The following is a 72089-nucleotide window of genomic DNA, read 5'->3' on the forward strand; positions in this document are numbered from 1 at the left end:
ATGGGCTAATCAATTACTGTCAACACATGATAGATTTGATGGCCCACATAATTAGAAACCGTTAGGTTCTCTTGTAATACCTTTGTATAATCTTGGCTAGATGAAATCTTTGTTCTTTTATAAAATGAGAAGTTCTGAACTCATCATGTTATCTAAAAACCTTGGGGTGGATCCAAGTGTTCCGATCATCCATTTGCATACTCATGTTTTGGTGGCATACTCACCGTTGCTTATTTCTTTAGGAATTTCATCATAACTAAGAAAACATCAAGGCACCCCTATAACACTCGATCCAGAAAAATGGATAATGAAGAGGGCGTGCAGGAACAGATGAAGGCCGATCTATCGGCTTTAAAAGATCAAATGGCTTCCATCTCGGAGGTCATGTTAAAACTCTAGAAAACCATAGAGGATAAAGCCACGGCAACCGCCTCCAGTACGGTTAGGGAAGCAGAGCCGGTGCTGCAACCCGCTTTAAATCCGGGCCGAGACAGAAACACAGCTGTGTTTGGTCGAAGGTATAGTCCACAAGCTTATCCTTATGGCTTGCCTCCGGACTTCACTCCCCGTGCCACCCCGGAAGATTTAAGCCAAGCCCCTACTTTTGAGGGGCAACTCCCGCCTTATGACGACTATCCCGGGCAAGACGATGAGGAAGGAGATACCCATCTTGGCCCCCTGCTCCACCTCAAAGATCCGTCCCCACATGAACTACCCCAACCGAACATAGTCCGCCATATCCCGGCCTCACCCACACCCGTAAAAGAATCTATTCCCTTCGCGGAAGATAAGGGAAAGATTGAGGCGCTTGAAGAGAGATTAAGAGCAGTCGAGGGCCTTGGCAATTACCCATTCTCGGATTTAGCGGATTTATGTCTCGTGCCCAATATCGTCATTCCTCCCAAGTTCAAAGTACCGGACTTTGATAAGTACAAAGGGACGACATGTCCGAAGGGGCATCTTTGGATGTATTGCCGAAAGATATGGGCGTATTCTGCGGACGAAAAATTGTTGGTCCATTTCTTTCAAGACAGCTTGACCGGGGCAGCTGTAGCATGGTATACCAATCTGGAAGCTTCCCAGATACGATCATGGAAGGACTTGGCGACTGCCTTCATTAGGCAGTACCAGTACAATACGGACATGGCTCCCGATCGGAACCAGCTTCAGAGTATGACTAAGCGAGAGCATGAGTCCATTAAGGAATATGCCCAAAGATGGAGAGATCTCGCAGCCCAAGTCGTACCGCCCATGACGGAAAGGGAGATGATCACAATTATGGTAGATACGTTACCCACGTTCTACTATGAAAAGCTGATAGGCTACATGCCAGCTAACTTTGCGGATCTCGTCTTCGTCGGAGAAAGGATTGAATCCGGACTACGAAAAGGCAAGTTCGAATATGCTTCCAATGTGGCCCCCAACAACAATAGAAGAGCCCCAGTAGTGGGCGCGAGGAAAAAGGAAGGAGACGCCCACGCAGTCCAATCCCCCAAATTTTTTAATCCGAGCCGGGAATTCTCTCCCGACTCAAGTAAAAGGACAACCCGCAGCAGAAAGAGCGTCGGCCCAACGCACAGCTCCAGCCGCTCCCCGGCCAGTTAATAATACAGCCCCCGGCGCGACCTATAAATATGCACAGCACCCGCCCCCGAAAGATAACTTCTCCCCTATTCCCATGGCATACTCCGAGTTATGGCCTTCATTATTGGAGAATCATTTGGTGGTGGCCATACCCGGGAAGGTCTTCCAGCCACCCTACCCCAAGTGATACGACCCGGGTGCCAAGTGTGTGTACCATAGTGGAGCTCTCGAACACAATATTGACTCCTGCATCCCGTTCAAGTATAAAGTGCAGCACCTGATTAGTGCCGGCTGGCTATCGTTTTAGGAGGAAGGCCCAAATGTTAAAACCAACCCGCTAGCTAGTCATGGAGGGGCTAGCGTGAACGCCGTCGAAAAGGACGGGCCATCGCGGGCAAAGAGGTTAGGAGAGGTGGTTACTTCTAGACGCTTCATCTATCAATCACTGCAAGCGGCGTGCATGGTCTCCCGAGGTGGAGACGAAAGTGATGAATGTTTGTTTCACCTCGGGGAGTCGCATGACACGGAAACCTATCCCGTGGTGGAAGAGTTGCTTCAACGGCTCATGGATTACGGGCAGCTTGAAGTGTCCATAGGAGGGAGGGAAGAACCACAAATTTGCATGCAGTCGGAAGAGAAGAAGGTTCCTCTAACCCCCAAGGCCCTAGTGATATGTTTTACTAGGAAAGGGACCGGCTCCACACCCATATTCCCCCGGGCGGCGCCCAAGCCAACGCCATTTGCATATCAATGTAATAAGGTCGTTCCGTGGAAGTATACCCCTCCCGCGTCCAGCGAAAGAGTTGCAACCGAAGTTGACTCCCTATCAGCTAAGGTAACCAACATCACCGGCCTCAGTGGCATAACCCGCAGTGGTCGGGTGTTCGCTTCCCCTCACCCGACGGAATTGCCCTCCAAAGAGAAAGCGCCCATGATCCAAGAGCCCACAGACATAGCCACCCCCTCGAAAGAAGCAGATCCTCCAGTAGTAAGAGGGGCTGAAAAGAAAGGACTTCAAGGAAAAACAGTGACTTTGGAAGAAGCCCATGAGTTCCTTCGCCTCATCCAACAAAGCGAGTTTAAGGTAGTCGAGCAACTGAATAAAACTCCAGCAAGGATCTCTTTGCTTGAACTACTCATAAACTCCGAGCCTCATCGTGCGTTGTTGATGAAGGTCCTTAACGATGCCCATGTAGCACATGATATCTCAATGGAGGGTTTCGAAGGCATCGTTAATCATATAACCACCAACAATTATATCGCGTTTGCGGAAGAAGAGATTCCCGTTGAGGGGAGAGGACACAACAAGGCTCTACATGTGTCGGTGAGATGTATGGACCACGTTGTCGCAAAGGTACTTATCGACAATGGATCGAGTTTAAATGTGATGACAAAGACAACTTTGGAAAAGCTTCCTTTTAGTGCGTCACGTTTAAAACCGAGCTCGATGGTGGTGCGAGCCTTTGATGGTACTCGGCGGGAAGTGATGGGCCCCCACACTTGCAATGTGGTGTTTCAAGTAATGGATATAAATCCCGCCTATAGCTGCCTCTTGGGAATACCTTGGATTCATGCCCTGGGAGTGGTCCCTTCAACGCTTCACCAGAAATTGAAGTTTGCAGTGGGTGGACTTTTAGTGATAGTGTCGGGTGAAGAGGATATGTTAGTGAGTTGCCCCTCCTCCGCACCGTACATAGAAGCGGCGGAAGAATCATTGGAAATGGCTTTCCAATCCTTTGAGGTGGTGAGCTGTGCCTCGGTGGAACCAAGTCTGTCGCTACCTTCTCTCTCCAACGCGGCCATAATGGTGGTGCGTGTTATGCTCAGAAACGGATTTGAGCCCGGAATGGGTCTAGGCAAGGACTGCCTCGGGAATGCCGACGTGGTCGATATCAAGGGAAATCCATACAAGTATGGATTAGGGTATGAACCCGGGATGCCGGGGGGGAGAAACGTGCCATCAAGATTTCGGGCGGATAGGGTATGGCCCGGCCGTATTAGCCAGTGTTTCACCAGCGCTGGGATGGTGTCCGAGGAGGAGGTGGCCGCAATAGAAGAGGAGTTCCCTCAAGACCCACCAAGTTTTGTGCAACCATGCCACCCCGATTCCCAAGTGGGGAACTGGCGCGTGATAAGCCAGTCAAAAGTCTATACCGCTGATTCAATGTAATTAGAGCCTATAGATTTCCTTTCTCTTTTGTTTTGTGAAACCTACCTTATTGAATAAACAAAGAGATCTTGTTTCATCTGTTCTTGCAGTACCACCTTTTCTCATATCATTTTGCATGTTTTTTGTTTCTTTTGTCTTGTTTGGTATAGATGTGAGGGTCGATTCTTTGAGGATCCTAACAACGAGGGTTTGACAATCGATTTCGATCGAGATATAAGCCAAACGATAAATGAGGAAGAGGAAGAGGACGTCCTGTCACCAGAGTTTGAGAGGTTGGTCGCTCAGGAAGAACGTGAAATGAAGCCTCACCAAGAAGAAACCGAATTGGTAAACTTGGGAACCACGGAGGAAAAGAAAGAAGTAAAGGTAGGAACCGGTATGACCGTGCCTATCCACCAAGGCTTGATAACCCTTCTTAAAGAGTATCAAGATGTCTTTGTGTGGTCATATCAAGACATGCCTGGTCTGGATTCCGACATTGTGCAGCATAAGTTGCCTTTGAATCCTGGGTCTTCCCCGGTTAAGCAAAAGTTACGAAGAATGAAACCCGAGATGTCTTTAAAAATTAAAGAAGAAGTAAGGAAGTAGTTTGATGCAGGTTTCTTAGCTATGGCGCGGTACCCGAAGTGGGTGGCCAACATTGTCCCAGTCCTGAAAAAGGACGGCAAGGTTCGAATGTGTGTAGACTACCGGGACTTGAACCGAGCCAGTCCTAAAGACAATTTTCCCCTGCCACACATTGATATATTGGTAGATAATACAGCCAAATTCGCCCTTTTCTCATTTATGGATGGTTTCTCGGGGTATAATCAAATAAAATGGCACCCGAGGATGTATTTCGTCACCCTATGGGGGACATTCTGCTATAAAGTGATGGCCTTCGGGCTGAAAAATGCTGGGGCAACCTATCAGCGTGCCATGGTGGCGTTGTTCCATGATATGATGCATAAGGAAATAGAGGTCTACGTAGATGACATGATTGCCAAGTCTCGGACTGAGGACGAACACCTTGTCAATCTGTGTAAGCTGTTTGGAAGGTTGCGGAAATACCAATTAAAACTAAACCCAACCAAGTGCACCTTTGGGGTGAAGTCGGGGAAGTTGCTAGGATTTATCGTAAGTCAGAAAGGGATAGAGATAGATCCCGAGAAAGTGAAGGCCATCCTTGAAATGCCGGAACCACGCACGGAGAATCAAGTTCGGGGGTTTTTGGGCAGGTTGAATTATATCGCGAGATTTATCTCGCAACTCACCCCTACCTGTGAGCCCATTTTTAAGCTTTTACGTAAGAACCAGGCGGTCCTGTGGAACAGTGACTGCCAAGAGGCCTTCGAGAAGATCAAACAGAGTCTCGCAAATCCCCCGGTGCTCATGCCACCTGTAACAGGAAGACCTCTTTTCCTGTACATGACCGTGTTGGACGAGTCTATGGGGTGCGTGTTGGGTCAGCATGATGATTCTGGGAAAAAGGAGCAAGCCATCTACTATCTGAGCAAGAAGTTTACCGCATGTGAGATGAATTACTCAATGCTGGAAAGGACGTGTTGTGCTCTGGTATGGGCATCACATTGGCTTAGGCAGTATATGCTCAACCATACCACGTGGCTTATTTCCAAAATGGATCCCGTGAAATACATCTTTGAAAAACCGGCCCTCACGGGACGAATCGCTAGGTGGCAGGTACTATTATCTGAATTCGATATCATTTACGTCACCCAAAAAGCGGTAAAGGGAAGTGCCTTAGCAGATTATTTGGCCCAGCAACCCCTCCAGGATTATCGGCCGATGCACCCCGAGTTCCCAGATGAAGATATCATGGCCCTGTTTGAAGAGAAGCGGACGCACGAGGACATAGACAAATGGATTGTTTGCTTTGATGGGGCATCTAATGCTTTGGGCCACGGAGTAGGGGCAGTCCTTGTATCCCCGGATGATCAGTGTATTCCTTTCACGGCTAGGCTAGGTTTTGATTGTACCAACAATATGGCCGAGTACGAAGCATGCGCCCTCGGGGTTCAGGCGGCCATTGATTTTGATGTAAAACTACTCAAGGTGTATGGAGACTCAGCTTTGGTGATACGCCAGTTAAAAGGAGAATGGGAAACTAGGGATCCGAAGTTGATACCCTATCAAACTCACATCTTGAGGTTAGCCAAGTACTTTGACAACATTTCCTTCCACCACATACCTCGGGAAGAGAATCAAATGGCTGATGCACTAGCCACCCTGGCATCCATGTTTCAACTTGCCCCACACGGGGATCTGCCGTACATCGAATTCAAATCTCACGGCAAGCCGGCATATTGTTATTTAATAGAGGAAGAGCGGGATGGGAAACCGTGGTATTTCGACATCAAGCAGTATGTTGAGAACAAGGAATACCCACCAGGGATTTCTGACAATGACAAAAGGACGTTGAGGAGATTGGCTACTGGTTTCTTTGTAAGTGGTACCATCCTGTACAAACGAAACCACGACATGACCCTCCTACGATGTGTAGATGCCAAAGAGGCGAACTTCATGATTGAGGAGATCCACGAGGGTTCCTTTGGGACACATGCCAATGGGCATGCTATGGCCAGAAAAATCCTTAGGGCCGGTTATTATTGGCTCACCATGGAAAGTGTCGCAACCTACCCTTCGGCGGGAGGGCGACGCGTGACTCGCAGGATGCGTGTTCCACGAAAGGAATACGCGCGGAGTCGCCACCAACGTTTATTCGAGGAAAACGTCGGAAAAACCGGAAAAGACGCGATCTACGAACTTTTAAGTGAAAAGGTTCGGGAGTTGTATTTACGCACGGGGAAGGTATTAGCACCCCACACGTCCGTCCCAAGGGACGGCAGCCTTTAATCGAATGTGCAAACATGACTTTGATTTTTATGTTCCCTTTTATGTTCTTATATCCTTTATACCCTTTTTATATTTTTTCTTTTTTGTGGTCGACAAGGGTGTTTCCCTTTGCTCCTACGTATTCCTCAATTTGGGATGAGAAAATCAGACCTACGTAGTTCTTTTGGAACAAAGTGTTTGGTTTAAGTTTGTTTTTTGTCTTTTTTGCAAAATATGTTTTTTATTTGAACAAAAGGTCATTTAAGGTGTTGAACCATTAAACGGTCTTTTGATTTTGAAAGGGGAGAAACGTTAAGGCGTTGGACCATTAACGATCTCTTGTTTTTGAAAGGAGAGAAACGTTAAGGCATTGGACCATTAACGATCTCTTGGGGTGGTCGACAAAAGCGGGGCTTTTGCTCCTACGTATCCTCAATTGCGATGAGGAAATCAGACCTACGTAGTTCTTGCTTATCAAGTGATTCTTTTTGATTTTAAGAGGTGATCATTTTAAGGCGTTGGACCTTAAAAATGACCCATTTTACTTAGTGAAAAATTGAAATGACAAACTTCAAAAGCTTATTTTTGTGGACGAGCTTGACTAGGCGAGTTGATTTTAGCCTTAGTTTCACTTTAGTTATTAATCAATTCGATTAAGAATGAGAAATCCCAAAGAGAAAACGTCTGATTGATTTTCTGCTTTATTTTACTAAAAGATGTCTTTTTGATTATTATATTATTTTTTACCTCTTTTTGATTTCCAACGTGGTTACGGCACGACCGAACGGTCGGAATTGATTTTGACCAAAGTTAATGGATAATACAATTCAAACGTTCGGTGGAAATTTATTTTATTTTTAAGTTAAGCGAGAAACGACTTAAGTAAAATGGCTTAAGCACGTCAACAGGGGGCATAAAAAGTAAACAAAACGAGAATCAAAATGCACGAAACACAATGTGGACCACTACGGGTACATAGAATGAATCGAAAAGCTTGGTTCGAGGCACTTACCCGTTGAAGATCGAAGAACGATGAAGAACGAATGAAGAACGTCGGAGAACGGTTCAAACCTTTGCGAGATTCCTCACGGAAAACGTTACGGAAACGTTTCGGAAGCGCCTCGGCTTAGATTTTCTTCGCGGAAACAATTTTTCCAAGCAAATTCCAAAGAGAGAGAAGTGCCTAAAGGGCTGGGATCCTTTTCTTCTTCATTTTCTCCCCTATTTATAGCAAAATAGGGGAGATGCTTGCCGCCCAGCTCGCCCAGGCGAGCTCAGCTCGCCCAGGCGAGCAGGGTTGCTTCCTCCAGAAGCAACCGCCTTCTGGAGGAACCTTCTGGAGGGCCCAAATGGGCCTGGGTGCTATTTGCACCCCCATTTTTACTAAGTTCACCCCCTCTGCTGTTTTTTTGGTAATTCTTTTTTCGTAAAGTTACGGAAACTTACGAATTTCGTAACGATACTTGTTTTCTTTCCGTAATTGTTACGGAACCTTGCGGATTACATAATCATCCCCTTTTTGACTTACGGAATGTTACGGAACCTCACTTAATTATGCAACGACGCTTCCTTTTGATTTCCGGTGTGTCACGGAAACTTACGGATTGTGCATCAATATTTTTTTGGTTTTCCGGCATGTCCTGAAATTTCACAAATTGCCTAATGATGGGTGCCAAACACCTCACGAGGACCAAAGAATGGTCGCACGTCATCGAGCAAAGGTTCCCGGACGAAATTAGGGTATGACAGTTGCCCCTCTTTACTTGTCTTTTATTGGAGATAAAAGAAAAGTAAAGATAAGACACTAATTTCGCTCCTCTCGACTTGGCGAGAGTCGCGGGTGACCATAAAATCTCCACATGCCAATGACTTGTTGTTCCCAAAATTTCACAAATTGCCTAATGACGGGCGCCAAGCACCTCACAAGGACCAAAGAATGGTCGTATGTCATCAAGCAAAGGTACCCGAAAATCAGTGTATGACACTAATTTCGCTCCTCTCGGTTGACGAGAGTCGCGGGTGACCGTGACTTGTCGTTCCTAGGATTTCACAAACTGCCTGATGATGGATGCCAAGCACCTCACAAGGACCAAAGAATGGTCGCATGTCATCAAGCAAAGGTCCCCGAAAATCAGCGTATGACACTAATTTCGCTCCTCTCGGCTGACGAGAGTCGCGGGTGACCATGAAATTTCCACATGTAAATGACTTTGTTGTCCCCGGAGGAACAAAAGGTGCAGAAGACTGTGTCAGCCTCTGCATGCTATCAAGCGTTCTGTCTTACAGATAGCAAAAGAATGGGTGCGAATAACCATAAGGTATCTCCGCGTATCTTGGGTGCAGAATGACCAAACTTGGTCTCTGCTTGTCATCGGGCCCGCCGCCTCTGGATGACAAAAGGGTGCGGATAACCGTAAAGTATCTCCGCGTATCTTGGGTGCAGAATGACCAAACTTGGTCTCTGCTTGTCATCGGGCCCGCCGCCTCTGGATGACAAAAGGGTGCGGATAACCGTAAGGTATCTCCGCGTATCTTGGGTGCAGAATGACCAAACTTGGTCTCTGCTTGTCATCGGGCCCGCCGCCTCTGGATGACAAAAGGGTGCGGATAACCGTAAGGTATCTCCGCGTATCTTGGGTGCAGAATGACCAAACTTGGTCTCTGCTTGTCATCGGGCCCGCCGCCTCTGGATGACAAAAGGGTGCGGATAACCGTAAGGTATCTCCGCGTATCTTGGGTGCAGAATGACCAAACTTGGTCTCTGCTTGCCATCGGACACAACTGTGTCTGCCTAGCAAAGGGGTGCAGATAACCGTAAGGTATCTCCGCGTATCTTGGGTGCAGAATGACCAAACTTGGTCTCTGCTTGCCATCGGACACAACTGTGTCTGCCTAGCAAAGGGGTGCAGATAACCGTAAGGTATCTCCGCGTATCTTGGGTGCAGAATGACCAAACTTGGTCTCTGCTTGTCATCGGGCCCGCCGCCTCTGGATGACAAAAGGGTACGGATAACCGTAAGGTATCTCCGCGTATCTTGGGTGCAGAATGACCAAACTTGGTCTCTGCTTGTCATCGGGCCCGCCGCCTCTGGATGACAAAAGGGTGCGGATAACCGTAAGGTATCTCCGCGTATCTTGGGTGCAGAATGACCAAACTTGGTCTCTGCTTGCCATCGGACACAACTGTGTCTGAATGGCAAAGGGGTGCGGATAACCGTAAGGTATCTCCGCGTATCATGGGTGCAGAATGACCAAACTTGGTCTCTGCTTGTCATCGGGCCCGCTGCCTCTGGATGACAAAAGGAGTGTGCGTCACATGACCTCAGGGTCAGTATGACAAAGATTATGGGGCGGCTGACAAAAGCAAAGCTCTTGCTCCTACGTATCCTCCAATGAGGAACTCAGACCTACGTAGTTCTGGAACTTGTGAGACTTGAAAAGTCTCCATCGGAAAATGATGACATCTCCGGAAAGGGCGCAGATGACCATATTGGTCTCTGCTCGTCAATCACACTTGGGGTCACTGAATGACGAGGTGCGGATAACCGTAAGGTGTCTCCGCGGGCTACCAGCTCTTGAGTCATGGCAACAAAAGGCGGTATGGTCGACAAAAGCGAGGCTCTTGCTCCTACGTATCCTCCAATGAGGAACTCAGACCTACGTAGTTCTGGAAAACTTGTGAGACTTGAAAAAGTCTCGTTGTTTTCTCCACTAAAATGCAAACATGCTTTAGCAAAGAGACAAATATTCCAACTGATTTAGAGCAGCATATGCTTTTTTGAGTGACAAACAATGCGCCTACCAGGGAAGGAGAGTCTGCTGATGGGATCCCCCATAACCATAAATGAGATCTTGGATGTTAGCATTTCGTTTCTAAATGACCATTTAGAGGAAACACTGGGTTCGACAAAAATAGAAGAAAATCACTCAAAGTGTATCAATCTCGCACAGGTAAGTGTTTCATCCTAATTCCGAACCATAGATATGTCATGACTTGACTTTGCAAATTATTTCCTATCAAATCAAAAATTACATGCGTGATCATGGATCAAATAGGACTTCCCTTGGGAATGGGTTCTTTTGGGGAGTTTTTCGGCTTTTGTGTGTTTTTGGCTTTTGATTTTCCTGGCTTTTCTTTTTCTGTTTTTTTTGTTTAGTGCGGGGCGAGAAAAAAGGGTCGCTAGCGCACGGGATTTTGGTTGGTAATTAAAGGGAGAAGACCATTTTAGGTCGTGGCTTCCTTTTTTGTTCATTTGGTGACAATTCTGTATTGTTCAGATATTGTCCGGTCCAAAGACCTCTCTGCACATTTCTTCTGTTTTCTTTCGATCCTTAATCAGGAGCTTTCTTTCCTTCTTTTCTCTTTTTCTTTCTCCCATTCTTTGATTGGGAACTTCTTTCTTTTCTTTTTGCTTTCTTCCACTTTTTGATTGGGAATTTCCTTTCTTTTCTTTATGCTTTCTCCCACTCTTTGATTGGGAATTTCCTTTCTCTTTCTTTTTGCTTCCGAGGGTAAGGATTATGGTGAGTCAGGATTTTGGCTCAAGGTTTGTAGAATGGCTAGGCATGGTACATGTCAGGGTTTGGTTTGGTTCAAGGACAAAAAGGGATGCCCCACATTATTTCCATGACACAAATGCAAAAATGATGATTTGGAAATTTTATGCAAAACTGGCCATGCATGCACCTATGCGGACACTCAAGTGTCAAATTTTTATGGTCATGTGATGCTAGGGCTCAGGATTCATTTCTTCTATTTTAAATCAACCCAATGTTTCCAAAATATGTTCTTTTATCAATTTGTGCATTCACCCGAGTCCATTTTGGGCGTCCGGGAAAACTTTCACAGCATTCACCCTTCAGGTGTATACACATTTTTTTCAAAAATAGGTTATGATCAATGAATTTTTTCAAAGAAAAGTTGGAAATCATCTCTTTTCAAAAGCATGTCGGTTTTTAGCTAGACAACTTATTTTCTTCTTTCTCCTTCTTTTTTTTTTTTTTTATCATTATCATTTGTTTATTTCTTTTTCTTGTTTGTTTTCTTTTTTCCCCCTTTTTTTTTCATGAGGTATTTTGCTACCTAAACATGTGTATATTTTTGCGAGGTATTTTTGCTATATACATGCATATCCAAGGTATCTTGCTACCTAAACATACATATATATGTTTTGTAAGGTATTTTCGCTGTATACATGCATATCCAAGGTATCTTGCTACCTAAACATACATATATATATTTTGTGAGGTATCTTTTTGCTACATACATGCATATCTAAGGTATCTTGCTACCTAAACATACATATATATATTTTGTTAGGTATCTTTTTGCTACATACATGCATATCTAAGGTATCTTGCTACCTAAACATACATATATATATTTTGTTAGGTATCTTTTTGCTACATACATGCATATCTAAGGTATCTTGCTACCTAAACATACATATATATATTTTGTTAGGTATCTTTTTGCTACATACATGCATATCTAAGGTATCTTGCTACCTAAACATACATATATATATTTTGTGAAGTGTGTTTTTGTTTACATACATGCATATCTAAGGTATCTTTCTACCTAAACATACATATATATATTTTGCGAGGTATGACTACCTTCCGAGCTTGTGCTCGTTTTATTTAAATTCCTAGGATCATGAGCAACTAGGTGTGTCTTACTATGAAAAGTGATCAAATAACAAGCACAGATTCAAAAGGTACTAGGTTGCCTCCTAGTAGCGCTTCTTTAACGTCTTTAGCTGGACGCCTTATGACTTGTCAGTCACTGACCTAGTACTTTGCTTACCTTTGGCTTTGGACTTGGTAGCCTGCTGGTCGGCCATGTGTCGTAGGCAACGCTCTAACCTTTTTGCGGATGAGCTGAGGTGAACTCTAGAGGTGGTGGCGGTGTGTCTATTGCCCGCTACCGGCCATCCCAATGCTGCTGTGGTGTCTCGCCCTGCGCCTGCCTGGGGGCGCAACACTTCTAGATGAAAACTCGATTGGTAGGGGGCCTGATGACCCTGCTGGGGGCAACAGGCACTCCCTTGAACTGATAGAGACCCGTATTTAGAGCTTGACAACTCCAAGACCCTGTTGGACTTCTTCGGGTCCACTGGGTGTCTTGCAGGCGCAATCCCTGCAAACAATAGATGAAATCAGAAATCAGTTGAGCGATGTGCATACTTACCTATGATGACGTGACCTTGCCGGGGGGGTACGGGCACCCTGTAGGACTGATAGAGGCCCGTAACCAGAGCTGGAAACCCCAGGGCCCTGTTGGACTTTTCCGGGTCCACTGGGTGTCTTTGTGGGTGCGATCCCTGCAAACAATAGATGGTATCAGAAATTAGTTGAACCATATGCATACTTACCCACGTCGGGACGACACAGACCAACTGATACTTTTGCAGGGGGAGATTGGCATTGCGGTCTCTGGGCAGAATGTTGCTAAGTAGCAATGTCATCTATATCTGTGTAAGAGTGGTCATGTTGGTGCGCATGATCCGCACTCGTCTCTTTGCAGCGGCACGGGTGAAATCTTGCCCCAGTATGCATAGTAGCTGTGTGATAGCCTCCCTCTCTGGTTGTGCTCGCACAGTTGGCCCTCCTCCAATATCAGGGGGTGGCCCAGGAACTGTTAAAAGGAAACTACTGGTCCCTTAACCGGGAGTGCAAGTCTCGGTTAAGCATTTAAGGACAGAGGACCTTAAATTATCTTAAGGTGTGGATATGGAGCCCACTGAAAGTGAGGACGCGTAGTCCTCTCAAGGCGAGGGTGTGTAGTCCCCTCAACGATGAGGGTAACTAGTACCCAAGGTGAGGGCGTGTAGCCCTCTCAAGGCGAGGACATGTAGTCCTCTAGAGGTGAGGGCGTGCAGCCCTTTGATGGCGAGGACATGTAGTCCTCTCAATGGTGAGGGTAACTAGTACCCAAGGTGAGGGCGTGTAGCCCTCTCAAGGCGAGGACATGTAGTCCTCTGGAGGTGAGGGCGTGCAGCCCTCTGATGGTGAGGACGTGTAGTCCTCTCAAGGCGAGGGTAACTAGTACCCAAGGTGAGGGCGTGTAGCCCTCTCAAGGCGAGGACATGTAGTCCTCTCAAGGCGAGGGTAACTAGTACCCAAGGTGAGGGCGTGTAGCCCTCTCAAGGCGAGGACATGTAGTCCTCTGGAGGTGAGGGCGTGCAGCCCTCTGATGGTGAGGACGTGTAGTCCTCTCAAGGCGAGGACGTGTAGTCCTCTCAACGGTGAGGGTAACTAGTACCCAAGGTGAGGGCGTGTAGCCCTCTCAAGGCGAGGACATGTAGTCCTTTGGAGGTGAGGGCGTGCAGCCCTCTGATGGTGAGGACGTGTAGTCCTCTCAAGGCGAGGACGTGTAGTCCTCTCAACGGTGAGGGTAACTAGTACCCAAGGTGAGGGCGTGTAGCCCTCTCAAGGCGAGGACATGTAGTCCTCTGGAGGTGAGGGCGTGCAGCCCTCTGATGGTGAGGACGTGTAGTCCTCTCAAGGCGAGGACGTGTAGTCCTCTCAACGGTGAGGGTAACTAGTACCCAAGGTGAGGGCATGTAGCCCTCTCAAGGCGAGGACATGTAGTCCTCTGGAGGTGAGGGCGTGCAGCCCTCTGGTGGTGAGGACGTGTAGTCCTCTCAAGGCGAGGACGTGTAGTCCTCTGACGGTGAGGGTAACTAGTACCCAAGGTGAGGGCGTGTAGCCCTCTCAAGGCGAGGACATGTAGTCCTCTGGAGGTGAGGGCGTGCAACCCTCTGATGGTGAGGACATGTAGTCCTCTCAATGCGAGGACGTGTAGTCCTCTCAACGGTGAGGGTAACTAGTACCCAAGGTGAGGGCGTGTAGCCCTCTCAAGGCGAGGACATGTAGTCCTCTGACGGTGAGGGCGTGCAACCCTCTGATGGTGAGGACGTGTAGTCCTCTCAAGGCGAGGACGTGTAGTCCTCTCAACGGTGAGGGTAACTAGTACCCAAGATGAGGGCGTGTAGCCCTCTCAAGGCGAGGACGGGTAGTCCTCTGATGGTGAGGGCGTGCAACCCTCTGATGGTGAGGACGTGTAGTCCTCTCAAGGCGAGGACGTGCAGTCCTCTGATGGCGAGGGCGTGTAGCCCTCTGAAGGTGAGGACATGCAGTCCTCTGATGGCGAGGGCGTGTAGCCCTCTGAAGGTGATAGGTACAAGTACTCGAGGGTCCACCCTTATGAGAAAGCAAGAGATCGACTCATCGAGAGGGCCGGTCATCCCAAATCCACAAGATTCAGACATTAGATGTAGGAAATCTATGCAATTAACATAAGTTTTGGGGATGCAGATGCATGCAACCTTTGTCGTGAAAGTTTGGTAAATGCAGACTTCATATGAAACAATGCAATGTAATGGAAAGTTGTACAATGTTCATGACATTCTTTCCCTATTTTGTGATTTTGATTTTGATTTAAATTTTTTTGGAAAACACAGATTGACTGTCCTTTTGAAAGAGGTGATAATTCATGCAACCTCATCCTATCTTTTTGCAAATCTCTCCGGGAACTCCCTCAGAGTGTATGTTCTTTTTGATTTAGTCACTTGACTATTTTGGAGTGACGGCAATGGAGTCGTTTGATGTTTGATCAATCCATTGAAAACCTAGGGTTTATCCCCCCTTTTCTTTTTCTTGTTTAAAAACATCGACAGGCGAGAACTTTTGATCTGCCCCTATGTTCACTTGAGGCTCATGCACGATGCCCTTCATTGCCCCAGTGTAAGGCTTTGAGGTACCAATCGTTGCCTTTCGTCATGACCTTGTAGCTGGGAACCTATTGAGTGAGAACTTCTAATCTGCCCCTAGGTTCGCTTGAGGTTTTTGCATGGTGCCTTTCGTTGCCCCAGTGTAAGGTTATGAGGTAACCATTATTGTCTTGTTTTCACGACCTCATAGTGAGGAAGAATGAAAGAAGCAGTTGATTCTTGCAAAAAGAATTTTCCAAGGAAGAGAAATAGTTGAAGGATCTTTCAGTTGATGGATTAAGTCTAATGACTCCTATGTAGAAGCAAGATGTTTTGATGTTTTGATGATGCCAAAGGATCAAGTGCTCTTTTACGAGAAACCTCTTCTTCTCTTCTTCTCATTTCTGAAAAGGGATTAAGAGACCGTGGGTCTCTTGTTGTAGGGGATTCTTGAACACAAGGGAAGGGTTGTCCCTATGTGCATTGTTAATCCGAAAAGAGAGAGTGAAAGTTTAATTGGGGAATAATATTCGTATCTTAATTCAATCCCCTCTTCTTCTCAAGGTAACTGAGGCCATTTGTCCAACATCCTATTCTTGATAACTCACTTCTCTCTAAAAAGACAAACTTTCCAGGATGATAAAATGAGGTCACATGAACGTCTTGAAAGCACAGTCAATCAAATGTTTTTTTTTTCTTTTTGAACACTTTTATTTTATTTTATTTTGAAACTTATCTGTTTTGAACTTTGTCGTTGTTTTACGGCACCCCCACCAACGTGCAAGACGAGTAATCTCTGATTGAACAGTCTTGGAATTCAACACTCAGGAGCGCAGGTCGCTTGAGCAAACAGACCAATGGCTTGCACCTACATTCCGATGAAAGTTGAATAAGCAAACATGCGTTTGTGAGAGGATGAGGGACAAAGATATCAACTTTATCCATTTCATTTAACATTGTAGCTGTGGTTTACAATAATGGCATAAACTTGGAAACCCTGATGAGTCATTAGGGACACCTAACAACAGCTTTCAAAATTGCCCCATGTGTGGCATCTCTTGTCAATGTCGGGATTTACACGCAATTCTCCTCAAATTTCAGCCAGCCCGCATCAATTAGACCTTGCACCTTATGCTTCAGAGCCCTACCATGCTCAATGGAACGCCCCGGGGCTTCTCCGTGACAAGCACACGTTGCGTTCGAGTCGTATTCTCGGAGAAATGGAGGTTGATGAACCTTGGATAGGGTTATGGCTACCATTGAATTATCAAGTAGATATGGGAGCAAGTCAGCATAGGACACTGGAATTGGGGTGAATTCTACAGGCTTTCTCGCTGCAAAATTCACTTCTTGGTTGGTGTTTTTGGTTTGTGCTAAAGGTGGTGTTCGTCATTGGAAGTGCGGTAGACAGACTTTGTGGTAGATTTAGGGATGGCCTTTGTGGATAACTGGGTGGTGGGTAAGGAGAAAGTTTGTTATTGGCTGAGTAAAGATATTGTTGGGTTGGTGGGAAACTTGGCCGTACAGGAATGGCAGTCACAGCATGGGTTTCTCCCTCATCCTCACCCTCTTCATTTGCCCCAGTTTTCTCAGTCGTCCTAGTAGGATGATCAAATTTGCCTCTTTTCGGATCCACTTCGATCTTTTTGCTGGCGAAGACCAAATCTGTAAAACTTGAAGGTGTGTAACCCACCATCTTTTCATAGTAGAGTATCGATAATGTGTCTACCATCACGATTATCGTCTCCCTTTCCATCATTGGGGGTACCACTTGGGCCGCCAGATCCCTCCACCTTTTGGGCGTGTTCTTTGAAAGATCCGTCCCCCTTTTTGCAAATGTTCTGTAATTGCATCCTATCCAGAACCATATCAAAATTGTACTAATACTGCCTAACAAAGGCAACCATTAGGTCCTTCCAAGAATGGGCTCGGAAAGGTTCCAAGTTAGTGTACCAGGTAACAGCTACCCCAGTAAGACTTTCTTGGAAGGAATGTATCAGCAATTCCTCATCTTTTGCGTATTCCCCCATCTTCTGACAATACATCTTTAGATGGTTCTTGAGACAAGTAGTCCCCTTGTACTTGTCAAAGTCCAGCACCTTGAACTTGGGAATGACCATGTTTGGGTATTAGGAACAACTTTTCTAGGTTAGCAAAGGCATAATCTTCACCTCCTTCAATGGCCCTGAGCCTTTCCTTTAGATGATCCGTCTTTCCCTTTTCGGCCATAGCAGGAGGGGCTCTTCCCACCGCAAAATGCAATGGTTGTGGTTGTGGGCGAAACTGAGGGCTCTCCAAAGTGTTTTCAAAGGGTATACCACCAACTGCTTGCCCTTCAGTGGCATATCCGAGCCAAGGCTCGAAGTCAGCTAGATTGTGGTGGGGAATTTCATGTGTCTTTCCCATGGTTTGAGAGATATGTGCCTGAGGAGGTTATTGGTTCTCAATGAGTATCGGAGTGGAGTTATTGAGATTTTCATTGACAGTGTATGCCACATTGGGTGGTGTATAGTTGAGAGGCAAGCCATATGACGGGAAGGCGTGCTTGTTTTGAATTTGCACATCATGGGGGCCGCCCGTACTTCCTAAATCTTTGGCTACCATATTTGAGGTTGGATGATTCATTTGCTTGAGGCCGGATGGGGACGTCGGGTTCACCTTAGCAACAACGCTGGTAGCGGCAATTGCAACCGCATTGGCTTCCATTATCTTCTTCACGCTCATCATGGCCTCCATCATTGTGGCCATTTGCTCTTTTATGGCCTCCATTTTTGGCCTTCATTTTCTCTTGTACCTTCTCTGCTTCACCCATTACTCCAGCTCTAGCACGAGTTCGGTAAGGGCGCCGTAAAGCGTTTCCTTTTCTTTTTGATAAGTTCATTTATTTTATTTTATTTTATTTTTCAAGGAAAGAATGCAATGAGCAATGCAACCCATGAAAAGCATGGATGTATGCGAATGATGTACAGTTGAAGTATTGCGAATTTTTACCCAGGATATGGGGTTGAATCAATTTAGATTTTCAACATGGTCCATGACATCCTTGTCAAGGTGAAACTGGAAGTAACAGGGACATCAATAATCCTAAATATGTTTGGCAGTAGACGAAGCAGTGATGTGACTCGATTCATCTTTTGCCCCAATTTTGCAAGACGGTTACTTCCATATTTCAACTTGACTTGATGAACCTTTTTATAAAAGCATGAGCTTGGTTCAACCCTATAATCCAAGGAATGGCAATTCTGATCGCCAATACTTCAACAACATCTCATATGAATGAATGACTCGGGCATACTTTAAGCTTATGCACGGAAAATGTAATTATGAAATTGAGATGCCCGAAGAAACACCATTTCCTAGTTAACCATGCATTAGGTACCATGTTCAATTTTGTTTTTTAAGTGAAACGGGTTTATGATCCCAACATGGTTGGCTCGTGGTGCCTAACACATGAAACTAAGAATGTAGTGTGAAGTTTCACGCTTCCCCCTTTTTTGTTTTTGTTTTGTAGAGGAAAACGCAAGGATGAGCAAACATGAAAACAAATGGTATGCAATTTTGCAGACCAAAAAGTTTGTTGAATGCATATGCATGATGATGCCATGACTCATGCAAATGCAGGATACGTCCATTATGATGTTATGAAGAGATGCTTATGCGATGCATGATATGAATGCATTTTACGGACACGAGAGCCCGGAAAATTATCTCTTCTTACTTGCGCATTTGGGGGCGCAGTGCCCCATGTGTACAATTAAGAAGGTGAGATGGACCTTCCGGCTTCCCGTGACAAAGGACGAGACCAACATACAATGCATGCTAGAGATAAAATGTAGGAGTGATTTGATTTGCACAAGCTTTTTGGAGTAGAAACATGGGACCAACATTTTATTTCAAAAAGAAGTCGTATCCAATCAAGGTCTGAGAGACCATACAAGTTTCCTAACGATTTCTAATTATGTGGGCCATTAAGTCTATCATATGCTGACAATAGCCGAGAAGCCCATGAATCTCTTCGGGGGCGGAGTAGGTGTCTGCCATCGCCTTGGCCTTGGCTAACAATCGGGGAAGTTCTTGACTCCCGTTCAAGGTAAGAGCAAACCGATCCATCCACATGGTTGCCTCTTGGTGTAAAGAGTCGATCACCCTTCCTCTAGCCTCTTTTTCCGCGTATACTTGGGCATACTCATCCGCGATTCTATGCTCGTGGGCCGTGGCTAGACCTAACTCTTCTTCGTACTTGGCGATGATAGCTAACATGTTGGTCTCTGTCTCGCATAAACGTTGAGACAAGCTTCTTTTGGACCTTGAACAAGCAATCAACTCCTCTTTCAGAACCATGCTATGTGCTCGCGACTGGTCCCATTCTTCCCTTCGCAACTTGAGTTCACTATTGCTACCCCATAGAGCTCCGCGAAATTTGTTCCGGCCATACTCTTCCTTGCGAGCCCTCTTGGTCTCTTGTTCAAGGGCTCTTGCGGTAATTGCATTCTCTTCCCGTAACCCGGCGCACTCCTTCCGAACGTGTGTAGCAGCCAACTTGAACTTCTCCTTGGCGAGTTTTGCCTTTCCTAACTCGCTTTTGAGAGCTTGGACTTCCTCGTCCTCTTCCGGTGCTTCAAAATTCTCTTCGCTGACGACTTTTAACTTGGCGAGCCAATCTAAACCTCGTATGCGAACTTTCAGCCATTCGTGGTACCCACCAATGATGCCATTACGAATGCCTCTAAGCTCTTGATCTTTCCTTAACGGGGTTTCCCATGCCTTATGGATTCTTTGTATAGTCTTGGAATTTTGTGCGCCGAGATCCCTTACAAGGAAAGGAGACATGCTTTCTTTCGTCGGTGCTCCCCTCATGGGGTACCCTAGTTGTCTTATAGCGAGCGTGGGATTGTAATTAATACAACCCCTCGTTCCTACCAGCGGAATGTTTGGGTATCTTCCATATGAGAAAAGGACCCCTTCTTTTCCTTCCTTCCATAGGGGGAACCAACTGATTGTTCTACCTCCTATCCCGGCCAAGAGCTGGTCCCAATCCATTCTCCTCTTTTCAGTACACGAGCGATGACTCAGGAGCGGACATGGATGTCTTGTGTCTTGTTGGAACAAGTGTGAAACCAACCAAACACAGAGGGCGGGTAAGCAACAGATGATCCGTGCGCTACTCTTCTCGCACCTTCGGTCGAATGTGTCAAATATATCTGCCAAGACAGCTACCACCGGACTTTCCTTGCTATGGTGGTAGGCAAGGAAAGCGTCGATTGCTACTAGGTCTATCAAACCATCCACGTTTGGAAAGAGGACGACCCCAAAAATTAGCAAAGCTAACACATCCATAAACGGGACCTAGTCTCCTTGATTGGCCATACCCCTCGCCTTGTCTTCTAGGTACTTCTGTGGTAGGCCCGCTATGCCGTTCCGAGTCTGTTTTATGCGGTCCAAACCTCTTGCTGAATCCTTGACCACAGTTGCAATTCTGCTCAAAGAGGGGAGACACCCGGAGGAAAGATATGGTTTTCTTCCCCCGAGAGGACATCCTAGAATTTCCTCAAATTCTTCAATGGTTGGTACTAATTGGAAGTCTGCGAATGTGAAGCACCTCAAAGGCTGGTCGTAGTATTGGGTAAGTGATGCAATGGCTTCTATGGACACCTCTGCTATGGTCAACTCTAAGATCTTTCCGTAAGTCTTGCGGAAGGCTTGCATTTGGAGGGGTTCCATCAACCGCCCTAATTCCTTGATGCTGGTGGTATCTAGGCTTTTGACCTTGACTTGGTAGAACCTCTTGCCGGTTTGATTTGTTCCCATGCTTACTAAAGTGAGACAAAAGCTGGTGCAAATCAAAACTCCGATATCTCATGGGTGGGATGGATGAATGCATGATGGAATGCATATGACACAGATGCAATCTTGGAATGCGAGGGTCCGGGGAATTTGTCCCCTTCTTAGATACGACGTCTAGGGGTAGCAAAATGCCCCAACGCACGTTTTTAAGAAGGCGACACGGACCCTCCGTTGGTTTGTTTACAGTAGGGATCAAGACAGAACCCATATGCAATGCCTATGCAAAAGACACAATGCGGGAATGTGCCCAGTATGACAATATTTACCGAACATAAGCAAAAGGGTATATGATACTCATGCATGGCAGTGTGAAAAATGGCACGCAGCGTGTTTGCTTCGTGCCCCTATTTAAGGGACCTATAAGGGAGAGAACTAACTAGGCTTTTAGCAATAATTCCCAAGGTAGTTATATCTCTCTTGATGGTTTCTAGAGGTATCATCCCCTTTGACGAACATATTGTAGCAGTAGGGACTACTAGCAACAATAGGTTTTCAAAGAGAAAAGCTCTAGGTGAGGGTTCACCGTAATCAAGCAAGTCGGAGACCTAGCATGATTACAGATTCACCTCCACTCCTTATGCTCCCATGAACCCGGGTATAGGGCCCCTTTTTTTTCACTCACAGTGTGTGCAAATAGTGTTGGTGTTTGTGTGCATCAAATGAATAAATATTTACTTCATGCATACATTTAAAACGCACTAAAAGCAACAAAGAGTTTATATACACAAGAACATAATGAAAGGAAACCAACAAAGAGGTAAGTCACGGTAAAACATTGCACAAAATTAAATGGCCTAACTCTCTAAAAACAGTCCCCAGTGGAGTCGCCAACTGTCGCAACCTACCCTTCGGCGGGAGGGCGACGCGTGACTCGCAGGATGCGTGTTCCACGAAAGGAATACGCGCGGAGTCGCCACCAACGTTTATTCGAGGAAAACGTCGGAAAAACCGGAAAAGACGCGATCTACGAACTTTTAAGTGAAAAGGTTCGGGAGTTGTATTTACGCACGGGGAAGGTATTAGCACCCCACACGTCCGTCCCAAGGGACGGCAGCCTTTAATCGAATGTGCAAACATGACTTTGATTTTTATGTTCCCTTTTATGTTCTTATATCCTTTATACCCTTTTTATATTTTTTCTTTTTTGTGGTCGACAAGGGTGTTTCCCTTTGCTCCTACGTATTCCTCAATTTGGGATGAGAAAATCAGACCTACGTAGTTCTTTTGGAACAAAGTGTTTGGTTTAAGTTTGTTTTTTGTCTTTTTTGCAAAATATGTTTTTTATTTGAACAAAAGGTCATTTAAGGTGTTGAACCATTAAACGGTCTTTTGATTTTGAAAGGGGAGAAACGTTAAGGCGTTGGACCATTAACGATCTCTTGTTTTTGAAAGGAGAGAAACGTTAAGGCATTGGACCATTAACGATCTCTTGGGGTGGTCGACAAAAGCGGGGCTTTTGCTCCTACGTATCCTCAATTGCGATGAGGAAATCAGACCTACGTAGTTCTTGCTTATCAAGTGATTCTTTTTTATTTTAAGAGGTGATCATTTTAAGGCGTTGGACCTTAAAAATGACCCATTTTACTTAGTGAAAAATTGAAATGACAAACTTCAAAAGCTTATTTTTGTGGACGAGCTTGACTAGGCGAGTTGATTTTAGCCTTAGTTTCACTTTAGTTATTAATCAATTCGATTAAGAATGAGAAATCCCAAAGAGAAAACGTCCGATTGATTTTCTGCTTTATTTTACTAAAAGATGTCTTTTTGATTATTATATTATTTTTTACCTCTTTTTGATTTCCAACGTGGTTACGGCACGACCGAACGGTCGGAATTGATTTTGACCAAAGTTAATGGATAATACAATTCAAACGTTCGGTGGAAATTTATTTTATTTTTAAGTTAAGCGAGAAACGACTTAAGTAAAATGGCTTAAGCACGTCAACAGGGGGCATAAAAAGTAAACAAAACGAGAATCAAAATGCACGAAACACAATGTGGACCACTACGGGTACATAGAATGAATCGAAAAGCTTGGTTCGAGGCACTTACCCGTTGAAGATCGAAGAACGATGAAGAACGAATGAAGAACGTCAGAGAACGGTTCAAACCTTTGCGAGATTCCTCACGGAAAACGTTACGGAAACGTTTCGGAAGCGCCTCGGCTTAGATTTTCTTCGCGGAAACAATTTTTCCAAGCAAATTCCAAAGAGAGAGAAGTGCCTAAAGGGCTGGGATCCTTTTCTTCTTCATTTTCTCCCCTATTTATAGCAAAATAGGGGAGATGCTTGCCGCCCAGCTCGCCCAGGCGAGCTCAGCTCGCCCAGGCGAGCAGGGTTGCTTCCTCCAGAAGCAACCGCCTTCTGGAGGAACCTTCTGGAGGGCCCAAATGGGCCTGGGTGCTATTTGCACCCCCATTTTTACTAAGTTCACCCCCTCTGCTGTTTTTTTGGTAATTCTTTTTTCGTAAAGTTACGGAAACTTACGAATTTCGTAACGATACTTGTTTTCTTTCCGTAATTGTTACGGAACCTTGCGGATTACATAATCATCCCCTTTTTGACTTACGGAATGTTACGGAACCTCACTTAATTATGCAACGACGCTTCCTTTTGATTTCCGGTGTGTCACGGAAACTTACGGATTGTGCATCAATATTTTTTTGGTTTTCCGGCATGTCCTGAAATTTCACAAATTGCCTAATGATGGGTGCCAAACACCTCACGAGGACCAAAGAATGGTCGCACGTCATCGAGCAAAGGTTCCCGGACGAAATTAGGGTATGACAGAAAGCGATTGCTGCGCTCATGCCAGGAAATGTCATAAATGTCAGGCATACGCGGACAATGTCAATGTTCCGCCACATCCTCTGAATGTTATGTCCGCCCCTTGGCCCTTTTCCATGTGGGGAATAGATGTCATTGGGGCCATCGAACCCAAAGCATCGAATGATCACCGCTTCATTCTTGTGGCGATAGATTACTTCACCAAATGGGTCGAAGCAGCTTCTTATACTAATGTCACAAGGAATGTGGTAGTTAGATTCATAAAGAAGGAGCTGATTTGTCGATACGGACTCCCCAGGAAGATCATTACTGACAATGGCACCAATCTGAACAACAAGATGATGCAGGAAATGTGCGAGGACTTCAAGATCCAGCATCATAACTCTACCCCTTATCGACCAAAGATGAATGGGGCTGTAGAGGCTGTGAATAAGAATATTAAGAAAATTGTTCAAAAGATGACAGTGTCGTACAAAGATTGGCATGAGATGTTGCCTTTCGCCCTACACGGATACAGAACCTCGGTACGAACTTCTACTAGGGCAACGCCGTATTCCTTGGTTTATGGGATGGAAGCAGTGCTCCCATTTGAGGTAGAGGTTCCTTCTCAGAGGATAATGGCGGAGTCAGGCCTAGAAGAGTCAGAATGGGCTCAAGCACGCTACGACCAACTTAACCTTATTGAAGGTAAGCGTTTGGCCGCCAAGAGCCATGGGCGTTTGTATCAACGAAGGATAAAGAACGCATTCGACAAGAAGGTACGCCCGCACAAGTTCAACGAGGGGGACCTCGTGTTGAAGAAAATGTCCCATACTGTTAAAGATAATCGAGGCAAGTGGGCCCCAAATTATGAAGGACCTTTCATGGTGAAAAGAGCTTTTTCTGGGGGTGCTCTGATACTCACCCACATGGATGGCGAGGAGCTTCCCTCGCCTGTGAACTCCGATGTAGTTAAACGATATTACGCTTGAAGTCTGGGGCAATCGAGAGGACCGTTGCATGTTCTTTTACTTCTGAGTTTTTGTTCTTCTTGGTTTCCTCCAGGGATTCCATTCACTGTATTTGTCTCATTTCTTTGAAAAGAAAAGATGGGCGAGGTTTTAGTCCTCCCTTATATTTCAAACCTTGTGTTTTAGATTTGTTATAACTTGAGCCCTCTTCGCTCGGTGTATGGGGTGCCCCAAACGCTTATTTAAAATTGAATCTAACCAGCCTTCACTAAAATGAAATCATCGCATTAGAAACATTCATACATGCACATGCACGTGCATATCTTGTGATGACAAGGAGCAGAATCATCACGAGCCACGGTCAGAAGTCAAAACAAGTCAATGGCAGAAATCAACCAAGGTAAGACGATGACCGGTCACGATTGGTCGCATATTATTTGGCTCCTACTTATAGGTACTTAGGGATGGAGGCGAATGGAGGATAGGATCGCGACCGACCAAGCGTCACCCCTTCCCGGCGCTGGGCCAGCGGAGAACATCGCTGCAAGGCAGCCCAGTATCCTTTGAATTCGTAGTATTTTACTACTATTGTTTGTTTTTTTTAGTAATCGACGCCTAATTCTAACTTAAGTAGGTTCAAGTAGGCAAAACGCTAACCCATAAGAAGGGGGAGGCATGGTTAATGCACCTTTTAAAAAAAACAAATTAGCAGGTTAGCTCGCCTGGGCGAGCAACCCCTGCATTCAAAATATAAAAACGAGGGAGGGGAACATTTTTGCATCCAAAAACTTCCCCCCCCTCGTTCAAAAGAGAGGACTCACGAAGGCTTGCGGTTTTTGCTCCCTCAAGCCACTTTTGGTTGCCTTTTGCTTTCATTTTTGGTGTTATTATTCACTCCAACAAGTAAGTATTCAATCCTTGATGTTTTTAGCTTCCCATTGGTATATTTTCTTCATCTTTTGGTGCTCCAAATTGTGAGAATGTGCTTATATTTGTGGGGTAGTTTTGGTTTGTTTTTATGCTTGTTTTCTTGAGTTGAGGATTTGAATGAGAAGGCCTTAGGCCTATGCTGTATTCTAAAGCAATGGGGCATGCCACATTGTCCCCATCCTCTTGCAATTTATGTCCAAACATGCGCTCACCAAGTGCTCGGTGAAATGCCCCAATGATGTATGAATATGATTTTGTAAAATTGGGAGAGTGGGACTGTTTCTTATATGTAGGTACAGCATAGGAGATTCAAAATAGGTGCCCAAATGCAATTTCAAGCTTAGGAACCCAAACTTGTAGCTTCAATGCAAGGAAACATGCTTATGGCTAGGAATCCAAAATTTGGTTTTAGAATTAGAAAAACATGAAAATTAGGACTTGCTTGTGAGAGTTTTTGCTCGAATTTGGGCTGTCCCATGTTTGATACTTTATATAGAGGTAGCATGGAAAACACCTTGCAATAGTGTGTATACATAGGTAAATATAAGGAGCATGAAATTCCTAGCAAAGTGTGAATGATTGTCTTCCTAAATGAATGTATGATAGCACGGAATTCCCTTTTGAATGCAAGTGTGTGCATAATGTAAATAGCTTGCCAATATGTGTAAGTGTGAGTGAAACAATGAAAGTTTGTATGGTATATATATTTCGAGTGTGTGTAGGTAGTTTGTGATAGCAAATGTTTAGGACATAGTTAAGGGTAAATTTTGATGCAATGCCTTGAGCGTGAGAGTGTGTGTTCTTTTCAAATGCATATATATATGTATGACAACTAGAATGTGTTGGATGGCCTCTATGTTAATAAATAGTACGATATTCTACACATACGCATGTGCATAAATGGATTACATGAGTTTGGTCTAAATCAGAGGGGTTAGCATGACATTTTTGTGTTAAGATAAGCATTATCTTGTAAAACTAACTTCTAAATGTTTGTTCTCCCAGGAAATGGCCCTGAGGACACTTGCCTTAAAGAGATCCAGGAAGGATAAAGCGGCCGAAGGAACCAGTTCCGCTCCCGAGTATGACAGTCACCGCTTTAGGAGCACTGAACACCAGTAGCGCTTCGAGGCCATCAAGGGATGGTCATTTCTCCAGGAGCGACGCGTCCAGCTCAGGGACGACGAGTATACCGATTTCAAGGAGGAGATAGTTCGTCGGCGGTGGGCATCACTGGTCACCCCCATGGCCAAGTTCGATCCAGACATAGTCCTCGAATTTTATGCCAATGCTTGGCCTACAGAGGAGGGCGTGCGAGATATGAGGTCCTGGGTGAGGGGTCAGTGGATTCTGTTTGATGCAGATGCTATCGGCCAGCTCCTGGGATATCCTTTAGTGCTGGAAGAGGGTCAGGAGTGCGAGTATGGCCAGAGGAGGAACCGGTCCGATGGGTTCGATGAGGAGGCCATCGCCCATTTGCTATGTATACCGGGGCAGGATTTTGCCCGGACTGCTGCCGGGAGACGGGTGTGGATCATGCGCACCAACATGACCACCCTGACTCAGATCTGGATGACTTTGCTGCTCAGCAACATCCAGCCCAGCGATCATAATTCCGACCTCCCCCTGCCGAAGTGTCAGCTGGTGTATGCCATCCTGACACGGATGAGCATTCACGTGGCTTAGTTAATCGCTGATGCCATCTATCTATTTGAAGGTATGGCGCCTACCAGGCACCCTCTGGACCCAGATAAGTCCAACAGGGCCCTGGGATTTCCTGCCTTGATCACAGGACTCTGCCAGTCGTTTGGAGTCCCCGTCGCACCTAGCAAGGTAATTCGGCCGCCCATCACCCGAGCTTTTGTTGAGAAGTATTGCACACAGAGACAGGCCCAGGGGGATGCTCCGCAAGCCGCAGACGCGCCGCCACCTCATCAGGCTGGCCCAGCTGGATCATTTGATACGGAGCAGTATTTGCGGCATTTGGTTCGCCAGCAGGCGGCCAACCACCGGGCACATGTACAGACCCATGATTGTCTTTACCAGTTGAGCCTCAGCCTGCAGAGCCATGGTTTTACTTCTTTTTCGTGCCCTACTCCGGACCAGTTCAGGGCAGAGGTCGCATAGCCTGGAGATTGGCCTGAGGCCCGGGCAGGAGAGGCACCAGCAGAGGCTCCCGACGAGGCAGATGAGGCCCGCGAGGACGAAGAGATGGTCGATTTACTTGATTTCTTAGGAGGGAGCGGAGCCACATGATTGGGAGATCCCTGGGTCCATATTTCTTTTTGTTTCCATTTTTCTTGTTATATATCATCTTATTTCTGTTTGACTAAGGGACTAACGTTTGTTTTTTTGATGTGTTGATTGACTTTTGTTTTGTACATACATATCATTTGAGTTGTTACGTCGGTATTTGTTTCGTTGTTGTCAATAATGTTTGTTGAAATTCCGGAACCGTGTAGAGTTTTTCATTTAGGAACGTCATCCTAAAAAATAAAATGAACCAAAAATCCTAGTAAAAAGAGAGAAGCGTTGTGAATAAAAGTCATGTTCGTAAAGAAAAGAAAAAAGGTTTTTTATTTAAATATATGTGTAAAAGGAAAGTGTGTATAAAAGGATTCTTGTGTGTAAATGATGTGTGGAAAGGAATTCTTGTGTGTGTGAGCAACGAGTGTATATGAAGAAACTTTTGTGTGAACCATAAGTGTGTGTTGGGAAAAATAAAAAAATCTTTGAACGTAAATAGGGTTTGTATATAGACCGTGTGACGTAAAGAGAAAGAGTTCCAATGCGTGTACAGAAAAAGTTTGTCATGTATAAGAATGTAGATGTACAAAGAAAAGTTTTTCTCATAAAGGACCACAGGTGTATAATTTTGTGAATATATAAAAATGAAACAAAAAGGAAAAAGAAAGAAAGACCGTAAAGGTCGACATGTTATAGTTAAGAAGTATAAATCATTCGTAAAGAGCAAACGTATCTTCTGGAAACAAGGGACTGATGCTAAGAGTTTATTTTCCGGAATAACCGAGATAAGGATGGATGAATTCATTGAACTGATAAAAGAATATAATTGGGAAACGTTGGGTCTGTTTGTGTAAATTCCCAACCGTAGTATCACAATGCCATAAACGGGATGCTTGAGTGCCTACCTGGCTGTAGCCATGACTAATTTTGCACGTTGTTTTCAAATCATCATTGTCACGCGTGCCTTATGGAATAATATGGAAGTTCGGCCCGAAACCGACACCTTGACACCCAAATTTGTTTCGCCCCAGATATCAAGATTGGGGTTCCCACGATAAAAGACCCCACTGAGACACAACCCTAGACCTTTTTGAACCTCGGCCTATAAAAAGGGAATCCTCATCCTTTCCCCCGAAGCAAAGGACAGCGGAATCTCCTCAAGGGGGAGCAAATAGAATGCTAAAACCCGATTTCCCAAAGAAAGGGATGGGGAAGGAAAAGTGAAAAGAAAGAAAAGGAAGAAATGGAAAGAAAGGAAAAAAATGAAAATAAAGAAAAAAACAGAAGAAAGGAAAGGAGGATTCCCGATCAAGGATCGGAAAGAAGTGAAAAAGGAAAAAAAAGCAATTCTCCATCAATGAAAGAAAGAGGACAGAAATTCTTCAAGCCAGATTGCCACTCAAAATCATTCTCGACTGGCAATATCCCAACCCACATGAACAAAGAGGAAAAGACCGAAACACCCAGCTTCCTCTCCAAAAACACTACCCTCGAGAAAATCCTATTGGTCCGTGATCGTACGTTTGATCTTTGATTCGATAGGAAGTCGTGTGCAAAATAAATTCATGGTGCAGTTATGGTTTGGGAATAGGATAAAACGCTTGCCTTGTGAGTTTTATACACTATGAGTGAATTTATTTTCAGCTTAGCCCGATGTTTCCCCTGCATGTTCATTTAAAAGCTAAAAGTTGACATCCTGCCCTTCATTCTCGATTACAAGGAAGATTACCCTTAGCACAAGTATATTGTTTCTCTAAGATATGGTGCTCTCGCGAATGATTTATTTTTCTTTGCAAAAAGCATGTTTTCTTTTTAGGTGGAAAAAACCCGGTGGACCATTCGGTCCTGCCAATCTTTTTCGGAGCCCCATGAATTGCGTTTTTGTTCATGCGTCCTCCACCCACGAGTTTGGAGCCATGCGTAGTGATTGCTTAGTGCAATTCTCCATTCTCAACCCTTTTTCGGAGCCCCATGAATTGCGTTTTCGTTCATGCGTCCTCCACCCACGAGTTTGGAGCCATGCGTAGTGATTTCTTAGTGCAATTCTCCATTCTCAACCTTTTTTCGGAGCCCCATGAATTGTGTTTTCGTTCATGCGTCCTCCACCCACGAGTTTGGAGCCATGCGTAGTGATTGTTTAGTGCAATTCTCCATTCTCAACCCTTTTTCGGAGCCCCATGAATTGCGTTTTCGTTCATGCGTCCTCCACCCACGAGTTTGGAGCCATGCGTAGTGATTGCTTACAAAAGTGTATATGTATATTATATTTGTTGTTCTTGTTGTTCTTTGTATTGTGTTGTGCATAAAAGAAAAAGAAGGAGTAGAGACAAGAGTCGTCATGGACTAATCACGGAAAGGGCAAGACGGACGAAATCAGTGTCTTATCTTTGCTTTCCTCTTATCTCCGATAAAAGGTAAGTAAAGAGGGGCAACTGTCATACCCTAATTTCGTCCGGGGATTATTACTTGATGACATGCAACCTTTGGTTAGCCGCTTTGAGATACTTGGCGTCCTTTGTTGCACAATAAATGAAGTCCTGAGACGTGTCAGAGATCAAAAGGAAGCAGGCTTGCGCGATCCGTAAAATTCCGTGATGTGGCGAAAATCGAAAAGATGTGTTTTTGCGCAATCCGTGAGTTTCCGTAACTTCTTCGAAAGCTAAAAAAGAGTAAATACATAATCTGTAAGGATTCGTAACCTTGCGGAAGGAAAATAAGTATCGTTACGGAATTCGTAAAGTTTCGTAACGTTACGGAAAAAGAATTACCAAAAAAATAGAAGGGGGTGCATTTAGTAAAAAGGGGGTACAAATAGCAATCAGGCCCACTTGGGCCTTCCAGATTCTTCCTCCAGAAGTCTGTTGCTTCTGGAGGAAGCAACCTTGCTCACTTGGGCGAGCTGGGTGGCAAGCTCCTCCCCTATTTTGCTATAAATAGGGGGAAGAGTGAAGAAGAAAAGGGGTTCAGCCTTCTTGGCACTTCTCATTCTCTCGAAATTCCTGAGGAAAATTATTTCCGTGAAGAAAATCCAAGCCGAGGCGCTTCCGTAACGTTTCCGCAACGTTTCCGTGAGTAATTACGTGAAGATTCTCGATCGTTCTTCAACATTCATCGTTCGTTCTTCGTTTTCTTCAGTCTTCAACTGGTAAGTACCTCAGCTTTTCAATTCATTCTATGTACCCGTGGTGGTCCACATTTTGTTTCATGTATTTTTATTCTCGTTTTCATTCGCTTTTTATACCCCCTTTTGACGTGCTTAAGTCATTTATTTAAGTCATTTCTCGCCTAATCTAAAAATAAAATAAATTTACACCGATCGTTTGAATTGTATCATCCGTTAATTTCGGTTAAAATGAATTCCGACCGTTCGGTCGTGCCGTAACCACGTTGGAAATCAAAAAAGAGGTAAAATAATAATATAATCAAAAAATGCCTTTTAGTAAAATAAAGCGAAAAAATCAATCAGACATTTTCTCTTTGGGATTTCTCATTCTTAATTGAATTGACCAATAACTAAAGTGAAACTAAGGCTAAAATCAATTCGCCTAGTCAAGCTCGTCCACAAAAATAGGGTTTTGAAAGTTTATCAATTCAGTTTCTTACCAAGTAAAATGGATCATTTTTAAGGTCCAACGCCTTAAAATGATCACCTTTCAAGTAAAAAAAAATCACTTGATTCACGCATAAGAAAGAACTACGTAGGTCTGATTTCCTCTTTGATGGAGGGTACGTAGGAGCAAAAGCCCCGCTTTTGTCGACCTCAAAAAATAAAAAGAAATAAAAGTTAAGGTAACACAATTTCCACAATTCTAAAAATAGGTTGTTGTCCTTTGAGACAAACGCGAGAGGTGCTAATACCTTCCTTAAGCGTAAATACAACTCCCGAACTTAGAATTTTCATCTTGACCGGTTTCCTTCGGTTTTTCCGACGTTTCCCACAAATAAACGTTGGTGGCGACTCCTCGCATCTTTCCTCCTTTGGAAAGCGCACCCGTGAGCCTCGCCTTCGCTCGCCCGCAAAAGGGCATGTTGCGACACTGCCCAAGTTTCATGGTCTTGCAGGTGAAGATCCTCATAAGCATCTTTAGGAGTTCCATATTGTCTGTTCCACCATGAAGCCCCCTGATGTCCAGGAAGATCGTATCTTTCTAAAGGCTTTTACTCATTCTCTAGAGGGAGTGGCAAAAGATTGGTTGTACTACCTTGCTCCAAGGTCCATTACCAGCTGGGATGACCTTAAGAGGGTGTTCTTGGAGAAAGTATTCCCTGCATCTAGGACAACTGCCATCAGAAAAGACATTTCAAGCATCAGGCAACTTAGTGGAGAGAGCTTGTATGAGTATTGGGAAAGATTCAAGAAGTTGTGTGCAAGCTGTCCTCACCACCAGATTTATGAGCAACTCCTTCTGCAATATTTCTATGAGGGACTTAGCAACATGGAGAGGTGTATGATTGATGCTGCCAGTGGTGGAGCTCTTGGTGATATGACCCCTGCTGAGGCTAGGAATTTGATTGAGAAGATGGCTTCCAACTCCCAACAATTCAGTGCAAGAAATGATGCTATTGTCCTTAGAGGAATCCATGATGTGGCCACGGATTCATCTTCATCTGCTGAAAAAAAGAAGCTTGAGGGAAAACTTGATTCCTTGGTTAACCTAGTCACTTAGCTTGCCATAAATCAGAAATTTGCACATGTTACTATTGCAAGAGTATGTGGTCTATGTTCTTCTGCTGATCACCATACAGATCTCTGTCCTTCTTTGCAGCAATCTGGAGTCAATGAGCAACCTGAAGCCTATGCTGCAAATATTTATAATAGACCCCCTCGGCAACAAAACCAACAATAGCAAAATAACTATGATCTTTCAAACAACAGATACAATCCTGGTTGGAGGAATCATCCAAATCTGAGATGGGAAAATCGTCCACGACAATAACAGCAGCAGCAACAACAGCCTGTCCCTCCCTTCCAGAATGTTGCTGGTCCAAGCAGGCCATATGTTCCTCCTCCAATACAGCAGCAACAACAACAAAGACAACAAGCAACTGAGGCCCCTTCTCAACCTTCATTAGAGGAGTTAGTGAGGCAAATGACCATCCAGAATATGCAATTTCAGCAAGAGACAAGAGCATCCATTCAGAGTCTGACAAATCAGATGGGGTAGATGGCTACTTAGTTGAACCAAGCTCAGTCCCAAAATTCTAACAAATTGCCTTCACAAACTATGTAGAATTTGAAAAATGTGAGTGCCATCACCTTGAGGTCTGGCAAGCAAATTGAAGTGCCTCCACCAGTAGCAGCACCTACACTTGAACCCATCAAGCTTCATTCTACACCAGAAAAAGAGGATGAGCTAGCTGCACAAAAGAGAAAGCTTCCTGTTTATGAGGGAGCTAACAAAAATTTTCATGCTGGTGGACCTTCTTCTAGTAGTTCTGACTTGCAGCAGCCTCATATCCCTCTTCCATTTCCTCCTAGAGCAATTCCAAACAAAAAGATGGAAGAAATGGATACGAAGATCTTGGAGACCTTCAAGAAAGTAGAGGTGAGCATACCTCGGCTAGATGCCATCAAGCAAATTTCAAGATATGCCAAGTTTCTAAAGGAGTTGTGCACCACAAAAGGAGGCTCAAGGGCAATGAAGGGATTAGCATGGGCAGAAATGTGTTAGCATGCCAAGTTTCTGTATACCTTGCATTATTGGGAATAGCAAATTTTAGAATGCCATGCTAGATCTAGGAGCATCAGTTAGTGTCATGCGTCTGTCCATTTTCAATTCTTTATCTCTTGGACCTTTGCAACCTACGGATGTGGTGATTCACTTGGCAAATAGAAGTGTTGCTTACCCCACAGGTTTCATAGAGGATGTGTTGGTTCGGGTTGGTGAACTTATTTTTCCTGTTAATTTTTATGTTCTTGATATGGAAGAGTGATTTTCCCATGGTTCAGTTCCAATTATTTTAGGCAGGTCATTTATGAAAACAGCCCGAACCAAGATAGATGTTTATATTGGCACATTGTCTATGGAATTTAGTGATATTGTTGTTCATTTTAACATTCTTGATGCCATGAAACATCCATCTAAGGATCATTCTATTTTTCGTGCTAAGATACTTGATCAGATTGTTGATGATTATATGTTTGATTTTGATTCTCTTCATGGTAGGAAACATCCATTTTTATCTGATCTGCATACTTGTCATTCCTTATGCATTGAATCTGAATTTGATCATGTATCTGATTTTTATGCTGAGAGTAAATTTGAAACTGAGTCTAGTTCTGATTTTTTGGGTGTTGTACCTCTTGATGTTGATTTTTTAGAGTCATAATGCACTAACCATGTTGCAGGAAGTACATATACTTCTTACTTGCTTTATGAGGTACAAGCCGAGGAACCTTCTTCTTCTTCTCCTACCCTGGTTCCTCCCACTGTTCAGCCACCACCCACACCAGAGTTGAAGTCCTTACCAGTAAACCTCAAGTATGCTTACTTTGAGGACAAGGAAAAATTTACAGTGATCATCTTTGCCTCCCTTGCTACTGAGCAAGAGGAGAAGTTGCTGCTAGTGCTCAAGAAGCACAAGAAATCCATTGGATGGACTTTAGAAAACATTCCTGGCATTAGCCCATCTACCTGCATGCATAGGATACTTTTAGAGGATGGAGCTAAGCCAGTGAGGCAGCCACAGCAACGACTCAACCCCATCATTCTAGATGTGGTGAAAAAGGAGGTGACCAAGCTTTTGCAAGCTGGAATCATCTACCCCATTTCTGACAGCCAGTGGGTGAGTCCAGTCCAAGTGGTTCCTAAGAAGGCAGGCCTCACAGTGATCAAGAATGAGAGGGATGAGCTTATCCCCACAAGAGTGCAGAACAACTGGCGAGTCTGCATTGATTATAGGAGGTTGTACCAGGAAACCAGAAAAGATCATTTTCCCCTACCATTCATTGATCAAATGCTTGAGCGCTTGGCAGGTAAGTCTCATTACTATTTTCATGATGGTTTTTCTGGTTATTTACAAATTCATATTGCTCCTGAGGATCAAGAAAAGACCACATTCACCTGTCCCTTTGGCACTTTTGCCTATAGGAGGATGCCCTTTGGCCTATGCAATGCCCCTGGTACCTTCCAGCGGTGTATGCTTAGCATTTTCAATGACTTTTTAGAGAGTTGCATAGAGGTGTTTATGGATGATTTTACTGTTTATGGATCCTCTTTTGATGCATGTTTGGATAGTCTGGATAGAGTTCTTAATAGATGAATTGAAACTAACCTTGTGCTGAATGTTGAGAAATGTCACTTCATGGTAGAACAAGGTAAAGTTTTAGGGCATATCATTTCCAGTAGGGGCATAGAGGTAGACCCTGCAAAGATAGTTGTTATTTCACAATTGCCTTACCCTTCTTGCGTGCGAGAGGTTCGTTCTTTTCTTGGCCATGCAGGGTTTTATAGGCGCTTTATCAAGGACTTTAGCAAAGTGGCCCTTCCACTATCCAATCTGCTGCAAAAGGAGGTGGAGTTTGATTTTGATGATCGATGCAAAAAGGCTTCTGACTACCTCAAGCGTGCGTTGACTACCACCCCTATCATTCAGGCACCTGATTGGACAGCCCCATTTGAACTGATGTGTGATGCATCCAATTATGCATTGGGGGCTGTCCTTGCTCAAAAGATTGACAAGCTGCCTCTGGTGATCTACTACACTTCCAGAACTTTAGATGTTGCCCAAGCAAATTACACTACCACAGAGAAGCAGCTATTAGCGATAGTTTTTGTTCTTGAGAAATTTTGTTCATATTTTCTTGGTACTCGTGTTATTGTTTATACTAACCATGCAGCTCTGAAGTACCTGTTGAAGAAGGCTGAATCAAAGCCTAGATTGATCAGGTGGATGCTTTGGCTCCAAGAGTTTGATTTGGAGATCCGTGATCAGAGCGGTGCACAGAACCTCGTGGCTGACCACCTGAGTAGGATTGAGCATGCGTCTAAGGACTCACCCACTCGGGATGATTTTCTAGATGACCATTTGTACATTCTGTATAATATTTCTAATTCCTTCCCCACTCCTTGGTTTGCTAATATTGTGAATTATTTGGTTGCTTCTGTTTTTCCTCCCTTAGCATCTAAAACTCAAACTAATAAAATTAAGAGTGATGCTAAGCATTATATTTGGGATGACCCCTATTTGTGGAAGTTGTGCAGTGACTAGGTTATTAGGAGATGCATTCCAGACCATGAGATTGACTCGATCCTGCAATTTTGTCACTCTTTCGCACCAGATGGCCATCTTGGCATACAGAGGACAACTCACAAGGTGTTTGACTGTGGTTTCTATTGGCCCACCATCTTCAAGGATGCGTGGAGAATCTGTAGCACTTGTGAGCCTTGTCAGAGAGCAGGCGGCTCACTTTCATGGAGACAGCAAATGCCTCAACAACCTATGTTGTTCTGCGAGGTGCTTGATGTCTGGGGTATAGACTTTATGGGGCCTTTCCCTGTCTCTTTTGGTTTTGTTTATATTCTCCTTGTTGTTGATTATGTTTCAAAATGGGTGGAAGCCAAAGCCACCAGAACTAACGATGCTAAGGTTGTTGTGGATTTTGTTAGATCTAATCTGTTTTGCAGGTCTGGAGTCCCTAGAGACATCGTTAGTGATCAAGGCACCCATTTTTGTAACAGATCCATGTATGCCTTGCTCAAAAAGTATGGGGTTGTGCACAGAATTTTCACACCTTACCACCCCCAAACTAATGGGCAGGTTGAGATTTCAAACAAGGAGATAAAAAGGATCTTGGAGAAGATTGTGCAGCCGAACAGAAAAGATTGGAGCACCAGGCTGGATGATGCTCTTTGGGCGCATAGGACCGCCTACAAAGCACCTATAGGAATGTCTCCTTATCAGGTTATCTTTGGCAAGGCATGTCATCTTCTTGTAGAGATAGAGCACAAAGCTTATTGGGCTGTAAAGACCTGCAACTTCTCTATTGATCAGGCTGGAGAGGAAAGGAAGTTGCAACTAAGTGAGCTAGATGAGATATGTTTAGAAGCCTATGAGAATTCCAAATTCTACAAGGAGAAGACCAAGAAGTGCCATGACAGCTTGATAGCTAAGAAGGACTTCATGGTTGGACAGAAATTTTTATTGTATAACTCTAGGCTCGGACTCATGAGTGGTAAGTTGAGGTCAAAGTGGATTGGTCCTTTTGTGGTGACTAAAGTTTTTCCTTATGGTACAATTGAGATCAAAAGTGAATCCACATATAAGAGCTTCAAGGTCAATGGACACCGGCTGAAACCATTCCTCACAAATCCCTCCTTGGTGGATGTAGTGGTGGAGGAGACCTCCTTACTTCACTCTACTTCTCTTCTGCCATGACTTAGGGAGTTTTCTTTTTTTGTCTCCTTCTTTACTTTTATTGCACTTGCCCAAATTTATTGATTGTTCTGATTGCTCTTGATCTTATGGTTGTGCTACATTGAGGACAATGTGTTGTTTAAGTATGGGGGGGGGAGATTGTTCTTTGTTTGGAGTTTTCTAGGTTAATTTTGTTATTTTTGGTTTTATGTTTTGTGTACAACATTGCATGTTTCTCTTTCAATTCTAGGTTATGTACAGATAATGGGTAATTGGTTTTGAAATAGGAGTTTCTTGGCATTTTGTGAATTGAAATCCTGGTTTTTCTCTACATATCAAGTTAGTTTTGAAAGGTCGAACTGAAAGTGATAGATTTACCCTTGGTGAGATTTTGAGCCATCATCATCTATTTTATTCGGTGTGTTTTGCCCCATTGATTGCTTGCACAATAGCCTTGGCTTGACTCTTGTTGATACTTCTTGGTTCACATGCATGTTGGGAGATGATTTAGGCATTTTGTTCTTATAAGCCTCTGGCCAAATGAGCCTACCTTGAATTAATTCCTTTGATATCCCCTTTGAGCCTATGTTCCTCTTTCTTTGTTTTGATGCTCATTACAAGCCTTAAGTGAAAAACCATGATCTCACCCTACCCTTAAGGAATTTTGGAGCTTTGGAATTGTTTTGAGAATAAGTGTGGGGGGGTATGTTTCATTGGATGATATGTTTTTTTTTTTTTTGCCATGCTTGATGATGTATTTTTTCCATGCTTGATATATATACATATATTGCCTAATTGTTGCTTTATTGTTCAAATATTCAAAATGCTTTCAAATGCTACTGTTCACGAAAAAAAAACAGAAAAAGAATGAAGTTGAATAAATGAGGTCTTGTTTTGAGGACTTGGACTAGTTTGAGGACTTGGTTGATTTTGTTGATATTGGAGGTTTTGGGTTTACTATTTTTGCTTAATTTCCACTTATTCCCCATTGCTCCTTTATTCCTTTGGGTTTAGCTACTTATCACATACTTTCCTCTACCTTTTCCTTGGCCCCATTACAACCTTAAAAGACCTTTTGATCCTCATGTGCATGTGTTTGTGGTGTTTGGTTGTCAATTTTAGAGTCTTGCAAAGTCTATGTGGTGTTTGTTTTCATGGGTGCTTTGAGAGTAAACAGTAGCCTAGACACTTGAGAGATAGAGTGCATATCTTGTGAGGCTTTATCTCTTTTCATTCAATTCTTGAGCTGATTAACTACCTTTCCATGTTTGAGGTGCTTGGATGATTTTCATCACTGTCTTGATTCTTTAACTCTTTACGTGTTGGATGTTGCCCATTCCTTTCATTCCTTGAGATTCATTGAGAAATATGTAAATGTTTTTGTGTTTGTTTGTCTCTCTTTAATGTCTTTGGATTTGTTCCTTGTTCTGCTTTTCAATTTTGCCCAGGAGTGCAAAAGGCTAAGTGTGGGGGAATTTGATGTGTCATTATTTTCTCCTATTTCTTACCCCTTTCTATCACCATTTTAATTACTGATTAGCCTTAATTGTCAAATTAATTATGCAATTTTATCATGTGGGCCTACTTGACTAATTATGTGTTTTAATTTAATTTCAGGAGAATTATAAGCAATTGGGCTTGGATCTGGAATTGGGCTGAATCGGCTTGGACTTGAAGAGAGCAGTCGATTTTATTTGTCGTCTAGTTTTATTTTATTTCGTTTTTGGGCTGTATTTTTGTAATTGGGCCACCAGACCTAGTGACCTTTAGTGAGCCCAGTTGCTAGGGTTTTAAGTGTGGCTGGTCACTGTTCACGAACCAGAGGGAGAATTTGAGGAGTTTTATTCTTCAGTTTTTGTATTACTGTTCACGTGCACTATTCACGTAGCAATTCCAAATTTCAGTTTCATTTTCTGCTTTTAATTCCAGTTTCGTTTTCGTTTTCTGCTTCTAATTTCAGTTTGTTTTTTGCCTTTGATTTCCTTTTTGTTTCTGTGTTAATGGAAGTTGAATCCCTAGTGTTGTTTTCTCTTGAGGATTAAGCATAGCTCTCTTTGAGGTTTTGTTCTTAACATTAAATTCTGATCAGTTTTTCCCCTTCACCAATTATGGCCTCGATCATAGACCCCGATTCCTCATGATAGCCTAGCCTAATCCTGATCAAGCCTCATCCGCAGATTCCTCTTGTAAGACTAAACTCAACCAGGACCGCATTAAGACACACATACACATCTAAGTTCTTGTACCCCGATTCCTCGTGATAGTACAACAACTTAGCCCCGTACTATCAAGGACTTTAGAATCAGACCAGTTTCCACTGTTGAATGACCCTAACAAAGCATGCATCTACGTGATCAAGATAAAGGCATACAGGAATGAACAGCAGATGGCATAGAGAGCACATAAAACATCATTACATAGATAGAAATATATTTACATCAGGTACCTATAGGGAAGATCCAACAGAGGATTTAGCTTTCCATAGTTCGGAAACCTGCTTTACAACATAGAGAAGAACAAGATGAAAGATTGCAAAAATACAAGTGGTGAGGATGTCTCCTTCACCTCTAGGATCTCACAATCACTCACAAACTCATCTCAAGCTCTCAGAACGGCTTTCGCTTCGAGCTCTCGTCTCTGCAGATCTTCACACAGCAAAATCTCTCAAAACTCTTTGGAACTTGGACCTTTCTCTCTCTAGAACTTCCTAAACATGCAAAAGCTTCAAGCCAAGGCCAGACTCTTGTGCATGCAGAGGCTTCTCAAGAAGAAATGCCAAACTCTCCTCAAAAAATCTAATTTCAAGCTTAAATAGGTGGGTTGGTCCGAGCTCGTGTGCTTAGCGCAAATCTGAATCGCATAGCGCGCATAAGTGGATTTTGGCTTAGCGCGCTTCTCTCGCTTAGCAGATGAGATAAAGCGGTGCGCTTGATGACCTGGAGCGGTGCGCTCAGTGAACCTGATAGCTCATCTTCTTCTGGATTCTTCCTCGCGCTTAGCCACTGAGTGTCGCGCTTAGTGAATGCTCGCTAAGCCAACAGATTGGCTTAGCGAGAAGGTGAAAACAACACTTTTGCCAATTTTCCTAATTAACCTGAAATTGAGAGAAATTGATTATTAAACACACAAAACAAAAGTATAAATTATCTATTACATATATTTAACAAAAAGTACTTATAATATTACAAAACAACTATAAATTGGAGAAGTTTGATACAATATACACAAGTTTTATACACAAAAGTTAGTCGTTTTCACCGACTAACAAACATCTCCAATTGTTTCTCCTTGTTGCATCTGGAATGTCTCATACTTTTGAATGAGAGAATTCCTCCTTGTTCTTCTAACATTCAGAGTACCTTCATGAGTCACTTGAATGAGATCCCACATCTCCTTTGTCGTTGTACATGCTGACACCCTGAAAATTCATCACAATTCATGGACTAGTTAATGATATTCATAGCTTTAGATTCATATTTTGTTCTTTTAGTTTCTTCTACAAACAATTATTCAAAGGGTTTCTCTACAATTTCCATTTGAACTTTCCAAAAGAAATAGTTCATGTCACAAACAAGTGGAGGTCTGTTAATGGATGCACCTTTCGCAAATGGTAATTGATTCTTGGCCATATTCAAAAACTTATGATGAATTCATGATTAATTTTCAAGACCCTAGCTCTAGATACCAATTGTTGGAATAATTGGGAATCTAGAATGCGAGGTTGAATAAATCATTTCCAAAATGTGGTAATCAATTATCTTATTTCACAAAAAGCATCTCAAGCTTTTGTGGCTCTAGAATAATCCATTATCAAATGTGGCAATTATTTTGACACACAAAGAGCTCCTAAATTTTTCAGATGCAATCTAATCGATTACTAAATGTGGTAATTGATTATCTCAAGCCACACAGTCTTCCTTCTACTGAAACTAGCTTGTGTAATCAACTACTGAAATTGATAATCAATTAATTTGATGATTCTTTCCAAATTTTAAGTAGAAGTGAATTTTGTTGCTTGTTCTAACACTTTGAAATTGATTACTAAACTTTGTAATTGATTACACTGTGTTGAACTCATTGCTTCTAAGAAATTGAGACCAATTCATTAATTTACCATGTTTGATTTCTACTAAGCATGGATACAAGAAAATTAAGACTACACCCATCATGCCTAGTCTAAAAACATCCAATACAAATGTCACATCTTTTAAAACTTGTTTGGCATTGTAAAATGATTAAAAACAAAAACCTAAAACTAATCTTCAAGTCTTCAATCTTTAATTCAACATCCCTAGGTTCCAAGAGTTAGAGTACTCCTCCTTTACCTCTTGAAGTGCAGGAAAAAGAAAGAGCAAGGTTAGGAGATGGAATGGAAACTTGAGCACTTCCTAATAACATGAACATGAAAAACAAAAAGGAAGAGAATGAGGGTCCTAGCTTCAAGAGAAGAAGAAATGAAGAAAATTCATAGAAAGGGCTTAGTTTCTCACCTAGGATTAAGCCTTTAGCCTCCTCTTCACCAACACCAACTAGCAAAGGAGAAAAGAGGAGAAACATGCTCCCTCTCTCTCTCCAAATCCGGTGGCTCCAACAAGGGAGGAGAGAGGAGTTCTTTTCCCTTTTATAATGGGCCACATGACCCAAAAGGGACCCCACTATTAGGTGACATGTTAGAGTTTTGTCCTAACTACCCTTAGGGTTCTTAAACTTTATATTTAGCTCAATAATTAGGTTTGAACTTTCATGTTGATCCTAGAGTATTTAATACACTTACTAATTATTTTTAATTAAGCCTAACTAACTTAATTAAAATGAGTAAAATTTAATTCTCCTCACCCCTTATTAATTCAACTAATTGTATATTTGGACACATTAATACCTTAAACCTTCATTAATTAATCCAAATCTTCTATTTTTCGCTTAAAGAGTCTTTATTTACAAAATTACCATTAATGAGCTGACTACATTCCTTCATTTAACACTAGTTAACTTTTGTTGACTACCAGTTTGACCAAAAGATTTATACTTATAAACCACTTTTTCCTAAGCTTATAACTTAAAATCTAGATTACTTATCTAGACTAGGGTGGTCCTATCACCTTTATTAATCATATCACTATAAATAAAGCTACCATGCTACACATCAATACAAGCAATAATTAATTTTACCATTAACTTCCCAACCTAGAAAATTGGGATGTTACACAAATCAATAACAAATCCTTAACCGCTCAAGACAAAATAAAGCATGTCAATGCTCTAATACCATGTTAAAATAATAGACTACATTGCTAAAGTGCTTGAGTGAGTTGAAAACACTCAATAAATCTCTATCTATCTATCTATCTATCTATCTATCTATCTATATACAAGGAATTGCTAACATACTCGCACCTCGTTTTTAATTGGATTATGTTAGTAATGTACACCAAAATATTTGGACAAATGGACAAAAAACCCAATGTTTTTATTATTTTAATTAATTCACTTTAGGGACATTAAAGTTCTTTTATGTTCATTTAAAAAAAATGATTTTCTCTCCTTTTTCCTCTTGTTGTGCGTGTTGTGGTTGAGGTCATCACCAACTTGTAGTGGTGTATCTGAATCTCCCTACCCCCTACGCCCAACTATCTCTCCTCTCTCTAAGTCACTAATCCAACTGGAGTTGGTCTTTGCCTTCAGCATCTTGTCAGAGGACCATCACACCCTCCTTGATGTCATTTGCGTCTCCTGCAACAAGTTCTTCAGGGTGATGGTGAATTGTTAGCAATTCCAACAAAGACTTTGTTCCGGCGGCGTAAGGACATTGAAGGAGGGACTGTCAAAATTGAAGGAGGCTTTCCAAATGTTGAAGTTGAAGGCCCATTGTTTTTTCATTCATATTTATTTCTATAGTTGTTGTGCTAATGCCAATGGTCAGGTGATGGTACTCGGTCAAAATTATGAACTAACCAAATACTTGTTTTTTTAGATACATCTCAACTGATTCAACCAATATAGTAAGCTATGATTTTGTGTTTGCTAATTTGTATGATTACATGAGTCACAAGACTTTTTTTGCTTTTTCATGCCTTTGTTGTCTAGTGAAGAAGAGTGAACGTGCTAAGAAAATGTATGCGCGAGAATAATAGATGAGAGAAGTGAGAGAAATTAATGGGACAATAAAAGAGGAGATAAATTATTTATAAAAAAAATAATAAATTACTATATACTTAAAATAAAGTAATCATAATAAAGAGATAATTGATTTTTTTACAAATATTTTGGTATACATTCCTATCATACTTCAACTGAAAACAATGTGTGAATAGGTTTGTAATCCACATACTTCAACTGAAAAAATATTTTGGTATACATTACTACCATACTTCAACTGAACTCGGAGGCACAACACTGACGTGGTGGTTGGTGTTAGAAAAGTTGTTATATATCTGTTGTAAAGCTTTTATAAAGCTATTTCTAGGTTGTATTAAGGTCATAGGCTATAGCCTCTTTCTTTTAGACTTTTGTTATATATATATATATATATATATATATATATCGTTTTTGGAGAAGGTGGTACGGTTTATGGGCTTTCCTTCAAAATCGGTGCACTAATTATGAAGCGTGTCTCTAGAGTGTCCTTCTCAATACTTATTAATTGATTCATATGAAGAATTCCGACCACAAATAGGATTGAGAAAGGGGACCCTCTTTTCCTTGTCTCTTTATTCTTTGTGTTGAGACACTATCAGCAATGTTGAAGCAGGCCATCCGGAATAGAGTACCAAAGATTTCACATCTCTCCTTTTTTTTTCAGTTGATAGCATTATCTTCTAGAGACGCAAAAGGGGAAGCACGACCCCTGTCTTAGAGTCCTATAAATCTGGTGATGTTGTTCCCAATCCTGAACCACAACGGTAATATGTAAGGCTGATTTGTTGTTTCATGAAAATTTCTGGATTGAAGATGATGTCCCTCACCAGATTTTACCTTTTATTGCCCTTGATGGCATGTCTATTGATTAAATAAAATCAGCATATCATTTTACCACAAAAAAATGTTAAAATATTCCTTGTATCATAATTAAAAGTCTTGCTGGACTTTCAGCCTAATGACAACAAATACATCATAGTATTTGGCATCTTAACCACCTCACGTAAAAATGTTAGTGTACCAAAGAGTTGCTTGAAATAGGTGATACAAATAAGTCTATAAATCAGCATAATTTCGTATTGGAACATAAGAATCAGTTGCATACTTGCATTGTCTCATTTTGCGGCAGCTATCTCTCTGTAATATCTTATAATGGAAACATGGGTACAGGGGAGGGAAAAACACCCTTTGGTGCATGCAGCTAAACTCGTTATTTCTGATAAAGGAAACAGAAAATAAAAGTGGAACCAAAGAGAAGACAAAAACTCAGATTTAGCCAGTGTTTTGCAAGCCAGCAGCAATACCCTTCATGGTGAGAATGAGGGTGTCTTCCAAACCAGGTGCATATTCACTTGTTGGGTTAAGTGTTATAAGTTCATCAGCAGGTTTACTTATCTCTATAGACTCTTTGGAGATGTGAGGGCGCAGCTTCACATTATAGTTTGGATCACGGATACGTTTCAACGTGTAGGCTTGGCACACGTTTAGGGTAGTAATATAAGAATCACGCAAGCGCAGTCTTTGCTTCAAGTATGGATCTCCTTCAAGAAGATCCCTATGGCCAGCCACCTACCAATACAGAAAAAAGAAAATTTAGTTTGTGTAATAACTTGTGAGCAGTCTTTTATTCATGGGATATAATTCAATCTTTAATTAAGAATTAACGGCTATTAAATACTTGATACTTTGGTAAATTGAATGTCAAATCAAGACTGATTGTGTGTATTATAGATATGAATTAAAAGAAAAGGGCATATTAGATACACTTCCTAAACTTGGGTCGAATTCTAATTGATACCCATCATTCTCTACACAAATTTCATTTTGTGTAATAATATAATACCATGTGTATCCTTCCCATGAACACAAACCTCTCCTAACTTATTAAGAGTAAATAGTGTATAACAGTACAAAAGATTTTTATATGATCATCTAATCACTAATTATCATCTTTGATTAATTTGTTAACTTAGCAATGGTTTTTTAAAAAAGTTATACCTATCATGATTTCTTATTAGTTAATAATGTAGAAACGAAATCTAAAAAATAAACTCATTTATTAATAAATGACGTTTTTGTAAGGTGAAAAAAATAGGAATATCAAACATAATTTGAACTAAATTATGAATGCGATTGTAATTTGACCTAAAATAAAATGTTACATGGTAAAAGTAGCTTTACCTGAAGGAGGAGTTCCTTGGTTTCTTCGTACATGGTCCTCAACTGCTCCCCAAATGACCACAGATCCTCTGAAACAAGGAGCCTATCATAAAGAGCAGCTATCCCTGGGTCTCCTTTGGCAAACACCATTTCCACTAAATCAATAGTGACCCTAAAGAAAGGCCATTGATTGTACATCTCCTGCAGCACATGAATATTCCTAACATCCTTCTCAATAACATGTTTGAATGCTGCACCAAAGCCTAGCCACACTGGAAGATGGAACCTTGTTTGTGTCCAGGCAAAGATCCAAGGTATGGCACGGAGTGTCTCAATACCTCCACTTGGCCTCCTCTTTGCTGGTCGACTTCCAATGTTCATCCTCCCGTACTCCAACTCAGGTGTGGCCTGCATTTCACAAGGTTGATAGTGATGGTTAAATTCAAATGTCAGGTTACCTACAACAACCAAGCCTTTTTCTCACCAGGTGGAATCAGTTAAATAAATCAAATGATATAATGTTCTATTGTAAATCATCTCAATATATGCTTGTTAGTCCCTACAAAATTTTTGTTAGTTTTTAGTCTTTATATATTTTAAAACTTTTGAAAATGATTTTTATCCCCATTTACTGAAGATATGACATGTTTCTAGACATACCAGGTCACATACCATCTCAGAATAATTACTGGCATGGCATATCTAGATGAATGTCACCTTATCACTAAATGATGATGGAAACCATTTTAAGAAAAAGTTAAACTTACCAGAACCAAAACCAACAAAAAACATTTTACCCGAACTAAAATCAAAATTCACCATATTTATAAGAAGTAAAAACATATTTAACCAATTTCTGTAGGAACCTTACCAGGCGGAAATACTCAACAAATCGTGGTTCTTTGAACACAATGGACCGGTACTCCTCAGTGGCAATGACAGCCATCTCATCCATCAAAGCCCTCCATTCCGGTTTAGGAGAAATTGGAGGGTGCATTCCATGTTCTAGAGTAGCTGCAGTGAACCTTTGAAGCGTTCTGAAGCACAAGTGCTGCTCTCCAAACGATTGCTCAATAACTTCACCTTGGACAGTCACGCGCAGCGATCCATGAATGGTTTCAGGAGGCTGAGACAGAATAGCAAGGTGAGTTGGACCACCTCCTCTTCCAACTGTCCCTCCACGACCATGGAACATTGTCAGCTTCACACCATACTGCTTAGCCACCATTATAAGCTCCTCCTGAGCCTTATACAGCTGCCATGCAGCTGAAAACCTTCCAGCATCTTTGCCAGAATCAGAATAGCCTATCATCACTTCCTGCTTCCCATTGATCCTGTTTCTGTACCAGTCTACAGAGAACAATCGCGCCAACGCGGCCGGTGCTGCTTCTAGATCAGCTAGCTTCTCAAACAATGGCACAACTCTTAGTGGATGCTTGACATGGCATTCGCGCTGCAGAAGCTCAACTGCAAGCACATCAGAAGGTGCAGTTGCCATTGAGATGATGTATGCTCCAAAGTTGTCTAGTGGAAGCTCTGCTATGACATGGAATGTCTCCAACACGTCTCTGATTTCTTCGGTTTGGGGAAGATCAGGGCCGAATAGGGGCCGTTTGCCACTCAACTCAGATAAAAGCCATTGCTGCCGTTTTTCCTCCGACCATTCCTGGTATGAGCCTATTTCTAAATGTTTGGTGATGGCGTCTAAGACGTCTGTGTGGCGGTCTGACTCTTGCCTTATGTCAAGCCTCACTAGGGAGAGTCCGAAAGTAGAGACTTGTCTCAAGAAATCTAGAAGGCTTCCATCGGCAATTGCACGATCGCCACAAGCACAGAGTGATCTGTAACAGAGTTCAAGGGGTTCCAAGAACTAGACAACAATTTTACTTTGATTAGGTATCTGTAAGATCAAGATATCTCTCAAAATGATATATTACATCAGTCTCGGTTTAAACATTTTTTTCTTTTCTCTGCAAATATACCAGTTTTCTCTTCTACTCCTTGTAATCTTTTTTTTTTTTTGTTTATGATTCTTATAATGTTTAAACTTTATTCTTTTGATCCTTCCTGTCAAATTACAAAAATGCTTACAGGACTGAGAAAGCTCCAATGTTAGATGAAACATCATCAGCCATACAAGTCTTTTTATAACAGAAACTAACAGAAAAGGTAAAAGAAAAATGTAAGGTCAGAATATTATGGGATGATAAACAAAAAAAAAAAAAAATTAAAGGATTAAAAGCAAAATTTGGTATATTTACAAAGACAAGAAAGATTTTAATCATCAGCCATACAAGTATTTTTGTAACAGAAACTAACAGAAAAGGTAAAAGAAAAATGTAAGGTTAAAATATTATGAGACAATAAACAAAAAAAAAATTAAAGGATTAAAAGCAAAATTTGCTATATTTACAAAGACAAGAAAGATTTTTAAGTCAACAGTATTTAAGTGGTTCATTTAACTATGCAAAATTCAGAATTTATTATTTGTCAACCAAAAGCTAACATGTAATGGGTATAAATATTGATGACAATTCGACAATGTTTTACAAAAATTTATAAGAAAACAAAACCGTATTAACAACTACGCCGGTCTTGAGAGATTTTCACAAACTTCATAAACAGTGGACGCAATAATTGCATCGATGGTTGTAATAACATTGATGGTTTGTAATAGTCGTAAAAGACAGAAAGTTAACCACAGAATATGTACCTCCTCAACATTGGTAAAAGTCTCTTCCTCTGGAATGTCAGAGTATCCGTGAGCTAGCAAATGGCGTGAGCGTTCACGAGTCTGGTAAAGCCTATTCCTTACTTCACCCAGTAGCACACGATATGGTTCATTTGGAGGAATGGCTTTCCAAAATTCTGTCATGAATTAAGTTAAGAGTATCAAAAAAGTGAACTAATGAACCGACCTTAAGCAGATACCGTACTTTCGGATGTTTTTACTAAATAAAGTACAACACCTATTCTATGAATTTAAAGAAAGATTTTAGTAAACACCTATGTAGTGTTTTGCGACTGAATTTTTCTTGGAAGACCTGTTAAGTTCATCTGCACGGACACGTAGCTCGTCATTGCAGCGCCACATTGACAGCTACAGAAACAACATGGGAAATCAGTGCCATTGTAATTAACCAACAACAAAGATCATTTTAAAAGATTTCTAGAGTCATCAATTACCTCAAACATAAGATCCTCTATCTGGGAGTAGTACAAGTTAGCAGCCATCATTCTAGCCAATAAGCAAACATCTCTGGTCACTTCAGGAGTTACTCTTGGATTGCCTGCATCATATTGAACATAGTTAGGCACACACACTTTCCGAGAAGCATAACAGAATCATGATACCTTTTAGTAAATAACTGAAACTACCTAGCTAGCAGTTGATATTTGATATGTACCAAATTGGCAGTATCTAAAATTTCAAGCTTCACAAACCCCATTTGTTTTTAACTAACAATTATTTTGTTCTGAAATCAAATAGGCTTTTACTGTAGAATTTGAAGATAACTAATAGATGCTTCCATTTATTTTATAGGTTTTGCTACTAACAAGTGTCCTATGGACATTGGTTAAGAAATCATGCTCGGTTTGCATTAAAAATCACAATAAAGGTGTGTTAGTAACACTTTTTCATAATAAACTTTTCACTTTTATTCCTTAACTAGTATCGTAAGAGCACTTGTAAACATTCTCCTTCATTTTATACTGAGAAATAAGAACCTACCATCACGATCTCCACCCATCCAAGAAGAAAATTGAATGAGAGGAGCATTATAAGGGACACGTTCGTTGATCCCTATATTCTTCAAAGCTGTATCAACACGACGTAGAAATGTGGGTACACCCTTCCAAATTGTTTCATGGAAGTAGCTCATCCCTGCTCTCATCTCATCTTGTGGGGTTGGAGGGGTCCTCCTGATTTCATCAGTACGGAATGCAGCTTGGATCTACATGAACAAAAGTAAAAATAAATAAATATGTTTAGAAAATACCATGTATTTTTTACTTTGCAGAAGCAATTTCTAAAGGCATTGGTATGATAGAAAAAACATACCATGTATTTTTTTTCCTAAAAATAGGCCTTAATTTACCATGTATTTTTAATACAGTTTAATGGCTATAAATTAAAAACTTACACTATCAACTAATCATAAAATCATTGTTAATATGACTTTTAAGGTAATTATTGTAGAAGCTAACAAACTTATCATACATGATAGATTGTGAATAGATGACAGTGTAAAACTGTTTTATACTATTATTGTATAGCCTATTTTCTCTTTTTAATAAGAGATTCAATTAGGAAATTTCCTCTGTGCTTTTGAATGGATCAAATAGCATACAAATTTTCAGTTGTGATAAATTTCTAATTATATATTTTCAGGTGTAGGTGAAACCAATAGAACTTTACAGACCTTGGAATAATTCAACTGCTTTCAGGACAAAAGTGGTCAAGCTTGTGCAACGATATATGGTGGTTTTGTATAAAAGTCCACATTTTTCTTAACTTCCGATTTAATATATGGCTTTTGTTATGAACACAAGAAAGAACACTAGCAAAAAAAGGAGAAAAAATGATATTAAACAAAGCCCTTTTGATATTCACCTCCCTCTGTAGAGCCTCGTCAAGTTCCTGCTTATCATCAGGAGTGATGTCTTTGGCATACAACTGAGTTAAATTATTTCTTATCCTGTAAGGAAGAGGACCACATGAGAACTTAGTTTCCTTCACTTCTCTGTAAATCTATTCATAAAGCAACAGAAAAGAGGGGGGAAAAAACATGATACAAACCTTCCATGTTTTTGAAGCAAAGACCTACGGACAGATTGAGTAGGATGAGCAGTAAGAACCAGATCAACAGTCTGGTTTTTAAGTGCATCAAAAACTTCCTGAGGAGACTTCTTCATATCCACCACAAGTTTCTTTAGAGTTTCTTCAATGTCTGATTCAGTGGTGGCATTGTTTTCATCAGCAAAATCACCTTTCTTCAACTTGTTCCTTCGACTGTGGGCAATTTGGACCTCTTCGGCTAAGTTGGCCAAGTTAAGCATGTGGGAAAAGGACTTGGCAACCACAATGGAATCTCCAGCATCCAAACTAGTTATCAGATTTCCAAGTTCCTCTAGTTTCTTTGGGTCATGCTTACCTTCATACTCAGCAGAAAGCTCATACACCTCTTGAACCTGTGCAAGAACAAATTAAGCACCAGCACAAAACAGTTTTCTGATTCATAATTTCAAAGAGAAAAATGCAAAGGCGCATGGTATATATAAGTTAAGTCCGACTACAAAATGAATCAGCTGGCCAAAAGATTAGGCCATTTATATTTCTAGTTTTCTCATTTCTTTTCACTAACATTGTATTTATCTGCTGCTGAATCTTCAAGCACCAAGGAGCACAGATTCCCTCAAGTGAAAAAGGAAAAGCTTCACATGGTAAAGTAGTATGGTCTCACTGTTTATTCTTTTAAACACCAACTTTATAATAGAAATATATAATTGAGAATTTTATTGAAGGATTAGGATCCCATGCAGTGATAAAGTCATAAGAACCATTCCCAAGCAACAAGAGACATAAGAGGGTCATGTTTTTTCGCCTTATAGGTAAGGTACACATATAGTCAAAGTATTTCAATTTTCAAATAAAAAAAAGGATGAAATTGAAGCCCTAACCTTGTGTCCCCAGTTTTAGTTTTATCAATTAAAGTACTTGGCATACTGATGAAAACTGCACTTGAGTTTGACTCACAAAATTGAAACCAAAGAGTGAACTGCCGAATTTGAAGGGAGAAATTGGCATTTCAACCAAAAATTAAAAGTCAACGTGCTAGAATATTCAAAGAATATATCCCCTCAAGATTCCATTACGCAAAAGACACGAGTTCCACATAAAAGAGCATACCAAAATGTGTTCCGTTTCATTAACACTTCTCAAACCAATAGACTCAACCCACTACCCAAAATCCTTTAACACATGTAAATTTCCATGCTTTTTCACACCAAACCAATCACATAAACTTTCACAACAAAATTGCGACACATGGAATTAAAGAGTAAGCAAAACTAAATCCAATTTTGAACCCCACAACAAAAAAGGCCAAAAGAAATTCAGAACTCTTCGAATCACTGAAATCAAAACTGAAAAACTCACCGTTTCTTTCAGATCCTCCCCATGTAAATCCTGAAGAATATCAAGGAACCGATCCAAAAGCAAAGCATCATACTCAACCAGTTTGTCATCCTCACTCACTTTGGCCGGAACCAACAGCCGAAGCTGAGCATCAATCGATGCCATCTTTTCCAAGTTCCTGTTCGCCATTGCAACTTTTCAAAGTACCCCAAAACCTGCCAACATCGAAAGGGTCACACCAAAAGATCCGAAAACAACCAAAACCCACATAAAAAAACAAAAAAAGAAAAACAAAACTTGAACATAGGAAAATCAAAACAACATCATCTACAATGGAGACATTGACAATGAAAACTGTATGGTTGGAAGACACAAAGTAGAGAAGGCAAAACAACAAAGTGCCTATAAACACAGCATGTATAGAATTAAAGGGAAAACAATTGTAACTTTTTTATGACAAAACCATGATGGATCAATCATAAGGATCTAATGTAGTACCAGTGTTGGGGGCCAATTGGATAAGAGGAAGAAGTAGTAGATGACGATGATGTCAACCAGAGAAAAACCAATGACAGAGAGAGAGAGAAGTACTAGAGTCACAGATCCAAAGCACTGCAGAGAGTGTCATTATATAGGAAAAAAAGGAGACACGTATCCAATAAATTAAAGAAAAAAATAAAGAGAGAGAAAGTTGTGAAAAAAGAGTAGAAGTAAAGTCCTACTACAAAACCTTCTTTCATTTCCGACCATCGTCACTTTAGACCCATTTTAAGATACTAAAGTGACAAAATTTGAAATGGTACAAAAGTAAACATTTAAATCGTGAGATTAACTTATTTTAAAATTAATGGCTATCATTTTTTGTTTTCCTGCATTTCGCTTTTTATATTTTCTCCAACTTGTTTCATTTCGAATCCTCGTCACTTTAGACTGATTTTACAGTACAAAAGTGAAAAAATCTGAAATGGTACAAAATAAACATTTAAATAGTTAGATTAACTTATTTTAAAATTAATGACTATCATTTTTTGTTTTTTTCATTTCTTTTTTTATATTTTTGTGTTATTTTCCGATTTTATCCTTTTATCCTTTGTTTCTCTCTTCCCCTCTACTTCTTCTCCCATCTCCAAACAAAGTACAGCCATACAATTAAAAATCAAATATTTTGAAACCAAACTCAACATTCTTTCAAGTAAAATGGATGCATTCCATTTATTACATTCATTTATGCTCAATACCAACTTCTCCAACCCCTCCTCTCTTTGCACCCTTCGTTCCCTCTCAAAGAATCCCCACAACAGTTGGTTCAAGGTGGAAGCCGCCACCGGCAACCAGAAGAATAACAACAGCAAGGCCTTCAATGCAGCAGCCTACGAGACGGAGCAGTTGGCCCTCGAAGCAGAGGCCCGGCAAGCCATGGTGGAGGCAAGCCATGGTGGAGACTGTCGACCCCAAGGTCTGGAATAAAGAAGAGAAAAATAAAAGAAAGGAGATAATTAAGGAAAGATAAGCATAAAAAAAGAGAAAAGAAAAGCAAAAATATATAAAAAAAAATTGAGCCATCAAATGAAAATTAAAAAAAAAATCAAATGGTAAATTTTTACTTTCGTACCACGAAAGTTTCTCACATGGTAATCCGTTGTGCCTTTATGAGTGTGAATCAAAGAATCCTGATCATTTATTTGAAATGATGTTAGATAATGTGTTTTTATGGTATGATGCATAATGTTGCAAGCAGATAATGGAAGCGATTAACGAAAGAAAATTCATCAATGACATGAGTACCAGGTAAAATAATCCAGAGCTTACATTTAAATTCTTTGCTCAAACTCTAGATGGTGAGGAAGTAGTGACAAAAGAGTATGGTTTTTGATGGATATATCCCTTTGAAGATGAAGGAGAAGTAGGGAAATTCATAAATTAGAGGCTAATGAAATAACAATTCCTCCAACAAAGAAACTTAAGCAACATGACTTTGGAAGTACTCCATCCAATATAAAAGCAAAAGAAACGAAAGTGTTGAGGTAATCTTGCTAGCACTGATGAACACAAAGTCTCTGCACTATGATATTTTCTACTACTGGATAATATATATGTTGATAACAATTATTTTCTGTGCAAAATATTCCGTTTTTGAGAAGGCATTTATTTGAAGAACTTTTGCACATTGAATTTGGAGGAAAACTCATACTATGAAGAGGTGAAATTTATGTAGACCTACTTTAAAGAAGGACAAGCGTGCAAATCCGCTACTACCATGATAATTTGCATGAGCTCTTCTAATTTTGTATTTTATTGTTTCATTTTTTTTTTTTACTTAATTAATAAGTGATTCCTACACTTTTTGTGCAAATAGTTTGTAATCCAAGATTGTTGGAATCTTGGTAATATTATTTTTTGTTAGAATGGAGATTATTTTTTATATTTTGCATATACTAAAATCTATTAGCTATGTAAAGTTTATGTTTTCTTATGTAAAATCAGTTTAGTCAACCCGTAGTAGGTTAAATTTCATATACTAGGTCAGTGTTCTCCATACTTTTTGGCTTATAACATTATATTGTATTTTTCACCAAAAAGAAGTCCTCTGTATGTATGTTGAAAATTTTGGAACATTGAATACACTCTCATTACACCTCCATCAGAAATTAGTTGTTCACCGTTTGTAATGCCATTGTTAGCAGTTATTTGCATTTCTAACGTTTGTCTCTTGAATGCTTCAACTATTAATTTGAGAAAGAAAAAACATTACTGAATTTATAGAGATGACTTAGAGGTAACAGAAGCGTGTGCTTTGCAAAGACGATCCAAATGCACTAATTACTTGTTGCACTCCCTTCATTATCGAAGAATCACATCTCCAAAACTACTCCATCATTGTCATTAACTCGTTTCTAAGCATTTCTATTTATCCTTCAATATTGGTAATTAAGGTTGAATTATCTGTTTTACCCATTTTTGTAAACATATTTTAATTTTATCTCTTTTCTTCCTATCTTTTTCATGACTGTAGAAAAATATAAATTATTGTACATAATTTTACCTGTTTTCTTTACTTTGGCAGTTAATAATTTTCTTAAATAATATTACTAATACATTCTTATCATGATTTTTAATAATTTTTATACCAATGTCATTGAAATATTATTAATAGTATCTTTGTAAAAATAAGACATTTGTCATATACAAGGCAAAAAGTTGTCATATTATTTTGAGTTGTTGTACTTTTTATCAATAATTTGATTATGGTGAAAGAAGGCCTAGCTGTAAAGGCCTACACTGCATTTCTTAAAGTTCAGTTTGAGCCAGAAAAAGAGTTAGTCTCTTCCTCATGATTTGTGCGTGTTGTTTTTGGGTTGCCACATGATGGACAAGGGAAAGAGAATCAATCATGTACTAATTCTTCCTAGAGCAGGCAACAATCATCCAATCAAATGAACAAAACTCCAATAAAAATCATTGATAGTAAATCATGATATAAAAGGTTGGATTATCCAAAAAATAAGGTGTGTCATGTCAATGTACTTTTAAGTTGTGTGATATGGCTAAGAAAAATTTATCTACATGTCTACATGTCGATAATCTTTTGTTGTGCATTTTAGATACAAATAATTGATGAGGTTGCAGATCCAGATGATGTTCAAACTTTTCAAAGCAGTTTGCAAGTGAACTGAGATCAAAGTTCCTTATAACAGTATGGTCTCATGTTGTCTGAAGCTGTTGGGATTATTAAATATCTTCTCCATTGTATGAATCTCCTCAATGTTCACCTTTTTTGCAGGTAGAAAATAATAGGAGCTAAAAAAAATATGTCTTCAATCACTCAAAGGCATGCTCTAAAGAATGTTGCTCTTGGTATATACATTATTTATATATTGTGCTATTTCAATTTGGTTAGAATTGGAAAGGTTAAGATGGTTTTGATGATGATATATATTTCAGATAAGTTCAAGCATCGGTATTGTATTGTGTTGTCTTACCTGCATTTCCTTCCTAATGGGTTGCTTCCACTCTAAGATAGCGAGGAAGTTTCCAACGCTGGAGAATATTGTTTTACATGTATTTGACTTAATGCTTTACCTATTGTATTGAACTCACGACTTCTGATTTTAGGAAAATAGAATATTATTGTTGATTTGACTTGAGAGATTAACAGATACTTTGACCATTTGATTCATGATTTCGAAATATAATGTTGCAACAGATTTGCATCATAGACATTTTATTTAATCTAGAATAGAAAGGAGAAATAATGGCCCCATTTTCTGGCATCATGAGATATCAATTTTGTGTGGTAACCCAAAATAAAAGCATAAATGAAACTATGTGATGAGAAAAATTAAACGGTGTAAGTTTGATGAATGGACTTTAACGATTTCGAAGACAATACCTGTGCATGGTGAGGATAGGAATATGAGAATTATGATAAAAAAAAAAATAACAAAAGTAGATAAAAATAAGATTAATTTAGATAAATATGTATTTTATTGTTTATAAAATTTCAAAACATGAATAATCATGCATATCATCGAAGCTAAATGGATAGTATTATTTTATAAAATATATTATATATTTCAATTATATTAGTTTTGAGTCTTATTAAATAAGTTGTATACAGTTACAATTATACTATATAAATATCTATGGTAACATTATTGTTATTAATATTCATTTACTCTCTTCTATATTTGTTTATTATCATCGTCAGAGTATATGGGAAGGGGATGGATACAATGTTAGGGAACAACAATAACGAATAAGATACATTCTTGTGGTGCTCCATTGCCATATTTATCTTAACCATCATTTATACATTTTTTTAAAATAATTATATATAAACATAAGATTAAATACTTTTTAATTTTTTTGGGTTTAATCTTATTTTCTAAATTTAAAAAATACATTAATTTGTTCTCATGTTTTTATTAAATCATTTATCATATAACATTGTCAAGTTGATGCTTCAAATTAGTTTTACAATTGTTGTTCAATATATTTATCATGAATGAACTTCAATGTGTTACCAGTTTTAGATTTTTACTTCATAGTTTAGTCTTTTGTAAATAATATACTAATAACGTATCGAATAACAATAATCTCAATAAAATCAAATATGTATTTCATTGTTTATAAAATTTTAAAATATGAATAAGGATTGACATCATGGTAGCTAAATAGACATTGATATTTTATAAAATATATTATATATTTCAATCATATTAATTATGATTCTAATTAAATAAGTTATTCACTATTACAATTATACTATATATGTAAGTATCTATGATAACTATTATTGTTATTAATATTCATTTTTATCTCTTCTATATTTGTTTATTATCGGCGTTGAGTATATGGACGAGGATGGAGACGATTAACGAATAAGATACAATCTTGTGGTGTTCCATTCATGCTTATATTAACTATCGTTTATACATTTTTTATGAAATAATTATATATAAACATAAGATTAAATACTTTTTTATTTTTTTTATTTTTTGGGTTTAATTTTTTTTTCTAAATTTTTAAAAAATACTTTGATTTGTTCTCATGTTTTAATTGCGAAGTTGATGCTTAAGTTAGTCTGACATTTTTGTCATTATATTTATCATGAATACATTTTAATAAGTTAGCAGTTTTAGATTTTTACTTTGTAGTTTAGTCTTTTGTAAATAACATATTTAATAACAATAATCTCAATAAAATTAAATGTGTATTTCATTATTTATAAAATTTTAAAATATGAATAACGATTGATATCATTATAGCTAGATAGACAGTGATATTTTATAAAATATATTATATATTTCAATCATATTAGTTTTGGTTCTAATTAAATAAGTTATTCACTGTTACAATTATACTATGTAAGTATCTATGATAACTATTATTATTAATATTATTAATATTCATTTCCTCTCTTTTGTATTTATTATCGTCGTCAAGCATGTGGACGGGGATGGAGACTATTAACGAATAAGATACAATCTTGTGATGTTCTATTCATGTTTATCTTAATCATCATTTATACATTTTTTTACAAAATAACTATATATAAACATAAGATTAAATATATATTTTTAATTTTTTGGGTTTAATTTTGTTTTCTAATTTTTAAAAAAATACTTTGATTTTTAATTGTCAAGCTGATGCTCCAAATTAGTCTCACAATTGTTTTTCACTATATTTATCATTAATGCATTTTAATATGTTGATGGTTTTAGATTCTTATTTCATACTTTAGTCTTTTTAAATAATATACTAACAACATATCTAACAACAATAACCTTAATACAATTAAATATGTAATTGTTTATAAAATTTTAAAACATTAATAACCATGGATATCATCGAAACTAAATAGACAATGTTATTTTATAAAATATATTATATATTTCAATCATATTAGTTTTTGTTCTTCTTTAATAAGTTTTGCACGGTTACAATTAAATGTATACAATTATACTATACATTTAATTTTGTAACTTATTTGTGTGTCCGCACGAGGTACTTTCTTATTTTATAAAAGAGAAAAGGTTCACTCATTTGGTTTTTGGATATGCTACAAAATGCCACATTATTTTTAATGACGGGAGAAAGACGACAAAAATTGATTCTAGATGGATAACTTTTTCTCCATAACAAAATTTGCATCCAGACATAGAAATTATCTTTGAGTTTCCTAATCCAGCAGTTAATTATGTTTTATTTTGGTTATGTTTATAAATTGAGTATAGTGTAATTGTGTCATATGCCAAATTTTGTAAATAAACAACTTCTATTATGGTTGAAATTTTCCTGCAAACAATGTTTCTAAATTTAAATACTTTGTTAATTGACAGTTTATTATACAATATCTGTTTTATTTTACTTGACCTTCAAATTAGTTTCACCTTGTTGATCATAAATTTTTTAGCTTATATTCATTTTTATTCTCATTTTGTTAATTTTCAATTAAATACATGATAATATTGTTTAATGTTATAACTTTATGCCTATAACTATACTTCAAATATAATTTTTCGGCATACCTATGTGTAAGCACAAGTACTTAACTAGGTACTAACTCAGTTAGTTTGTTTTCTTTCCTTTTATGCAACTCCTATCTACTTGAGTACACTTTTTGATTATATATTATAATGTGGTAAACAGTAAGGTATAATAATAAGTATACTTAAATTACATGTTTGCGTTCAAATTATTATTATTATTATATCCATTAAAAATTTAATACACTTCAACTAAGGTCTACTTTACCATGTATTATTAATTTATCTCAAATTCTCATTTTTCAAACATTCAAAATTTATTTTTTAATATCAACATAATTTCAATACCAAAACAAAATAATACAGGGGAGTGATTCCTTGCGTACCCAAGGGTCACTAACTAGTTATTGTATATAAGATTGACAAGCTGTTTTGGTGTGATTAGTGGGTGCCTAGGAAAGGGCCACTGCTCTACTCTGCTCTAATTAGTTTGGATCAGCATGACTTGTCTATGACAGTCAAGGAATTCATTTGCAAAGATGGACCCTGGGATCTAAATAATTTGGAGCAACTGTTGCTTAGACCTCTCTGTGAGGACATTTCCTTGTTGAATCCTCCAAAGGATGATGCTGGTGAGGATTATGTGATTTGGAAAGGCACAAATGATGGTATTTTTTCTGCTAAGTCAGCCTACTCTATTCGAGCCTATAATAGTCTTCCCCCTTATTAAGTTCCTCTTTTCGGTTCCATTTGGAGGTGGAAGGGCACCAAGAGAATGAGACCGTTGATGTGGAAGATTGGTAAACTATCATTGATTACCAATAAAAGAAGATGGACGATGGGGATTGCTCCTAACCCAAACTGTCCTACCCTGGGTTAGGATGGATTAAAGTTAACGTTGATGTGGCGATTAGATCATCTGACAATGAGGTTGCGTGCAGTGGAATTGTTCGCCATCATCATGGTAATTTCTTACATGATTTTATGGCAGACTTGGACTGTGTTCTATTCTAGAAACAAAATTATGGGCTATTTTAAAGGCCTTGAACTAGCTTTGGACAGGAGATTTTTGCATATTTTTGGTAGAATCTGATGTTATTGAAGCAATACGGCTTTGCTTATGTTTGTCGCTGGATAGTCATCCTCTTTTGCAAAGAGTTCGAGACATATAGAGGGTATCCAACACCCTTGTAGGTTGTGTTTTCTCTCATGTTTTCAGAAACCATAACCGGGTAGCTGATGAGCTGGCTAGGAGAGCCTTCAAGGGAAAAACGAAGAGCTTGGGAGAGGAAGAATCTAGTTGGGCTAAGAGGCCCAGCAACAAGGTTTAGGGTCTAAGAAAGAAGAAGAGATGTTGCTTGAAAAATAAATTAACACCTGCAGGTGGAAATTTCTTCCAGCACTCAAGATAACTTCTTCTATACCCAACAAGTGTAGTAAAAAGATCAAAATAGCCTTCAGTTAAAAATCAAATACATCATCCCTCCTCACACAAATCACCCACGCCATTGACGCCTCCTTCTACTCCTTGTTGAGTCGTGAGTCCGTCCCTCCCCTTTGTCGTAATCAACATGCATTCTTCCATTCCATCATGTGTCCTCGCTGTGAGTATCCTCTTCCATACATTTTCATTTTTAATAGCGTTAAATCATACGAATTGACAATCTATATGGTACATGAGGGAACCCGTATGAGCATGCAAATTTGCAATCTGTGAGGTTCATATGGATTGATCAATCCGTATGAACCTTATGGATTGTCAAGCCATATGATTCTTACAGATTTCTAATCTGTATGAACCATACGGATTAACAATCCATATGAACCTTACGGATTGTCAATTTGTATGGTTCTTATGGATTGTCAATCTGCATGAAACATACAGATTAACAATCCGTATAAATCATACGGATTGACAATATGTATGAAATAAACAAAGGCAAAAAAAACTTACCAGTGACGATGCAACGCTACTCATGGCGATGGAGAAGAAGAAACTCGCGAAGGACAACAAGGAACTATTGGAGAAGAAACTAGAGAGAAGCCATAGACAACAAACACACACCACGAAGAATACCACCACTAGTTTCGCGAAGGAGAAGGAGACCTATGGAGGCATAAAAAATTCCAAATGAATTGTGCCTTACGGATTGTCAATCCATAGGTCATACAAAGAAAAGAAAAAAGGAAGGAATGAAGAAGAAGAAGTAAAAAGGGCTTAAGTTGGAATTTTTAAAAATATGTTGGGTGTAGGAAGAATAACCCCCTACAAGTTCAAGCGTAAAGTGAGAAAGAAGGGCCCAAGATGCATTTAATTGAAGGGGAATAACAATGTGTCAACTATGGACTTGAAATTTGATTTGTTTTTAGATTTTATTTAAGCATTTTGAATTGCTTTAATTGTAATAAGTTGATTTTTTTTCTAATACTAAAGCCCAACTAGGTTTATTTTGTAATTTGGGTCTTAATCTTATTTGGGTCTTTGCTTATATTTCTTTAAAATTAGGTTTAGCCACCCGTCTTTTTAAAAAGGAAGACACTAGTTGTTTCCTATAAATAGCTTTGTACTCTCTTGCTTTTAGGCAAATTAGAATAAGATTAAAATTTTACTCATTTTGTGAGTTTGACAGTTGTGCCTCTTATGGATTCTTAGATTGAACCTTTCTTGGTTCTTATCAAAGGTTTTTATATCTTTGTGGTGAATCTTTGCTGAATTTATCACTCTCTTTAGAGTGTGGTGTCTTCCCCTACACTTTTGTTCTTTTCCTTGTTTTCATTTTCGTTTTTTAATTTCTTGTTCTTAGTTTCATATTCTTAATCTATTCCTTTTCTTATATGTGCACCATTCCATAAAAAGCTTAATGCTTTCTCTGAGTGAATGTGTCATTGTTATAAGGATTAAGGATGTTTGTTTCATTTTTTTTTTGTTCTTTCCTCTTTGTTTCCCTTAAACACGAGTTCACTCTAGGATGATGAGTAAAAACAATATGAATCCTATCAAGGATCATATCAGCAAATAAATTATTCTTTAATAACTAGATTTTAAATTCATGTATTGCACAAGTTTGTTTAAATTATATATTTGTTATATTTTTATTTTATTTTTTAACATATATGTACATAAATAAAATTATTAATTAATAAAATATTTAATAATAAATTAAATATATTAATTATTGAGAAACATGATTAATTAAATCTTTAATTGAACATATGTTGTCTTCAAAAATATTTTCATATGAAGTTTTTATTTTTAAAAGTCCTATAAACGGGAAGCATGTGATAATTTAAATAATTTTTTTATTTCAGTTTATTCTTTCTTTAAGTAATAATAATAATGCAATATACCTATATGAAATGTATAAATTAAAAAGAAGGTAACTATGATAAATACTATACATTGTTATTTAAATTTGAGTGTTGCCATTTTTCTTATTTTTGATAATATATGTATTTTGTCTTAATTCTCCGATTTATAAGAGAAAATAATTCCTAACTAATGTGAAGTTTGACATGAAAATAAGAAAAATCTAACTAAAAATTAGTTCTGCCAAAGATCAAATTCAAACAATACCCAAACAATTCAACTTTAACTGATTAATACATTAACTACTTATCTCTAATCACTTGTTTTTATTTTGGATATCATATTAACATGTACTTGATTTTTTTTCTTTTCAATAAACTATGTTTAAATGTGTTTATTGTAAAAAAATAATATTTATATTAAATTTATTGAATTCGTATTTTTTTTATTAAAATGATACAATTGTTAATCATTTTAAAATCATGTTTTGAATAATTTTAAATGGTTAACTTCATTATGTAATAAATTTATACATTATTATTATTGTTATTATTATTTTTAAAATTTGTATAATAATATTGACATTAATGTTAATACTTTACTGTTACAAATTGAATTCTAGTTTAATATAAAGTTTGAAATTTTATTTAATACTTAACTGTTACAAATTTAAGTATTTTATAACATATAAGATGTTAACTATTGCTTAACTATACTCAATAACAAAATTATCAATTAAATAATTATATACCTGATTTTTAAATCTGAAAGGGTTTATTGACCTGCTTGTTTGAGACAATAAAATAAAGTTGAGCATATTTTGCAAATGATATGATATTCGTATGCATTATAAGAATTAAAATAACCGAATACTAAATAATAATTGGTAAAAACACACTAATAATAAGTAAGAAGAATAAAAGTAAAAATAACCATTGATAAAAAGAATAAACATTTAATATATGAAAAATAAAATGAAATTATGGTACATAGTTTTTGGTTTAAAACCATTAAATAAAGGGAAAGTTAAAAAAAATATGAAAGAATAACATAGATCTAACGTTTAAGTTTTTATCATAAATATATCTTTTAATCAGAAATGGAATAAAGCGTAAAATATTTATATATTGTATGTAAGAAATACATAAAAATATTCAATATTATTCAAAGAAATATAATAATTAATTTTCAAGTAATAAAAATAATAAATAGAAATAATGATGAAAAAATAATTAATATTGGTTTGAATAAAATAGTATTTAATAATAAGATAATTAAAACTTCTATTATACGAACTAAAATGCAAGAGGTTTTTTAATAATAAGAATCAATATTATAAGCTTAATATAAATCACCTAACTCCCTGCTTTTTCTGTTGTATGTGTTTAAATCAAATATCATGATAATACCTAAAAAAAGAAAACATATTTATTTAAGAGAAAATAATTATTCATCAATTTCAAAGATAAGGATGATAGCTAAAATTTAGAGATAAGGATGATTATACTCAAATTTGTTTATCAAACTAAGGATTCTTTTTTTTTTCTTTCTAAATTTAAATATGCACACATGAATACAAATAAAAAAGATGTAAGATAAATGACTTACAGCATTCATATAAAAGAAAATTCACCAATGAGAGATAAAAGAAACAAAAATAAGTATTTTTTAAGATAATTAAATAAGATGCAAATTAAGAAAATCAATGAAAAAATTAGAGGTGTCCGCGGGTTGATTCGGGATCGGTTTTAATCAAATTCAGTATCTAATCCAATCAAATTTGATCGATTTAGTTTTCACAATTTTTTTTAAATCCAACCCAACCCAACCTACTGTTTGGTTATTTCAGATCAAGGGGTTACCCATTTAAATTTGATATTATTTTTTTCTTTGAACTAATACTTCATATCATGATTCATCCAAATATTCAATACAATTAACACAAGATTATCAAATGTCTGAAAGTAATAAAATTGTTTCATTTAATATCATCAACATAATATTCTAAAATAGACCAATACAAATTAAAACAAAATATTATTCAACAAGATTTACTATAATAGTCTGAATCACAACTATTTCTTACAAACTAATTTCTAACAATAAATTTTGTTGCAACCAGATTTACCAAAAGAAATGAACAAAATATGATCCGTTAATATTATAAATATGACAAAAAAATATGAAAAAAAGATAAAATAAATAACAATGTACGTGAAAGTAATACCTTAACAAGTCCTAACACTTGAAGTTTTAACACTTGGATTTCTAATACTAGCCGTATTTAAAGCCAAACCAAACATTCTTAAAAAAGTTGATCGATTTGGTTCGATTTTGATTGGATTTATAAATCTAAACCCATGAACGATTTTGATCGATTTGGTTCAATTTTAACCTAAATATATAAATAACTCAACCCAAACTCTTTGGGGGGACCCAAATCCATGAACACCGCTAAAAAAAATTATGAAATTTAACAAAAGAATGAAAGAAAAGATAATGTAATTGTTGGAGAGAGAAGGATGAGTGAGGAAAAAGTGAGTGATGGAATAATTTTGCGAAGATATATATTTGTTGGAGAGAGAAGTGAAAAAAAAAAAGAATGTAGAGATGAAAAATGAGAATAGTTATAAAAATAATGAGAGAGGAATATAACCTTTAGCTTGACAAAATTTTATAATGAATAGGAATTTTGGTCTTTTTATTTTGGTCAATCCTTAATTTTGGTCCCTTCATTTTAAAATAGAGATATTTAATTTTTTTTTAAAAAAATATGTAATTTTAGTCTTTATTTCAAAATAGATACACTTGAACTTGTTATTTTACAAAAATTTTAATTTTAATCAAATTCTTAATTTTACCTAAGTTTTATTATAAAATTAATAGAGGTAAAATATATTACAACATTATCAACAACTCGATAACAATTATAAACTGACCTTTTGTTTTCCAATCAACTAATATCAGTAAATTAACTAATACGTATATATAATGCCAAGAAACGTTTATTATTAGTAAGTCAACTAATATGTCTAGCTAATATTTATTATTAAATTAATTTACGAATAATCTGATTCAGTACATTTGGTTGGCACTAAATGTTTTATTTGTAAAACGTTTTTAAAATTGATTTCTATAAAATTGATTTAAATTAAATTAATATTTATTTATTAAAGTAATTAAATTAAAAACAAAAGTTATGAAACAAAAGTTACGGTGATCTCATGTCTTTCATTTTGTTCCTCAATGTATTAATAAAGAAAAGAAAGAGAAGAATATAAATAACTATAATAAATGGGTGAATTATTCAAATTATTATTAAAATTATTTAACTTATTTTAACAACACTGTACGTTTTATTTATCTATAGAACATATTTTAAATTAGTACATAAATTATTGATAAATAGTATCAAATTTAATATATAAATATTTTGTAATAAATGAATTCTACACTACATTTTAAAAAATAATCAAAAGTTAATCATAATAAAGAAAAAACAAATAATTATTTTTAAAACATAATTTTTAATTAGTAAATTGACACTAACTTTTTTCTTATTTTAAATTTTTCTATATTTCTATTTAATAAATATATAAAAGATAATAATTATAGCAATAAAAAATATTTTTTAAAAATAATTACTCTCCTTTAATGTGAGATCATATTAGATCATATAAATCACTATTATGAATTTTATAAAATATTTTAAATCCTTATATATATATATATATATATATATATATATATATATATAATTTAACACATTGAATAATTATTAAATTTTTAATTTTTAAAAGTAAATAATTATTTTAAAAATAAAATTTTCAAATTTTAAATTAGTACTACATTAAATTTTATTTTATTATTTTTCTCTATTTCTATTTAATAAGTATACGAAAGATAACATTATAATACTTATTGTTTTAAAAATTAATAAATCCTATTATTATTATTATTATTATCATTATTCAGAATTAATAAAATAAAAATTTTATATTAATTTTAGATCACATTAAATCATAAATGACTATTAAGAAGTTAAAGTTTTGATCCAACTGTTAAAAGAAATTCAAATGATGTTTATATATATATATATATATATATATATATATATATATATATATATATATATATTTTGTGGACTACCATTGTCCTAAAAGATAAATTAGTAACATAATTTATTCAAATTTAATATTTTTTGAAATATAATTAATAAGAATTTTTTTAAGATATAGTTAACATAAATACTAGTTTTTATTATAAATACAATTCATTAAATTTATTGGTGAAATATAAAATTGGTTATTGTGATTTGAAATGTAGGTTTTTTTAAATATGTTTAATATCTGTTATGTAAATATATTGTTTATTATATGTTTTTAAAGCATTTTAGAAAATATATAAATATTTTCTGTGGTTTTTAATGCTTGACTTTGTTCTCGGAAATAGAATCCTGGATCCGCCCCTACCGACAACAGTGTCATGTTCAGGAACAAATGTATGCTGTGGGGGTGGGGAGCCCCCATCCACCCCCGACTGATTTTCCTGGTTTTGATTTTTTTTTCCTAGTATAAGTGATAATTTAATTACAGTAATTACTTTTATTTGATAGGGTTTGATTTTAGAGTTGATAATAATACTTAAGTATTATATATCTTTTTCATAATTTTGATAAAATATTTTTTTATCCTTTTATAGTTATCATTGTGAATAAAATGAACTATTTTTTTAGATAAATATTTCATTTCCTTTTTTAATAGTATTTATTGAAAAGATAATCGTGTTTTTATTTTATTTTTAAACAAAATATTGAAATATCATTAATTTTTCAATAATATTTTCTTTTATAATTCATCATTATTATTTTAAAGATAATAAATGATTTCATTTACAATCAAATGAATTTATTAGTCTTTTATTTATACTGATTTAAAATTAAAAGTTGTTTATTAACACTTGACAAGCTTATGAACACTAATGTAAAAATAGAAAGCTTTTTTGAAACACGTAATTAATATATTTTTTGTATTACAATTTTATGTATATTCGATCTCTTTGTTATTTTCTGTTGTTTTTATCTTCCTTTGGGTATTGTTTGTAAGTCTCTAACGTGCTGTTTAACTTGAATGCATAGATCTAAACATGCTGACGTAACTTTGAGAAAACAAATAGAATTTAGTTAAAAAATTACATATTCGTTTTTAGTTAAAATTATTTTTTATGTATGCGTTGAAATGACTTGTTATACTCATTTTTGTTTTAAAAAAATATTTATTTTGAACAAAATAACTAAAAATATTTAATATAAATTAAATTTTAAATAATTTTTGTCACATGAAAAGAGATGTTTTGATAAATTATTTATGCCATTAATATTTTAGAATATATAAATATTATAATTTTATATGAAATTAATACATGAATATTTACGAAAAATATCTATGTAGACTAAAAAAATATTTATTAAACTAAAATTTAATTTTATATTTGGCCCCTATTAGGGGAGTCTAGCGCCACTTCTGGCTGGCCGTGCTAAAATGCGTTACCTTTTTTGTTGTTGTTTTCTTTTCCCATTGATAAAAAAAGAAAGAAAAAGTTTACTTACTTTTATAAATCATGAATTTTAATATGAAATTTTTGTTTCCCATAGATATGAAATTTTTTATATGAAGTTTTTTAAGGAGGTAAGTCAATAATATTGCTTACTTGTTAGCTAGAGCATTATTGTCTTTTACTAGCATCCAATCCTTTCATCATATTCATTTATGATGTTAGTTTGAATGAAATGAAGTAAGAATATGAATACATACTTTTTTATATTTGAATAAATTAATGTTAACATAAAAAATGAGAGATAAAATAAAACTTGAAAAAAAAGTAATTTGTACAATAAAGTATTTTTCCTTCTAGCTAAACATACACAATAAGGATAATATTGACATTAAAGAAAATGAATTTGAAAAGGAAGTTCTGGATGGAGTTATAAGAAAGTTTGTTCAAGAAAAGGGATAACTTCTCTCCTCTAATTTTTTATTTTATTTTTCATGTTGTCTCACATAAGAGAACTGTGCGAGAAAAAAAATACTATGTAAAATCATAGAAGAAAAGGCCAAAATCAAGGATCTCTACATTGTTATAGGGATCAATTAAAGGAAGTCAGAGAAGAGAGAAACATCAAGAGTTTCACATGATGGATTTGGATAAATCTTCAAAATCCTCTTATGAAATTCAAAGTATAATAGTAGTGAGAAATATGTTATCCAAAATCTTGTAGTAAAATTTCTTGTATATTGAATTTTAAAAAATTACACATGAAAGTATAATTTTGCTAACAATGGGTATCAGAGCAGAGCATGGTTAGGCTAATATTTCTCCATTTACTCTTATTACTTTTCCGTTCGAATTTGATATGCGCTGCAATTTATTCGTAAGAAGGTGCAACTTCAATTTGCATTAATTTGGTTATATATATAACAAAAAGGAGAATTGAATTGCATTGTATATTGAATAACCATTCATTGGGTGCTTTGGATCAATTTTTTAATTGGCCATGATAATACCGTGAAATGTTATAATTGCGCTGATGTTCATGAATTATTAGCAAAGTTATAATTGCGGTGCTGCAATTTATTAGAATGCCATGAAATATTCGTGAATTAATGAGAACAAAATTGTAGAATTTTCTCTAAAAACATATATGGATTACCCAAAGGCAAATCATTCTTTATAATTAATGATATTAAGGATTTGTTTTCATACTTGTTGAGTGTGTGTATATCCAAAGGAAGCATGCATGTCAATAATAGTATGGTTTATGGCCCATTAAAATGTATTTGGTTGGCATCATTATTGATATGGAAATGTGTTTATTTATCACCCAAAGGTGAAATTAGATACAAGATTAAAGTTTATATAGTTTGAATCCATTAAATTTACTCAGCATTAAAGTATGAGTTTGTTTAAATGTATGCAGCTATTTCTAATTTGTTTGCTTTAGATAACTTAATGGTCAAGTTCAATGGGCTCAACTATGCTGAATGGTCTGGAATAGTCTAGTTTCAACTGGTGTAATAGACTTGGACCTAGGATTGATAATGGATGAAAGCCCACCAATCATTAAAGAGGCTTGGAAGAGGTCTAACAGATTGACATTGAATCTGATGAGATTGTTTATGGTTGCAAATGTGAAACCATCTATACCCAAAACAAAAATGCAAGAGAGTTTATGAAATTGGTAAAGGATTATTCACAATCTGACATTACTGACAAGTCAATTTTGGGGAATCTATCAACTGAGTTAACAAACAAAAAGTTTGATTGGACTCAACCAATTCATGATCATGTGACTGAAATGGCTAATATGGTAGCAAAGTTAAATTCCATTGGAATGGTAATGAATGAGTCCTTTCTAGTACAGTTCATAATGAACTCGCTTCCTACTAAATTTGGCCAGTTCCAAGTGAACTACAACACTATTAAAGAAAAATGAAACTTTCAAGAAATTAAGGCCATGTTAATTCAAGAGGAAGAGAGATTAAAGAAAATAAAAGACAAATCAATTCATCTCATAACTCATGATGGAGCCAGTACCAGTAAAAGCAAATCGAGTAAAAAGGATAATGTGAATGCACATTTGAAGGTTAAAAATGGTGGAGTCCATAAAGAAAAGAAGTGCTACTTTTGTAAGGAGAGTGGTCAGTTCAAAAAGGACTACCCAAAAAGAAAGAAATGGTTTGAAAAGAAAGGTATACTTTATATATCTGTTAATTTCAAATCAAATCTTGTTGAGGTGCCTAATAATACTTGGTGGCTTGATTATGGAACTACTACTCATGTGTCACATATTATGTAGGGATTTCTTTTGATCCAAACCATAAGAGGAACTAAAAAGTTTCTCTATATGGGAAACAAAATGAAGGCAAGAATAGATGACATTGGGACTTATAAATTAATCTTGGACATTGGTTGTCATGTAGCTTTAAAAGGATGTCTCTATATACCTAGATGTGTCAATAATTTGGTTTTTGTTGTAAAGTTGGATGCCTTAGGTTTTAATTTCAAGATTGGAAACAATGAATTTTCTTTATTTAAAGATATGTACTGTTATGGATCTAGTACTTTAATAGATGGTTTGTATTGTTTCAATCTTGTGGCAAAGTTTATGAAATCCTTGTTTAATGTTGAATGTATTGTTGGTATGGTAGTAAGCGTAATGTGCATGGTGAAAGTTCTGCTTATTTGTGGCATCAAAGATTAGGTCACATATCCAAGGAAAGGATAATGAGGTTAATGGAAAATGAAATTTTATCTCAATTGGATTTTGGTGATTGGGATATACGCTTGAATTGCATCAAAGGAAAGCAAACCAAACAAATATCAAGGAATTACTACAAGAAGTAACGAACTTCTAGAATTGATTCACACTTGTCGCAACCTACCCTTCGGCGGGAGGGCGACGCGTGACTCGCGGGTGCGTCTTCCAAGAAAGGAATACGCGCGGAGTTTCCACCAACGTTTATTTGAGGAAAACATCTGAAAAATCGGAAAAGACGTGATCTACGAACTCTAAGTGAAAGATTCGGGAGTTGTATTTACGCAAGGGGAAGGTATTAGCACTCCACACGTCCGTCACAAGAGACGACAACCTTTAATCCAATGTGCAAATATGACTTCAATTTGTGTTATCATCCCTTTTTTACATTCTTGTGTCTTTTTGTATTTTTTATATTTTTTTTATCTTTTTGTGGTCGACAAGGGCGTTTCCCTTTGCTCTTACGTATTCCTCAATTGTGATGAGAAAATCAGACCTACGTAGTTCTTTCGTGAACAAAGCATTTTGGTTAAGTTATTTTTTATCCTTTTTGCAAGATATGTTTTTATTGAATGAAAGGTCATTTAAGGCGTTGGACCATTAGATAATCTTTCGATTCTTTTGAAAAGTGAGAAAACATTAAGGCATTGGACCATTAATGATTTCTTTATTTTTGAAAGAGGTAACAAAGTTACATATTGATTTTAGGCTTTTTAGAAATCTACACTTAACCAATAAAAGCGGAAAAGACCATTTCAAGGCGTTGGACCTTTGAAAATGGCTTTTTTAGGCGATGACAAAAGTTTGGTTTATGAATTGATTTTAGCCTTAGTTTCACTTTGGTTATTAGTCGATTCGATTTAAGAAAGAGAAATCCCAAAGAAAAACGTCCAATTGATTTTTTTTTACTTATTTTACTAAAAGATATTTTTGATTATTATATTATTATTTTACCTCTTTTTGGTTTCCAACGTGGTTACGGCATGACCGAACGGTCGGATTTCATTTTAACAGAAATTAACGGATGTTACAATTCAAATGATCGGTGGAAATTTATTTTATTTTTGATTAGGGGAGAAAATGACTTAAGTAAATGACTAAAGCATGTCAAAAGGGGGTACGGAAAGTAAATGAAATGAAAATAAAAGCACGTGAAACAAACGAGGACCACTAAGGGTACATAGAATGAATTGAAAAGTTCAATTTCGGGAACTTACCGGTTGAAGACCGAAGAACGACGAAGAACGTCAAAGAACAGTTGAAAATCTTCGCGAAATCACCCATGGAAACGTTACGGAAGCGCCTCGGCTTGGATTTTCTTCACGAAAACAATTTTTTTCACTAATTTCAAGTGATCTCGAAATACCAGGAGGGCTGAACATTTTTGTTCTTCCCTCCTTCCCCTATTTATAGGAAAAAGAAGGAGATGCTTGCCACCTAGCTCGCCCAGGTGAGCTCAGCTCGCCCAGGCGAGCTAGGTTGCTTCCTCCAGAAGCAACCGCCTTCGGGAGGAACATCCTGGAAGGCCAAGTGGGCCTAGTTGCTATTTGCACCCCCATTTTTACTAAGTACACCCCTTGCCTTTTTTTGGTGATTCTTTTTTCGTAATGTTACGAAACTTTACGAAT

At 38.1% G+C, this 72089-nt stretch overlaps 1 protein-coding gene and 1 non-coding gene across 3 annotated transcripts; both read right to left on the reverse strand.

Moving 5' to 3' along the window:
• Nucleotides 1-32343: 32343 nt before the first annotated feature.
• On the reverse strand, nt 32344-32450 carry LOC112998665 (small nucleolar RNA R71). Its single transcript, XR_003263759.1, has one exon. It is a non-coding gene; the product is annotated as a small nucleolar RNA R71 (small nucleolar RNA).
• Nucleotides 32451-44603: 12153 nt separating this feature from the next.
• Nucleotides 44604-52439, reverse strand: PEPC16 (phosphoenolpyruvate carboxylase). Of its 2 annotated transcripts, NM_001250673.1 has the most exons (11): nt 52350-52439; nt 51873-52066; nt 50514-50905; nt 50328-50412; nt 49446-49668; nt 48899-49002; nt 48719-48812; nt 48426-48580; nt 46584-47582; nt 45734-46120; nt 44634-45121 (listed from the first exon to the last, which is right to left on the reverse strand). In NM_001250673.1, exons 2-11 carry the CDS (start codon nt 52038-52040, stop codon nt 44825-44827), a joined length of 2904 nt encoding a protein of 967 aa, NP_001237602.1. In that variant the 5' UTR covers nt 52041-52066; nt 52350-52439; the 3' UTR covers nt 44634-44824. The 2 variants fall into 2 exon arrangements, with proteins under 2 accessions (XP_040863048.1, NP_001237602.1); XM_041007114.1 differs by lacking the exon at nt 52350-52439 and having other exon boundaries at nt 44604-45121; nt 51873-52339.
• Nucleotides 52440-72089: the final 19650 nt, after the last annotated feature.

The sequence above is a fragment of the Glycine max genome, chromosome 12 (genome assembly GCF_000004515.6).
Source record: "Glycine max cultivar Williams 82 chromosome 12, Glycine_max_v4.0, whole genome shotgun sequence".
Classification (NCBI taxonomy): domain Eukaryota; kingdom Viridiplantae; phylum Streptophyta; class Magnoliopsida; order Fabales; family Fabaceae; genus Glycine; species Glycine max.

What these genes read in the sequence shown, in the direction of transcription:
- PEPC16 (XM_041007114.1), bottom strand. Translation starts at nt 52,040, where the DNA reads ATGGCGAACAGGAACTTGGAAAAGATGGCATCGATTGATGCTCAGCTT. An exon ending in ACGAGGCTCTACAGAGGGAG is followed by an intron (nt 49,669 to 50,327) that starts GTGAATATCAAA and finishes TTGTTCATGTAG; the next exon opens with ATCCAAGCTGCATTCCGTAC. An exon ending in CTTTTACCAATGTTGAGGAG is followed by an intron (nt 47,583 to 48,425) that starts GTACATATTCTG and finishes ATTGTTGTCTAG; the next exon opens with TTCTTGGAACCCCTTGAACT.